The sequence below is a fragment of the Impatiens glandulifera genome, chromosome 6, assembly GCF_907164915.1.
Source record: "Impatiens glandulifera chromosome 6, dImpGla2.1, whole genome shotgun sequence".
Taxonomy (NCBI): domain Eukaryota; kingdom Viridiplantae; phylum Streptophyta; class Magnoliopsida; order Ericales; family Balsaminaceae; genus Impatiens; species Impatiens glandulifera.
The window spans coordinates 42,672,868-42,744,956 of NC_061867.1; the positions used below are offsets into that span (position 1 = coordinate 42,672,868).

The 72,089-nt window shown below is 31.2% G+C and overlaps 5 protein-coding genes across 6 annotated transcripts; all 5 read right to left on the reverse strand.

Moving 5' to 3' along the window:
- Positions 1-14,799: 14,799 nt before the first annotated feature.
- Positions 14,800-16,129, reverse strand: LOC124942633 (CASP-like protein 1C1). Its single transcript, XM_047483174.1, has 3 exons — positions 15,560-16,129; positions 15,328-15,430; positions 14,800-15,081 (listed from the first exon to the last, which is right to left on the reverse strand). The coding sequence occupies exons 1-3, from the start codon at positions 15,712-15,714 to the stop codon at positions 14,851-14,853; spliced, it is 489 nt and encodes a 162-aa protein (XP_047339130.1). The 5' UTR covers positions 15,715-16,129; the 3' UTR covers positions 14,800-14,850.
- Positions 16,130-17,723: 1,594 nt separating this feature from the next.
- On the reverse strand, positions 17,724-20,068 carry LOC124942311 (60S ribosomal protein L3-2-like). Its single transcript, XM_047482789.1, has 5 exons — positions 19,920-20,068; positions 19,305-19,415; positions 18,721-19,025; positions 18,220-18,629; positions 17,724-18,132 (listed from the first exon to the last, which is right to left on the reverse strand). The coding sequence occupies exons 1-5, from the start codon at positions 20,002-20,004 to the stop codon at positions 17,874-17,876; spliced, it is 1,170 nt and encodes a 389-aa protein (XP_047338745.1). The 5' UTR covers positions 20,005-20,068; the 3' UTR covers positions 17,724-17,873.
- Positions 20,069-26,591: 6,523 nt separating this feature from the next.
- LOC124943645 (secreted RxLR effector protein 161-like) lies at positions 26,592-27,091 on the reverse strand. Its single transcript, XM_047484123.1, has 3 exons — positions 26,992-27,091; positions 26,768-26,949; positions 26,592-26,720 (listed from the first exon to the last, which is right to left on the reverse strand). The coding sequence occupies exons 1-3, from the start codon at positions 27,089-27,091 to the stop codon at positions 26,592-26,594; spliced, it is 411 nt and encodes a 136-aa protein (XP_047340079.1).
- Positions 27,092-32,650: 5,559 nt separating this feature from the next.
- On the reverse strand, positions 32,651-44,638 carry LOC124943646 (RING finger protein B-like). The gene is made up of 14 exons (XM_047484124.1): positions 44,231-44,638; positions 43,412-43,561; positions 43,178-43,345; positions 42,631-42,783; positions 42,207-42,359; positions 41,647-41,811; positions 41,414-41,568; positions 40,054-40,244; positions 39,816-39,975; positions 38,461-38,592; positions 37,289-37,411; positions 35,646-35,765; positions 34,089-34,211; positions 32,651-32,971 (listed from the first exon to the last, which is right to left on the reverse strand). Exons 1-14 carry the CDS (start codon positions 44,391-44,393, stop codon positions 32,918-32,920), a joined length of 2,010 nt encoding a protein of 669 aa, XP_047340080.1. The 5' UTR covers positions 44,394-44,638; the 3' UTR covers positions 32,651-32,917.
- Positions 44,639-61,120: 16,482 nt separating this feature from the next.
- On the reverse strand, positions 61,121-68,484 carry LOC124942910 (RHOMBOID-like protein 12, mitochondrial). Of its 2 annotated transcripts, XM_047483479.1 has the most exons (8): positions 68,019-68,484; positions 67,143-67,263; positions 66,927-67,046; positions 65,323-65,427; positions 64,881-64,913; positions 61,845-61,949; positions 61,708-61,749; positions 61,121-61,300 (listed from the first exon to the last, which is right to left on the reverse strand). In XM_047483479.1, the coding sequence occupies exons 1-8, from the start codon at positions 68,387-68,389 to the stop codon at positions 61,211-61,213; spliced, it is 987 nt and encodes a 328-aa protein (XP_047339435.1). In that variant the 5' UTR covers positions 68,390-68,484; the 3' UTR covers positions 61,121-61,210. The 2 variants fall into 2 exon arrangements, with proteins under 2 accessions (XP_047339435.1, XP_047339436.1); XM_047483480.1 differs by lacking the exon at positions 64,881-64,913.
- Between the last annotated feature and the right edge of the window lie 3,605 nt (positions 68,485-72,089).

Below are 72,089 nucleotides of genomic sequence, written 5' to 3' on the forward strand. Positions count from 1 at the left end.
TATGCAAACCGCATACACTATAAAGACTTTTAATTATTTAAAATAATGGCGTTTTATTTGTTTGTAGAAAAATAATTTGGGCATCGGAATTTTAAAGCAATCAAAACTATGAATCCGGACGTGATCTACTACTTTTGCATTTTTTTTTGAAAAAATAGCCATGTTCAAGATGGAGAATTTTGGTTTTGTTTTTTTTTAAATTTCTTTTTTATTTTATTTTTTATTTGAATGTGTTTATATCGGAGAGAGGAGATTTTTTTCCAAACATATTTTTGTAACAGGAGAGAGAAAATTTTTTTTATTATTTTAAAAGAAATAGTTATTTTCATGGATTTTTTTTTATAGTCTATGAAAGAAAATATAGAGAATTTTTTTTAGAAAAAATGGTCATGTGCTTAGATTTTGTCCGGAACATAGCCGGAGATTTTTGTGATCATGTAAAAGGGAAAAAAAAAATATTTTTGAAAAAATATTAAAAAATTTTTGTCCCGAACATGGCCATGTAGAGAGTAAAAAATATTTATTTTAATGATAATGTTAGGGAGATTTTTGTGGTCATGAAGAGAAAAAATTATTTTATTTCATTTTCCGGAAAAATGACAATTTTTTGTAGATTTTTATTTCTCTTTCCGACACAAGTTGTAAGTAGATTTTGTTGCCTTGTTTTCGTTTCTAAATTCGTGTGGAATTCTTATTTTGAATTGTGTATTTATATATATATATATATATATATATATAATATATATATAAAAGAAGTTAATTTATATGATAAAAAATGAGCAGTTATATGTAAAAAATAATAATTTATAAATAATATTTGCCACATCAAAAATAATTAAATTAAAATTTATATATTAAATAATATGACAAATTTATATAAATTAAAATTACAATCCAACCATTGTTCCAATTATAATAAGTGATTTAAAAAAATGAATTTATTTGTGTTGAACAACAATTAAAGTTGTATTTGTCCAATTAGTTAAGCAAGGGTAAAAAAAAAATATTTTTTATGCTAAATAAGGAGACAGTGTCTAGTTTAATTGCATGAACAACACACAAACCAATTGATTTTATCTTTTTATTAATTAAAAAAATAACAATTTTTTTTTTAGTGGAAATCGAATATAAAATTTATATAATATTTTTTTTTATTTTAATTATTTTATTATATTAAAATAAAAAAGTATTGAATAAAAAGACATTATTTGAGATTATTTAATCAAATGATTCAACTATTATTTTTATTTAATAATTAAAATATTATAAAAAAAATAAAGTATATATATATATATATTATTTCTCTTAAATTTGAAGTAAAAATAAAAAAAAAAAAAAAAGAAGATTGATTCTGAAATGACTGGCCATCTTTCATTTGTCTATTGCAATGGGTAGTTCATTTTGTCTCATTTTACTATTTTCTAGTCCTTTCATAAATCATCATTACCCCTTAACTAAAGTTGTAATACTTTTTTTTCTTTAAATATATAAAGAGAGATTGATAAATTTGTGGTTTCAAAAATCCCCAATCTAAATTATTATTTTTTATATTAAAATGGTTTTAAGCATAAAATTCAAGCTCATTACTTAATCTACTATTTAAAAAATAAACTAAATGCAAATTAATATATACATGTACCTAACCAGTTCTAAATTAAATAATAAATATAAAGTATTTTACTCACATTAAAAAAATGATTTCGTCTAAATTGTTGATAAGGTGAGTAGATAGTTGTCAATTCTCTTTTATTGTGTTTACAAGTCATGTAACATCAGTACATAATTTTTTATATTTTTGGTTTTGTTTTTTATATCTATATATAAAACATTTAAAATTAAACTTAGGTAGCACTTAAAAATAAATAAATATATGTATCTAAATAAAAAACAAAAACAAAACAGAAGTCTATCTAAATTGGGCAATGATCAATTGATCATGACAGATTTTCAACAATTCCAATTTTTGATGATTGTTCAAGTAGTTAATAAAATTTATGGTTTAGTAAAAAGAAAGTAAAACATAGCCAGTGTCTTATAATATAAATTTGTTACTTAAAAATATTTTAAAAAATGGTAATAAATTATTATGTTTCCTAGTATAATATTATGTATTTATTTTGAAACAATATTGGAAATGTAGTTTTTATTAAGAAAAAAACATTATTAAATAAGTTATCTTATTAAAATTTGAATTAATAATATAATACATGGAAGTCAGATTATAAAATCAATAAAACAATTATAAATGACATGTTATTTCTTAAGAGTTTATTACTAAAAAAACAAAATCACAATTTTATTAATAAGAGTTTATTACTTAAAATAAAAATAACATGTAGCTCGTGCATTTGCACGAGTAAAGATATAAAAATCGGAAAAAAAAATTACGGTTAAAATGTGATAACATTTTTAATTTATTCTCACATATATATTCAAATTAACCATAGCCGTCAACCCGGCAATCCGGAAAAGTTGAACTTATATTGTTAAAATGTCCCGCATTCACCAAATTTGGTGTTTAATTTAAAATATAAAGTCTTATTAGCCTAGTTGGTTAAAAGGTTGTATTTGTTTTTGTTATGTTGCAAGTTTGAAACATACCTATAACATTTTTAATTTTATTTTTAACCGTTTTAAATTTATGGGCGGATCAACCCATAATCCGACCCAAATATCCATTTACTCTCACATATATATATTCAAATTAATCACAGATTCGAGACCCGGCAATCCGGACACTTTAAAATTAAAAATCATTATATATATATATATAACCTATAACTAATAACAATAAACTTTTACTAACACAGAAATAAATAAATAACAGAAACAAAATAAAATAAATGTAAAATAATCACTTTAAACTTCTTTTATTTTAAAATTGAAACATATAATTATTTTTTCTAACATTTTTTTTGGGAAAACGGTTAAAAACATTTCATTAAAATCCTAAAAGTTGAAGATCAAGAATCAAAGCTAGACAAACCCTAGCTATGATTAAAAGATGACAATCAAACGACCCTAAAGAAACTGATTAGTAACCATCAAACATACGAAAAACAGAGATTACAAATTGTATCAAATCCCAGTATTTTTATTTCCATATCAACCTGATGTTTTAACAGGTTGCCTTCCTCTTCCTCTTCCCCTTCCCTTTCCCCTTCCCCTTCCCCTTCCCCTTCCCCTTGTAATGAAAAAAGGGTGAAAGATGATGATGAGTACTGCCTATTCTTATTTTGATTTTTTTCTTTTATATGAACCCGTTCTAATTTGATAAAAAGAATTATTCTTCAAGAATTCTGAGCTCTTCACCTTGTTATTCTCAACTTGAATTTCAAGATCATTGTCTTTATTTTCTTAAATTCCAGTTTTAGAATTCTTAGCAATTTTGGATTCCTCTATATCAACCTTAGAATTCTCTTCTTCCTTTTGATTAGCCTGAGTATTTTCCTCTCTGTTTTTATCAGCAACCACTTCAACTTGATTGGATTGAGAGTCCTCAACTATCTCTTCAATATGATTAGGTTGAGGTTCCACCTCCTTCATCGTACTGTTTTCGTCTTGTACATAATTTTCTTTATATTCTGTTTCCTGATCTTTAACCACATTTTGCTCTTTGATAATAGACACCTCTGTTTCATTTTCCTGCGTCTTTACTTTCTGGCCTTTATGAATTTTTTTGATCTTCTTCCTTAGCCAAATCAGAATTTGGGCTTGCATGTTAAAAGGTATTGCAGAAAGTGCATTTGTATGGCCTCCACTCATAAGTGATTTCCATGAAAGTAGGTTTTCAGTTTCTATCTACTACTGTCATACTATTCGGTAGTGTGTTTCTAGGATGCACCTCAATGCTAATTCTAGCAAATGATATGTGCTCTCCTCCTTCAGTAATTGGGTCCATGTATAATGGCGTACCCAATAAATTTACAAAATGACTAAGAGTTTCTACATTATACATGTGTGTAGGGATATTCCAAAGTTTGAACCATATCTGAGCTGTTTTTTAAGCTTGCTTAATATGTTCAAATCTTCAGACCATCTTTCCAACTTCATGCAGTTGGATCCAATATATGTATGCCCATTTTTTAGAATTTTATCCATATTTGATCCCTTCTTAAATTTCAGAAAGTAGAGATCATGTACATTCGCTGAAATTTTCTCCAATCCCTTTTGCTCCCATTGCTTCATAAGTGCCTCTTTAGTGACTATGAAGGAAACTCTATTCTTTCCTATATAGTTTCCCACCACTGCATTTTCCCATTCCCTAACACAATTTTCTTCTATTATAGCAGGAAATTTAAATTTAAAAGGAGAATTCAGTACCTCCACTTTTGTCTGTACATTGTCCAAGTAGATTTCTCCTTTGTATGCATGATCTTCAACCTTTTTCCCAATGTTGTTTTTCCAGACTTCATTGATTTTCCATGTAGAATTACTTCTGATAGTATAAGTCTTTGATTTAGGAGCATTCATTAACTCCCTCATTATTGCAACAAACCATTTTACTATCACTTCATATTCATCATTCTTAAGTAAATTCCAGTCTTGGAGATAGTGAATGTTAAGCTGGACAGTTGTGCTTTGTATTTTCTCCTTTCTGAGTACAATCTCTCATTTCTTAGCATGCATCAGGAGTTTGGTGATTTGGTTTTTTAGTCTAAATAAATTTGCCCTTTGATTATACCATATCATTCAAACTCCTTCTTTCTTTTCCTTAATCCCTACATTATTTTCCAAAGGCTTTTGGGCAACAACTGAGTCTTTGCTGATTTCCTGTACTTTTTCGTTAATAACTTCTTCATCTATTTTGTTCATTTCCTTCTCTACAGTTTCTTTGACTCCTTTAAGAACAAAGGCATGCACTTTTATGGCCTTGACTCCTTTAAGAACAAAATCCTCCACTTCTTTTGCCTTGTTGTTTTCCCTTTTACCCATATTCCAATAAGACTTCAGAATAGGGGATTAAAGTCAGAACAATAATCTTGAACGACCTTATTCAAACCCTAGACGATTTTCCCCGATGTGTCAAATGTGCCAGACGTACCTGTCGTGCCGACAATCTTTACTCCGACCATGTTTTCCGTAACCGACTACCAAATCAACTAAATCGCGTGACTGAGCAATTGTGCTGACCATGCCGAACGTGCCGACGATCTTGATTTCGACGCAATTCTTGATTGAATATGAGAATGTGTACGTAAATTGTTGCGGGAGTAATTTCACCATTACTCGGTCTCCCTCCTTGAACTTGACTGCCCGTCTTTTTAGATCTGCCCATTTCTTCATCTTCTTTGTTACTTTATCTAAAGATGTCCGAGCAAGATCCGCTTCCTTCTCGAATGATTTAGCGAATGTGAAGGCAGCCGGACTTTGACCCACGTATCTTGTAGCCAGATTATGTGGAGTGGATGGTTGTCTCCCCATCACGAGTTCGAACGGACTTCTTCCGATCGATTCACTTTTCTTCAAGTTGTACGAAAATTGCGCCGTATCCAAAAGCTTGGCTTGTAGGTTTCGAACTTGCAACCTAACAAAACAAGTACAACCCTTTAACCAACTAGGCTAACAACACTTTATATTTAAGATTCAACACCAAATTTGATGAACGCGAGACATTTTAACAATAAAAGTTTAAATTTTTAACTAACTAATATATATATATAATGATGCTTAATTTTTAAAGTATCCGGATTGCCGGGTCGAGAGTTGTGGTTAATTTGGATATTTATATGAGAGTAAATGGATACTTAGGTCGGATTGTGGGTTGACCCGCCCATAAACTTAAAACGGTTAAAAATAAATTTAAAAATGTTATTTGTAGGTTTCGAACTTGCAACCTAACAAAACAAGTACAACCCTTTAACCAACTAGACTAACAACACTTTATATTTAAGATTCAACACCAAATTTGATGAACGCGAGACATTTTAACAATAAAAGTTCAAATTTTTAACTAACTAATCTATATATATATAATGATGCTTAATTTTTAAAGTGTTCGGATTGCCGAGTTGAGAGCTGTGGTTAATTTGGAAATTTATGTGAGAGTAAATGGATACTTGGGTCGGATTGTGGGTTGACCCGCCCATAAACTTAAAACGATTAAAAATAAATTTAAAAATGTTATTTGTAGGTTTTGAACTTGCAACCTAACAAAACAAGTAAAACTCTTTAACCAACTAGGCTAACAACATTTTATATTTAAAATTTAACACCAAATTTGATGAACGCGAGACATTTTAACAATAAAAGTTCAAATTTTTAACTAACTAATCTATATATATATATATATAATGATGCTTAATTTTTAAAGTGTCCGGATTGCCGGGTCGAGAGTTGTGGTTAATTTGGATATTTATGTGAGAGTAAATGGATACTTGGGTCGGATTGTGGGTTGACCCGCCCATAAATTTAAAACGGTTAAAAATAAATTTAAAAATTTTATTGGTAGGTTTCGAACTTGCAACCTAACAAAACAAGTACAACTTTTAACCAAATGTGATTGAGATGTGGTTTGTCGAGGGATAATAGACCGGTATAATTTGAAAGTGGTTAAGGAAATATGAATCAAATATTTAATTGACCAAAGTGTGAGGTTACAATGCTAATTATTAAAAAATATGAATCAAATATTTGATTGACAAAGTGAAAGTGTAAAGTCACGAAATGAGAGATTCATTCGAAAAAAATATGTGATGAAACATGTGAGAAAATAAGTTGTTTTATCGAAGTGAATAAAATGTGAAATGAGAGCGTTATATTTTTTATTTTAATAATTTTAAGCATTGAATAAATATTATTATAATTTTTTAATTTATTTTTATCTTTATCGTGTGCATCGCACGAAAATTTCCTAGTTTTATTTTAAAAATAAAACAAATAATTATTTTTCCAATCTATTCTCACCTAAATTAAGTTTGAATAGTTTAAGTATTAAATTCCCAATCATTCTTTTCCTCTTTTCAAATATCTTTCTCTTAATTTTTTTTATCATAACATCAATCACTTGTTCTTAATTCCTAAAATGAATAAGTTTAATTAAATTTTATTTATCAGTTTTCGAATAAAATGATATTAGATATGTATGTATTTGCTTCTTTTAAAATCACATTTTTGACCTATTTAATGGTGGAATTATTATTAAAATATAATTTCAAACATTTTTTACAGAAATTTTTTAATCCAAATATCTTGATAAAAAGGTTGTCACGGTGTATTAAAGAAAAAAACATTCTCAAATAAATTATGTATTTTATATGAATAATATAAAAATGAAAGTCATATTCCTCAAAAAAAAAAAAAAATTAATAATAATAAAAAATCGTACTTTATTAATTAGAATTTAGGCCTTAAATAGTCTATAACGAATAACAACAAATTGTTATTAACAAAATAGAAGATATTTGTTTAATTTTTTTCTCATTAACACTGATCTCTTTCTTTTTAACTTCTTACTCTCATTTTTTGTTTAACCAATAATATTATTTCTTACCTAATAAATTTCTCATATTATTAATCTCGTGATCTCACTCCTGCACTCAACCATCTCATTAGTACCAACATACTTTACCATTATTTTTGACAAACTAACTATCTCATCGGCAAATCAACCACCAATTCAATTGACATCTCATCTCGTGACCTCACTTTCACACTTCAATCATCTCAATCACACATTTAACCATCAATCTTTTTGTTCTCAATGGACAACTCTCATTACTATATTGTGACCTCACACACTATCACACGTCTCTTATCCCTCGCCAAATCAACCATCAAAATCCCAATTGATCTCTGTTGAAAATAGGATATGGATCTAAGACTAATCAAGATAAAGTAAAGATGAAAATCAACCAAGAAAATATGTAAATAACATAAAATTTATGTGGAAACCCAAGATGAAAAAATTATGAACAGAAGAGAAAAAATTCACTTTGGTTAAAATAGAATATTACAACTTAGAGAGAGAAGAATAATGACAAATATTCGGTGTGTATTATATTGTGAATAAAACTCTAACTAAAACTATATATTTATAGGTCACATAACTAGGCCTAGTGGGCCCAATATCACATAGTTATGATTTTATTTTATTTTACTTTATATTATTATATCGTGAGCTAAGACCCCGATCAAAAGTCATATGGGACACCATAATCTAACAATCTCTACCTTGACACAAATCAAGTATATCAAAAGAAAAATTGATCTTCAAAAATAGATTATAACCATAACATTCTCCAACTCTTTCAAAAGCCCTACGGGCTTCAACAACCAAGACCAACTAAGTTTGAGCAATGCTCAAACTTAGCAATGGGAGCGCCTTCGTCATCATATCAGCAAGATTATCAACAATATTAATTTTGCTCATATCAATATCACAACGATCAATAACATCACGTACAAAATGATATTGTACATCAATATGTTTAGTTCTTTCATGAAACATACAATCTTTCATAAAAAAATAGCACTTTGACTATCACAAAAGACTATAATCATATATAATATGTAAATCCTTCTTGAGTTCCCTGAATAGTCCTCTCAGCCAAATAACTTCTTTACAAGCTTTTGTAATGACCATGTATTCTGCCTCTGTAATAGACATTGTGATTGTTCTTTGTAGTAACTTTCTAACTAATCGCACAACCGCCAATACATAAAACAAAACATGTAAACGATCTTCTTTTGTCAAGTCCGCCCTCATAATTAGAGTTGGCATAACTGACAACTCCATCTCTAGTTCTATCAAACTGTAGGTGAACATCCATTGAACTTTTCAAATAACGTAAGATCCATTGAACTGTTCTCCAATACTCTTTACATGAATTTATCATGTATCTTTTAGTGATATTCACATTTACTGAATATATCAAATCTAATTGAGTACAAACCATTGCATACATAAGTGAATCAATTGTAATTAAATATGGAGCTCGTAACAAATACTCGATATCCTCATCAAACTAAGGTGACATAGTTGAAGAGAGTTTAAAGTGGGTTATAAATAGAGAACTCACAAGAGTAGTATAAAAAAATGTTGAACAGATAAATGATTTTAAAGTAGACGAAACTATCAAAATCACTTCTCTTGAAGTCATAAGTGGTCATAAAAGAGTCGAAACTTTTATACCACTGCATTGTCGATTGCTTTAAACCATAAATGAATTTCTTCAAATAACAAATACAATCATTTTCTCTTAAGACTGTAATTCCTTTAGATTGATGCATATAGATATCTTCATCTAAAACTCCGTGTAGAAATACAGTCTTCACATCTAACTGCTCAAACTCCAAAATATGCATCTCCACGTTGCCAAGTAATATTCGAATCAAAATATGTTTCACAACTAGAGAAAACACGTCAGTAAAATCAATCTCCGGAATTTGACTATAACCTTTCTCATTGAGTCTTAAAGGAGGTATAATTTCAAATATGGACTTATCTGTAGTAATGGTGCAAACAGTGAAATATCTGACAATTTTGGTGTAGTTGACGGTAGTGTTACAAGTTCAAATTCTTATATACTCTCAAACTCCACCTGCTTGCTAAATTCTTCCTAAATTTTATCTCGAAAATGATTAGATTTTTGCTCAACCTAATCACAAGAATATATAAGAGGTGTAGCATGTAATATAGGTGTCTCATCAAAAATAATATTTTGACTAATTATAATATTTCTGGTTTCAGGACACCATTACTTATACTCCTTTATACCGGACTTGAAGCCAATGAAAATACACTTCATAGATCGAGCCTTCAGTTTTCCTTCATCAACATGAGCATATACCGAACAACTAAATATTCTAAATCATAATAACTATAAGGAATATCATACCATACTTCTCGCGGAGTCTGTTTATTAATTACAGTTGACGGAGAACGGTTGACGAGAAAATATACTAAAGTTGTAGCTTCAACTCAAAAAGACTTTGATAAATCAACATTAAGAAGCATACAACGCACTTTCTCCATCAAATTTATATTCATCTTCTCTACCATATCATTCTGTTATGGATTCTTAGACACCGTATGATGCCTTAAGATTCATCCAGTTTTGTATAGAGAATTAAATTCTTCAGAACGGAACTCCAAAGCATTATCAATATGCAAACGTTTTATTGGTTTCCTTATCTGTTTCTCAATCATAGTCTTCCACTCCTTAAACTTAGAGAACACATCACTCTTTTGATTCAAGAAGAAAACCCAAACTTTTCTAGAGAAATCATCGATAATCGTCAGCATATAATAAACACCTCCTATAGAAGGCACCCTAGACAACCCACATAGATCAGAGTATATATAATCAAGTGTTCCTTCAGTATAGTGGATGCCTTTAGAGAATTTGACTATTTTCTGCTTGCCGAGAACATAGTGCTCATAAAACTTTAATTTGGTAATAATTTGTCCATCAAGAAGTCCTCGTTTGCTTAATTCGGTCATGGCATTTTTACTCATATGACTAAGTCGTATATGCCACAACTTTGTGACATCATCATCAAATAAGGAAGATGTGTTGACAACAACATCGCTTAAATGGTAGAGTCTTTTAAAACATATAACATGTTTGATTTTCTTTCACTCTTCATCACGACAATAAAACCTTTACTAATCTTTATTACTCCACCTTCAAAAGTGTACTTGTACCTTTTAAATCGAGATTACTAAGAGAGATTAAATTTCTCTTCAAATTAGAAACTTGTCTTACATCACCAAGTGTCCGTGTAGCTCCACCAAACATCTTGATTTTGATTGTTCCTATATCCACGGCCTTACAAGATGAATTGTTTCACATTAATACAACACATTTGGAAACTGTATCATATGTTAAAAATCAGTTCCAATTGGGATACATATGGTACATACATCTAGAATTTAGTATCCATTCATCTTGCGATCTCGCGTCGCAAATAGAAGCCATGAGGAGTTTACTGTCTTCAGCTTCGGCAATACTAGATTCACTGAAATTTCTAGTCTAATTTCCAGTTGAATTACTACCCTCTTTCTTACCTTAGTTTTGTAGCTTCCAACACTCAAATTTTATGTGACCTCATTTCTTACATTAATTGCAAGTCTTTCAAGGTTTTCTTGATTTCTATCTATCTCTTTGATTACTTTTTGAACCTTTTTCTTAAGTTCTTCATCGAGCAGTAAAACCCTCCGCCGGACCATCAAAATGGCTAACATGATGTTTCATTTTCTCCTTAGAGAATAATTCATCATATATATTAATAGTTGTGACTACATCACGACTAAATAGAATAGTATCCCGAAAATTGATATATGATGGGGGCAACGAACATAGAAGAATCAAAGCTAAATCTTCATTGTTATACTTGACTTCCAAGGCTTCCAAATCAGCAATAGTTTATTTAAATGTCGATATATGCTCTGGTAGAGGCGTACCTTCCAACATACGATAAAAATATGATCGTTGTTTCAGATGCAACTTACTGGTAAGAGTTTTTGTCATACATAGTTTTTCTAGCTTCAGCCATAACCCAATAACACTCGTCTCCTTCAGAACATCCTGTAGAATATTATTTGATAGATGTAGATGTATATGAGACAATATTTTACGATCCTTCATCTTTTTCTCTTCTGTTATCTACGAACTGGACATCTTATCGAACCTTAATAGAGTTTCGTCCAAATCTATCTGAGTGAGCAAACCTCACATCTTTATCTGGCATAAAAAATACGGTTTTTGATCCAATAACAGAATATCGTACTTCATATTTGACATCTCCGAAAATAGATATAGTCTCAAAATAAAAAAAGTTCAGGGCTCTAATATTAATTTTTGAAAAAATAGGATATAGATCTGAGCTAATTAAGATAAAAAAGAGATGAATATCAACAAAGAAGGCACGTAAATAACACAAAATTTATGTGAAAACCCAAAACGAGAAAAACTACATGCAAAGGAGGAAAAATTCAATATGGTTAAAGTAGAAGATTACAACTTAGAGAGAGAGAAGAATAATGACAAATATTATGTGTGTGTTATCCTATGAATAAAACTCTAACTAAGACCATATATTTATAAGTCACATAATTGAGCCAAGTGGACCCAATATAAAATAATTAGGATTTTATTTTATATTATTATATCGCAAGCTTAGGCCCAGACCCCGATCGAAACTCATCTAGGTCACCATAATCCAACACTCTTCATCTCGTGACCTCACATTTTCATATGTCTCTCTTATTACTCGGTAAACCAACCACCGTCTTGAATCGGTCTCTTATCCCTCGGTAAACTAACCTCAAATTCTAATGTTATCGTTCTCTTATTTATCGGTAAACCAATTATCAATTCCAATCGACATCTAATATTGTAACCTCACACTTTCACACTTAAATGTCTCTTATCACTCGGCAAACCAACTTTCAACCGACCTCTAATCTTGTGACTTTACAATCCTTTGTTACGACATTTTTATCCCTTGACAAATCAACCACTAATCCTAATGTTACTGGTCTCTTATCTCTTGATAAATCAACCACAGATCTAAATCACACTTTTACACGCCTTTTATTTTTCAACAACCTAACCACCAATCTCAATCACACTTTAACATGCCTCTTATCCCCCGGCAACCAACCCCCAATCTCAATCGACCTTTAATCTCGTCACTTCATGATCCTTTATTACCGGTCTCTTATCCTTTGGCAAACCACATCTCAATCACACTTTCACAAGTCTCTTATCCCTTGACAAATCAACCATCAATCTCAATTACACTTTTACACGCCTCTCATCTCTCGATAAACCAACCACCAATTTTAATCATATTTTCACACGTCTTTTATCCCTCGGAAAACCAACCACTAATCTCAATCACATTTTCAATCGCCTCTTATTCCTCGGAAAACCAATTACCAATCTCAATCACTATTTCACACGCCTCTTATATTTCAAAAACCAACCACTAATCTCAATTGACCTTTAATATTGTGACCTCACGATCCTTTGTTACCGATCTCTTATCCCTCAGCAAGCCACATCCCAATCACACTTTCACACGTCTCTTATTCCTTGAAAAATAAACCAACAATCTCAATCAACATTTAACATCGTGATTTCACACTTTAGTCAATCAAATATTTGATTCATATTTTTTAACCACTCTCATTTGTTACCGGTATATTATCTCTCAGCAAAGCACAATCCAATCACACTTGGTTAAAGAGTTGTACTTGTTTTGTTAGATTACAAGTTCGAAACATACATATAATATTTTTTTTAACCGTTTTAAGTTTATGAATATGTTGACACATTATCCGACCCAAATATCCATTTACTCTCACATATATATTCAAATTAACCACATCTCTCGACTCGGCAAACCAAACAAATTCAAATTAAACATTATTATTATATATATATTAGTTAGTTAAAATGTTAAATTTATATTGTTAGAAATGTTGCACGTTCATCAAATTTAGTGTTAAATTTAAAATATAAAGTCTTATTAACTTAATTGGTTAAAATGTTGTATTTTTTTTTTTGTCAAGTTATAAGTTTGAAACATATGTATAGTATTTGTAATTTTATTTTTAATTGTTTTAAGTAAAATATTATTATATATATATATATTATAAATTAGTTAATTAAAGAGTTCAGTTATATTATTATGAATGTCTCAAGTTCATCAAATTTAGTGTTGAGTTTAAAGTATAAAGTATTAGCTTAGTTGTTTAAATGGTTATACTTGTTTTTTTTTGTTAGGGTGCACATTTGAAATATATATATCATTTTTAATTTTATTTTTAACTGTTTCAAATTTATAGGCAAGTCAATCCACGATCCGACTCAAAATCTATTTATTTTCAAATAAATATTCAAATTAACCATATCTCTCTACCCGACTAACAAAGTAATTTCAAATTAAACATTATTATTATTCTTTTATATATATATAGATTTTGTGATAAGTAAAAAATACACTAACATAATCCCATTAGTAATAACTAAAGTCATATTTACAAAATTAAAATTTGTAAGTTCATTTCTTACTTAAAAACTCTCTTAATTAAAAGAGATTAGGTTAGTTATGTCTAACTAAACCGGATAAAAAAAATTAATGTTATGAATAACATCAATTTTAGAACAAATACAAAAGTAGATAACAACAAAATAACAATATTTAGGCTAAATTTATTATATATGAATGTTTATTTTTATATTTGAAACAAATAGTATCAACAAGTTAATGAATTAATATTAACTAAAAGCATGGGAATAATTTTTTAACTTAAAACATGAATGAACAAATATTAAATCCAATTTCAAGTTGATTTATGTGTAAAAACTTATTTGTAAGTCCCAACATTAATATATACCATATCTGCCCGAAGTTAGGGGTGCCCTAACAAAAGCTTTTTTTTAACTTGCTAATTTTATGTTATATTAAAAAATATGATAATTTTATTTTATAATTAAAAAATAATAATATAATTTAATTGATTAAATATTATTATAATGTTTATTATGCTCTATAGGTCAAACATTGGTACTTTGTAGAGTGCCTGAGAAAGATCACCCTTAATATATATATCAAATGATCACAAATGAAGATGAATTTGTATATATGATAATGGGTTGATACAATATATTCGGTTCTCATACATTAATTTTATTTTATGCTTTATGAAAACTTTATATTTCAATCCTTAAAAAGAGAATTATATTACTCTTATCAAACTTCAGAAAAAAGAAACTAAGAAAGAGTGACCATAAAATTTTGATTATACTCCATGTGATAAATATAAGTGAATATCAAATCACAATACAAAATACAATAATACAAGTATATATAGAAACAAAAGTTCATCAACTGTGATTAAGGTTTTTGAGGAACAAGAATAAGGAATGATCGAAGAGAGTAAATAACCAAAACAAAGTAGAGCAATGCTGCGACAAATCCCGAGGCCATGGCACCCGCAATATGGTTACAAAACTTCGGAACTTGACCACAAACTGGTAGCCATCCAGCATGTTCATTTCCTTTCTTCCCCACATACCCAATTGCCAAAGCAACCGATATGCTCGAGTCGAGCAAAACACTCACAACCTAATAAGCCAATGTCAAACCGAACCATGAGAAAAAAATCACTTTCCAATGACAAACTTGTTTCATCTTGGGTTATTTGCATCAATTCATCAACCAAAATGTCAAAAAATAAATTTTTCAATAGAAAAGGACATTTTAGTGATTTACCTGAAATAATTCCAAATAACCTACTTTTTCATCGAAAAAGACCTTTTCAAATAACCCAAAATCAAACAAGTTCCTAGGAGTGAAGAAGGGAGAACTTACTATATCCAGAATCAAAACCAACCGCCAGAATGAAAATTTGGAAGGGAGAAAGAGAATCACAAGGCTGTAGGCACTTGCAATTGCATTGGCAATCACAAAATACCTGTCAAAATTGAAATTCAGTTACTTGAATTCATAACATAATTGCCCTCACATGGAAACACTTGTGTATTTGGATCCATTTCCATATAAAAAAAATTAAACCAAAAACATAAACATAAAAGTTACTCACTCGAATGAAGGTGAATTGGTATATTTGGCATCAAAAGTTAAGTTTAGGACGGTTGCAGAATCTCGGGCAGTGACCATGACCAAAGTGGCTGATATGGTTGCACCCAAGGCTATGAGCCTCATCAGAAATGCAAGTGGACCCTGACCCATAGCCATTTGGAGAGTAGAAATGAAACCAACTTCAACAAAAATCAACCACAAGATAGATTTTTTATGAAATGCCTGAAGAGGAGGAAATAACACTATTTTGGACACTTGGGTCTCAATGAGAAAGAATTGAAACTCTTAAATGGCAGAAGACATATAAAAACAAAAGCATATACATAATACACCTCATGGTTCAAGGGACAAATGTAACTTAAGTAGTTGGTAAGATAGATAGTTTGTTGACCTAACATCATATATGATAATTTATTCAAACCCCATCTCTGTACGGCTCTCAAAAAGTTGGTCAACTACAGACAACTCAAATTTCTTAGGACCAACAAAACATACCAAAAGTGCCAATTTGTCCTTTTTTTGGAAGTATTATTGAATTTGAGAACATTTCTAGCTAGCCATTTGATGTACCTACTAAGACTCCAGTTGGATCATGGTATTCATTATGGTACCCAACATCCTATGTCATAATGTTCAAAGGACCATAATATGATTAAGTCTCTTGATCTTTGTTGAAGCATCAAGACTCAGCTGGATAATTAGATTCGTAAACTCCCATAAACCGGTAGGTTTTGGTTTGAGAAATAGAGGTCTGAATGCGTAGAAGAGAACCCAGATGGATTTTGAAACTATATTTTTCACTTAGATTACCTTCGATTAGACTTGGGTTGTCCATATAAATGCCATCAACTCCTTGGACTTCTGACTTCTGTTATTGTGAGCCATGTTCTTTGCTTATGATGTCACGCACGGTTACCCCTTCTCATTCATAACAATTTTCAAAACTCCTATTTTGTAGCTGCCTCTAATTATGAAGTTCTGATATCATTCATCCTGTTCTAGCTGATTCTGTGAGTGGAATTTGAATCTAAGCTCCTTTATGTGACATTGTGTCTAATAGATTTAACATGTTCATGCATGGATTTATTATAAGAATCAAAGTCAATCTATGACTTCTTCTCTTACCACTTGAACTACCCTAGTATGTTTACCACTCTATTTTAATCTTATTATATATATGAGAAATGATTAAGTGAGGGAATTTGGTGAGAGAATGACTTGACATAATCTTATTCGCTGAAAAAATCAAATAATTTCTCTCTTTTCTCTTTTTCCTCCCAATTTTACATTTTTCAACCAATGAAGGTGATGTCAAGTCATTCTTTCACCAAATTCCCTCTCTCTATCACTCCTCTATATATATATACACTATATAGCAACACTTTTTTTAAAATGATTCGAGTGTGAAGACAGTTTTTTTTATTAGAAAATCAATCAAAGAGACATATCTTTTGGTGTTTATGTTCCTGATAACCATCTTTTTCACCTTTTCTAGAGTCGACCAATTCTTTCCAATTACTCTTCTCTCCCCAATATTCCAATCTGATTCAATGATGAAATCGAAACATGGTGGTTCTTTTTCTGTCCCTAATTCATCCTCTTTCTCGGTTACTCCTTCGTCTTTCCTCTTGCTGATAAATCTGGTTCAATTATGCCCCTTGTTGATAGAAAATTCAGGAACTGCAGATGAAATTTTCAATACCTGCTACAAATTTAAAATAACGGTAAGAGATATGACTTGGCTAATTCATTTCGAATTTATATTTATGGTAAAATAAAGAAAAGAAAGGTTCATTACATGTATCCCACATGCTCACGCCATTACCAATAAGAAGAATTTTGAAACTTAGAACATGGAAAATCACCAAGTCATGTCTTTAATATTTGATAGAATATGATCACCACTATTTGAGAGAATTATCTCAATCAAATTGATAGTTAAATCAATCTGGGATTACTCCTGTGTTGATAACAGTTCAAAATTGTTTCAAGTTGAACTGACACTCCATAGACTCTAAAGGATAAAATATGGATGCTGACAAAAAAATGGTAATGAGTCCCCTGATGAAAATGTCAAGCTCTATCGAAAGAATACAAAGAGGGTCCAATTTTTTTTAAAAAAATATGACAATTAAGACTTTTATTGACCAAAATAATTCAAAACATTAAGTAAACTAAAAACTTCAAATGTAAATAATCCAAAGCAAGGAAATGAGTTAATTTTCAAACCAAAAACACCAAAATTCAAGCTAAAAAACCCTGTCAATAGTTAATCAAAATTATTCAAAAGTAAATCTCAATATTCTTCACTTTTTCTATGCCTTAACCCGTCCATAAAACTTTTGCTTTTCTTCGGTTGTCTGGAAACGACCATGTCCAAATTTAGAAGAAGTGTCAATGAATTTAAGCTTAATCTCCTCCAGTGCAAGCCTAGAAGTCTGTGTGAGTAACGATTGTCTTAAAGTAAGAACCCGCTTCTTCGGTCCAACACAACCTCCCTTTATCATCAAGTAATCTTCTTTCACGATTCCATAGCGTGGGAAACCTCCCATTGGTGTTATATCTTTCTCAGTCCTAACATCACAAAATTCAAGTCAGATTTGACATTTCAAAAATACATCAATAATATAAAAGGAATACTAACTAACGGAAAATGTTTACATGTCAAACTCGGTAATGGCAGTATGAGACTCCTGACCAGCTTTCCCGACCTTATAAATCTTCTTATTCAACTCAGTTCGATGATGGTATCCATTCTGACCCGCCCTAGCAACTGTAAAAGATACTCTAGCAGGATGCCATGCACCAATACAGGCCACTTTTCGAAGGCCACGATGAGTCTTGCGAGGAAGTCGGCTAACACCCCATCTAGTAACAACACCTTCATATCCTTTACCCTTTGTTACGCCAATAATGTCAATCATCTCATCTTTCTGAAACACAGCATCTATAGGAACTTGCTTCTCAAAGAAACTGTATGCATAATCAACCTTTTGATGTGTATTTCCACCGTTAACTTGAATTTCCATAATGTCTGCTTTCTTTTTCTTCAGTCCCTTCATCTTTCGAGTCTGAAATTTGGAAATTATCATGATTGTGACAAAATATAGAGGTTGTTTTCAAATAGGGGCAATATATGACCAATTCAAATGCGTGAAATACCTGAGTATGGGCCAAAACACGAATTACAGAGCAGTATTTCTTTAATTTCTCCAACTGAGTTGTGATATCTTTCTTCCCTTCTTCAGTTTCATACTTCTTTGAATACTTTGTGAAAGCCTTCTTCTTTGATTTGCAGTAATTTTTGTAGAATCTCCTCTTTGCCTCCTCACTCAAATGTTGAGCCCAGACAGTGTTTAGACTGCGGAGGCCACGTGAAGTTTTGACATAGCCTACTACACCCACAATAACCATTGGTGGTGCTTCAATAATGGTCACAGCCTCACATGCTTCCTTCTTGTTGAGCTCTACAAAATAAATAAAAAAATCCATGTAAAACTATGAGCAATTCATCACTGACACCTAAAAAACTGTAATTAGGCTATGCAACATTAAATTAAGATCTTGATCAATGATGGGTTATCAAATCAATTAAAAAATTTGAACATTAAAGAAAAAAGATATTTAAGTCATGCAACCTAAATAATCCAATTTCATCAAACAATAGTGAAAAGATGATGTAATTGAATCTCACAATTCACAACTTCATTAGTAAAAACTTTTAGCTTTAAAAAAAGAAAACTCACTTGAACCGGGCTTCTCAACTTCTCTCACAATGTGGGTCATTCCTGCTTTGTAGCCTATGAAAGAAGTCAACCTGCAGGGCTTTGTTGGATCGTCCTTGGGAAAGGCTTTCACTAGATAAGAAAGTATTAACAATATGAGAAAAGCTGACAGTTTTCACTAAATTAAATGGAGAACCCTTTTCACTCATAGTTTTGGGCATACAACATACCCTTAAATATGTTTGAGTATAACACCTATTAGCATTCAGCAAAACATTAATTTACTTCAGCCAAGTTTGAATGAATTTAAAGCTGTTGTATTTAGAATTATGTTAATTCATCATATACATGTTATTTAACCTCTTGATGGACATAATACTTCAACAATTCTATAAGACCACTGAATCTACCCTAACACAAAGAGATGAGACAATTTAGGCCCTGAACAAAGATTTGTAAGTTAGTCAACGCATTTCTTCAAAAACTATTACATCTTATCTATCAAAACTAGTACTAGAATATGAACTTTAGCTTCATGTCACAAGATATGAGACTAATATAACCTTTTTACTGGAAATACCATTAAAAATACATCATCAATTGTAATATTAATGATTTCATAAAATAGAAATCAACCTTTTCCACGTTGTCTGTTGGCCCTTTTCCTCGGAAGAAATCCCAAGGAACCATGTCTAGGATGCTCAAACTTGCGGTGAGACATTTCTGTTTCTTAGTGAAAACTAATCTGCAAAAGATTTAGTTCTAAATATTGTATCTTTTTTCACCAGCATGTTCAAATTATACAATAAATTGATAAATGTGATCAGTCAGATAGCTTTTACCAAAAAAATACAAAGATTTGGGGATTAAAAGATCAAAAACACAGTAGAACATCAAAATCACAAGAAGAAAAGAGTGATTGAAAATGTATAGGTTATATAGTGATAAGAGTATTAGAATCATAATATAAACTCATAACTGCGTTTTGTGATTGCAAACATGAGATGCAGCCATCATTCCAAGCAGAAGACATAGAAATGCTTCCTCACCACAGGCCTATGACAGTTTTACGTGTCAATTCTCAGGGGCTCATTCGTTTGCCTCTTACAAATACCCTAGATTCCCGGGATACATGCAAATGAGCCCTATCGAGACTCCAGCCTTGGTTAAGTATGGGAGAACATTTCTCCATCATCCGTTGAAAACAAGCCGGCATCAACATATCGCAAACGAAAAGGCATATGAAAACAATATATAAGATAGTAAAATCATCAAAATCGTAACTGGAAGCATCAGAACCTTTATTTACCACAAAAACATTGATTAGAAAAACAAAAAAACATAGCGAGAAGATCAAATAGAATCGGCGATTCAGATCTGATTTAACATTACCCGAATACAAATGATGCGGGCTAGTTAGAATTATGAAACCAGCTGAAGAATTCAAGAGAACAATACAGTAATCAAAAGGAAAACAATCGGAAAATTAAACAACACTACCTCGGAAGAACAGAAGAGAGAAAGTAATCAACTCGTGATGCTATAACCTGTAACCCTATATGATCGATTAGCTTGTGTATTTATATAAAGAGGCCTTGAAGGATAGCAGCCCTTGGATTGAAAAACCCTAATTTCCTGAATTGACAAGATTATGGATGGTAATGGGTATACCCGATACCCGTGGTACCCGATGGTCGGATTTGGGTTCATGTATTTTAAATTGGGGTCGGGATGAAGACTGATAATGATTATTCGATCGGGTTCGAGTTCGAAGATGAGAGTGTACAAAACCCAAACCCGATACCCGAAATATTAATATTAAATATATATATATATTAAAAATTAAATTGACTTTTCAAATTTCAAATGAATACCATCGTTATAAATTTACATTAAATATATTAATTAATTAGTTATACCAAATTAATTTAATTCATATTCAATCACTGAATCTTTCTTTCTTTAATAATAAATTTTTTTTCTCTCTATTCATTTTTTATTTTCAGTATTAACATCTCTTTATCTCACTTTTATTTTAACATTTTTTCTAATTTTTGTTAAACTTCTCTCTAATTTCTATTGTTGAAGTTCATATATGTATATTGTTTAACTTCTAGAATATAACTATATAAGTAAGTAATATTTTTATATTTAATTTTAATATTTAGTATTTAGTATATATTTAGAAAATAATAAATAAAAATTCATATTTTAATTGGGTAATGGGGTATCCGGCGAATTAAGAATAAAGATACAAATAGATATATCCGTCAAGTTCGGGTTCAGGGATGGATAATAAAATAAAAATCGGGTTCGGGGATGAGTACTTTACTACCCGGCGTCGGGTAAGGTACCCATTGCAATCCCTAGGCGAGATGTAAAGCCCATTGCCATTATTATTTTATTTAAAAAATGTTTTATCCTTTTTTAAAAAAGGTTTTAAAGTCATATAATAATGTTTAATTTTAAAGTGATTAATTTGTGTGAGAGTAAAATGATTATTTTGGTCGAATTTTGAGTTCAGACGCCATAAACTTAAAATGGTTAAAAATAAAATTAAAAATGGTATACATGTTAAAAAAGAGAATTTGGTTAATTAAAAAAAAATTAATATATTTTTTTATTTTAATAATAAATCTAAACCAATAAAATTAATAATTCAAACTTTATTTAGAATATTAATAAAAAAAATCAACATTAATAATATAATAATAATTTATATATATATATATATATATATATATATTAAACCTTAGTAAAAAAAATAATAAATTTTAAAAATAAATATTTAATTTAAATATATTAAAATAATAAGTATTTATTAATTATTTTAAAATTATATATATATATATAAATATATATTTTTAATTATTAGTCATATAAATTATATTGCATACACAAAATTATAAATATAAATTAACAATCTTAAGTGGTCTATTGGTTGAAGGTTAATATTATATAATGTAGACCATGATTCAAAACTCGTTAAGTACAATTTTAAACTATTAAAAGACATTGATGATTAATATGTGAAATAAAAACGTTGGTTAATCGAAGTGAGGAGATAGTTGAATGCGAATGATATTAATGGTTGGGTAAATGACATTCACGATATGGAAGGAGATGGTTTATTGTTTGTTGATTTGGCCGAAGTGAAAGTGTAATGTCACAAGATTATATGTCAATTGAGGTGGATAAAAATATGGAATGAGATGGTTGATTAGTCGAAGTGAGTATGTCACACGATGAGAGGTCGACTAGTCAATTGAGGTGAATAAAAATATGGAATGAGATGGTTGGTGAGAGATCGATTGGGGTTTGATGTGCCAAAATGAGGATAAAAGAGATTGGTAATGTACCAAAGTATAAATTTAAGGTCACGGTATGAGATGTCCGATTTAGGTGGATAAATGTGAAATGAGATGTGAGATGGTAAGTCGAAGTGAGGATAAGTAAGTCGGTTGTTTATCGTAAAATATATGAGTAGATGGATTGTTTGACCGAAATGAAAGTACAATTTCAAGATGAGAGGTCGATTGAGATTAGTGGGATAAGTTGGTTTTGATTAATCGAAGTAAGTAAGGTCACGCTATGAGAGGTCAATTGGGAGATTGATGGGTCAAAGTGATGGTAAAAGATATTGATAACGTTGGAGATGGTTGATTTGACCAAAATGAAATTTTGTAAAGTCACACAAGAGAGACTGATTATGGTGTTGATAAATGTGTAATGAGATGGTTAGTAATCTAAAGTGAGAATAAAAAAGTCAAGTTGTATATAGTAAAATATGCGAGGAGATGAGTCACGAGATAAGAGGTCAGTTGGGGACTGGTGACCAAAGTGAAGAGTAAAAGAGATTGGTGATGTTGGAGATGGTTGATTTGACCGAAGTGAAAATGTAAGGTATGATATGTCAATTATTGTGATGGATAAATGTGGAATGAGATGGATGGTTAGCCGAATTGAGGATAAAGAATGTTAGTTGTATATTGTAAAATATGTTAGGAGATGAGTTGTTTGACGAAGTAAAAACAAGATCGAGATGAGAGGTCGATTGTGAATTGATGGATAAATGCGGAATGAGATGGTTAATGAGTCAAAGTAAAAGTAAGGTAACGAGATGAGAGATCAATTGGAGTGGATAAATGTGGAATGAGATGTATGGTTAACTAAAGTGAGGATAAGAATGTCGGGTTATATACTATAAAATATGTGAAAAGATGAGTTGTTTGATGAAGTAAAAATAAGGTCTTCGAGAGAATAAAGGTCGATTGTGATTGATGGATAAATATAAAATGAGATGAATTTTGATTAGTCGAGGTGAAAGTAAGGTAAAGAGATAGATGTCGTTTGAGAAAGAATTTAATATTGGTGATTAAAATATGCGAGAAAATTAGTTGTTTGACCAAAATGAAAGTTAAGGTCACGAGATGAGAAGTCCGATTTGTATTGGTAGATAAATGTGAAATGAGATGGTTGGTTAGTTTGAGTGTTTTATGATCACGAGATGAAAGATTGATTCGGCTTTGATGGGCTAAAGTGATGGTAAAAAAGAGATTGGTAATGTTTAAGATTTTTGATTAACCAAAGTGAAAGTGCAAGGTCACGAGATGAGATGTTTATTGGAAAAAAATATGTGATGAGATATTTGAGAAGATGAACTGTTTTACCAAAGTGAATAAAATGTGTAATGAAAGTGTTTTATTTTTTATTTTAATTTATTATTCGTGATTTATTAATAATTTTAAATATTAAAATATATTATAATTTTTTGTTAAATTTATTTTGTTTATATTTTTATATGTGTGAGTCGCACATAAATCTTTATAGTTTCATTAAAAACCTCAAAATAGAGAAAAAAATAACATGAATTCAAAAATCAAGTTAGACAAACCCTAGACTTGATTTTTAAAGTAATCATAACAAACTAAGGAATACAAGCAACAAACAAATAACAATCCAACAAAATATTCTCAATTTTCAATGGTAGGTGTCGCTTACCGTCGTCGCTTACTTCTGAAAAAAATGGATAAGATGGGGAGCAAACAATAACATCAGTGATGATTAGAAGCCTATACCCTTCTTAATGTGGTGGACAATTTGGAAAGAAAGGAATATAAGAACATTTCAAGAGAAAAGTTTTGGAGCTTAAAGAATCAAAGGCTTTATGCTCCACGTGTTTGCTTCTATTCGTAAAAGGAGATTTTGTACTGGTTGATAATTTTTTAATCTTATTGACATTTAGTCTTATTCTTCTATTCTTTTGTTTTTGTTTTTCTTCTCCTTCCCATATGTAATTCACTAAACGTATCTTGCGTTTTATTTTCAATGAAAAATCGATATTTTTTCAAAAACAAAGAGTGTCCAATTTATAAATACCTCTTTGGATTGAACTCCAACCCATTACGATTGCAAATAATGATTTTGAAGCCTACCTCCAAGCATAGATGAAGTTTTTTCAGAAGTTTGTCATGAAGAACTTCGCCTCTAATTGTTGGACTAAAAGCCTTAATCACAACTTTTCAATCTTTCACCCTTATGTCCAAAAGTCTCGATGAAGTCATGACTCTTGCAATTCGAAACCCTAGACCCAATTTTGAATCTAAGAAGGAAAATCACCCATTGTGTGACCACTATCGGAAAGGTCGATGTTGGGTCATTCATAGAAACCTTTAGATTAGAAGCCTTATTCATCCATCATCGCCTTCTAGAGAAGGATATAACTTAGAATAAACCAAACAAAATTCTTTGCTCAAATTCTTAGCCAATTTCTCTAGACAAAAGACATCCTTTATCTTAGTCCACGTGCGAACAGTCCCAAAAAATATTTTGGGGCAACGCCATTTTTACCGCTTCCTATCTCCTCAATCGCATATCATCGAAAATTCTTCAACTCCGAAATCCCATACAAGGTCTTTCTCTATCTTTCCCACATATTAAAGCCATTTATTTCGTTCTTCCTCCCAACTTTTTCCAATGTTTCTCAAATGTTGAAGTGGTTAGTTCAATAAATTAGTGTTAGTCGGATTTTTAGTAAATATGTCCTTTTATAGAAATTAATTATGTTTAATTTAATTTTTTTTTGAGTTATGTAACCAGATACACCAAGAAGTTAGTAGTGAATTCTATTTTCTACTTTTGTATGGCTATAAATAGTCACCTATTTTCGGTTTTTGAATAACAATGAATACATGCATTTTCTATACATTTTTGTCTCTAGATTTGGTATCAGAACCAGCTAGAGCTGGTTTGTCAAAAAAACTTTGTGAGTGTGAGAAGTAACAATATTATCTTTGAGTGATTTGTGTGAAGAATGACAAAAAAAAATAGTTTTGTTCAACCATCATTTGATGGATTTATGATCATTGATCCATGTTGATGGATAATTTTCTTATATCAAAAGAGTATTGGAGTATATAGAAGAAGGAATTCCAGCTGAACTAGAAGAGAAAACTATTGAAACTAAGGTGAATGCGTACAATGATGCGAAATTGAAGGATTTAAAAGGCAAATAACTATTTTTTTAGGCCATTGATAGAACATTTCTTCAGACTATTCTAAATACTAGATCAACCAAAAGCATTGGGATTCCACGAAGAAGCATCAAGGAACTGATCGTTTTCAACTATTACAATTGCCAGCTTTCTCAAAAGGGATTTTGTGGTGTTACAGACAAAGGCAGAAGAGTTGTGAATGCATACTTTTTACGTACCTGAACCATTGTCAACAAGATGAGACAACACAATGGAAATGTAGATACAAGAATGTATAAGAAATGCATGTATTCCTTATTATTCAATAATTGAAAAGAGATGACTATTTATAGCCTTAAAAAAGCGGAAAAATAGGATCCACTACTAACTTCGTGGTGTTACTAATTACATGACTAAAAAAACTAAATTAAACATAATTGATTCCTAAAAGAACATATTTGTTAAAAACTCGACTAACACTAACTTATTGGACTAACCACTTCAATATTTCTCCTTTAAAGTGAATAATTGAATTCAGTTTAGAACTGATACAAAACACATGTCAAGTAAACATTTGAGACTCACAAACAATTTCAGTTTTAGTAGTTTTGTCATTATATCAACAACTTGATTTTGACTATAACAATGAGCTAACTTAACAACTCATTCTTTAGTAAGATCAGAAAGAAAGTAAAACCTAACATCAATGTATTTGCTACGACCATAGAAAAATGTTTTTCAGAAATAGCAATACTTGAACTGTTATCGCAGACAATTTTGGATTAGGTATGAATAAAATATCTTCTAGTATAATTATGCACTCACCATTATCTGACTAATGAAGATACTCTAGAATTCTTCGTAACCAGATTGCATGAGTTGCTGCAACAAATTCTATTTCAGTTGTGGACAATATAACAATCTCATGCTTCTTTGATAGCAAAAACACAGCACCAGAACCCAGCTGAAAAAATATCTTAATGTACTTTTACGATTGTCCAAATCACCAACATAGTCATTATCTGTGTAGCTTTCAGACTTTACATCTCCTCCATTTTTGTAGAGAATACCATAATCATACATCCATTTCAAGTATCGTAATACTCTTTTTGCTGCATTATGATGAAGTTTTGTAGGACAGTCCATATATCGAGTATGTTGTCTTACAACAAACATAATAGCAGGTTGTGTTGCTGTAAGATACATGAAACTGTCAATTAATTATTTACACTGACCGCTATCAACCTTATTTCCACTCTCATCTTTAGTAAGATGAGAACCAAGAACAACTGAATTATGAAATGTATTGCAATTAGCCATTCCAAATTTCTCCATTATCTCTTTTATGTACTTTTCATGACATATAAAAACACCTTCTTTCTTCTGCATCAAGCTTGTTAAAATCGAGAATTTACGTGTAAAATCGTTGTCTAGTTGTAAACTCGTAAAATCTAAAGTTTACTTGAAATCGTAAGAGTTTAATTTGAAAAAATAATAGTTATATATTATTATTATTATTTATATATATAATTAAATATTTTATATATTTAGTCAATTTTAAAATTTTATATATTTAAATATAAAATTAATTAAAAAATAATAATAAATAAAACACTGTAAAAAATTATACTTAAAATTAATTATATTAATTAATTTATTTGAATAAATAATAAATTTATTTTTAATTTTTAAATATAAATATAAATATAAATTTATTTTTTAAAACATAAAATCGTATAATATTGTAAAATCGAAATTATTTATAAATTCGTAAAATCGTAAAATCTTATTATTGTAAATTTTAAATCGTAAGAGTTATTTAAAATCAGACTTGTTAACCTAATGTAAAATCGTAAAATCGTAAGATTTTAAGAGTTAACTCGAAATTTTAACAACCTTGTTCTGTATCACTTCTATCCCAAAAAAATACTTTATCTGCCCAAGATCTGTCATGTCGAGTTTTTGCATCATTAAACTCTTGAATTTGTTAAACATCACTTCATCATTACCAATGAATATGAGATCATCAATATAGATACAGACGATGAAAATTTTACTTTCACCTCCCATCTTGACAAAAAGTGTATGTTCATAAGGATATCGAAAGAAAATTTTCTCTACTAAAATAGGCTTCTATGCGACTGTATCAGGCTCATGGAGCTTGCTTGAGTCCATATAGAACTTTCTTGAGCTTATAAACTTTATTTGTTTCTACTTTTACCATATAGCCAACTGGCGGTGCTACAAAACTTCTTCACTGCGATCTCTATGTTGAAAAACTGACTTAACATCAAGCTGAAATATGTTCCACTCTTTTTGTGCTATAAGAGAGATCACCATAAGAACTATCTCCAAGCATGACACATGAGAAAATAATTCTTCATAATCCACTCCATGCTCTTGAGTGTACCCTTTTGCTACCAAACGGGCGTTGAGCTTCTCCACTTCTCAATGTTCATTCAACTTTGTTTTGTAGACCATTTCACTCCCACCTTCTTTGTATTAGTTGGTAAATCAGTAACTCCCAAATATTATTTCTTTCAATAAATACCATCTCAACATCCATTGTATTGCAGCTCTCCATGGTGCACTCTTTACAGAATCTTCAAAATACGCAGGATCAATTGAAGTTGTCATCATTGCAAATAACACAACATCATAATCTTGTTCTTCATTTAAGAGACCTTCTCCACTAATGTAATCTCTCATCCACAATAAATGTCTTCTTTCTCTTACTTGAACAATTGGTGAAAGAGAACTATCACTAGAACTTGAAGCCTGACTTATGGTGCAACAACTGCAGTTTGAACTGTAACATCAGTAGTTTTTTCCACAATTTCAACTTGCACAATTATTTCACGTGTAGCAGTAGTTGAGTCTTCTTCCCATTCTAAATCAATAAGTGTAGCTTTCTCATGTTCTTTATCTCATTGTCAGCTTCCATCCTCTTCAAACACCACATCAAGACTTACTATAATCTTCTAAGAGAGGTTTATATAATCGATATGCTTTAAATTCTTTAAAGAACCCAAGTAGGATACATTTGATACTCTTGTCATCCAACTTGATGCGCTTGTCAGAAACATGAGCATGAAAAATGAAGCCAAACACTCAAAAGTGAAGAACAATGGCTTAACACCTCTCCAAGGTTCTTCTAATGTCTTATTCTTTACTGCACGTGTTGGACTTCTAATCTGGACATAAATTTCTAAATTCACAGCTTTTGCCCAAAAAGATTTTGGAATGTGTGCTTCTCAACAAGGAGACTACGAACCATGTTCATGAGAGTTCGATTCTTCCTCTCTGCAACTCTATTTTTTTGTGGAGTATATAAAGCTGTCAACTGTCTTTGTATGCCATTGTCGCTCTTTCTACTGTTGGACATAGGCTTGATAGATCCACATATGTCAGCATGTATCAGTTGAAGAACTTGAGTAGCTCTCAATGTAGTCTCTAGTGGGAAAGAAAGTCTATGTTGTTTGCCTTGTAAACACACTTCACATACTTTAGATATGACTCCAAGTGAAGGTAAGCCATTTACCATTTCCTTTTGTTGAAGAATTCTTAATTCTTTGTGATTCAAGTGACCATATCGACGATGCCACAATTGAACCACATCTTCAGCAACATATTAACACATCTCGTTATTCTTCTTTATATTTGCAACGAGCTTGAACATTCGATTTGAAGACATTATAATTTCTGCAACTAGTCCCCTATGAACATGGTAAAGTGTGCACTTCCCTTATTTAATGACAATTTTCAGACTCTTATCAGCTATCAATCCAATACTAAACAAATTGTTTGTCAAATCTGGAATATAGAACACACTATTGATGACCTGAGTAATGTCATTCACCATCATCATAATAGTTTCTTTTCACATCACTTTCACACATGAGTTGTTGCATAGTTTTACTATTTTACTGAAACCTTCGTCAAGAACTCAAAACAACTCTTTATTGTAACTCATTTGGTTACTATAGCCTGAATCAAGGTACTGCATACATATTTCATCTTCATTTGTCTTTCCTTCATCTGTATAAGACATTAACAACATTTCTTCTTATGTTTCCACATAGTGTGCATTCTCTTGTGATTTTCCTGGATATTCATACTGAAGATGTCCAAGCCTATGACAACCAAAACATTCAATAGTTGATCTGTCATAGTTATGTCTCCCATTGCCTCTACTTCTATCTCGAAAGATACTATGTCTCTGTCCTCTTGAAAACTTCCATATGTAACCTTCAAGGCCTGCTCCTCATCAATATGTGCTGACATTCGTTGCTCATTAACTAATAAGTTGCTTTGCAGTTCATCAATGTAAATAATGTTGAGATCTTTTGACTCTTTAATTGAACAAATCACATAGACAAAATTAGGGGTCATCGATCTTAGTATATTTTTCAACAACATCTTCATCACTTACCTTACCCTTGTGATGCCTTATCTTATTGACAATGGTTAAGGTATGCGAAAAATATGCATTCACAACTCTCCTACCTTCATCTGTAACACCTCAAAATTCCTTTTGAGTGTTTACAATTGTGATGGTTGAACACAATTAGTTTTTATGATGTTTCTTCTTCATGAAATCCCAAATGTTTTTGGCTGATCCAGTATCTAGAATAGTCTGAAGAACGTTTCTTTCAATAGCCTTAAAAAGATAGTCCTTTGCCTTCAAATCCTTCATTTCTGCATCATTGTACGCCTTCACCTTAGCTTCCGCAGCTTTCTCTTCTGGTTCAGCTAGAATTCATTCTTCTACGATACCCCAATACTCCTTTGATCTAAAAAAATTCTCATCAACATGGACCAATGATCATAAAACCCATAAAACTTTGGAATTGATAGTTGAACAAAACTACTTTTTGTTACCATTCTTCACTCAAATCACTCACTCACTCACAGATAAAACTGCTACTTCTCACACTCATAGAGGTTTTTTTGACAAACTAGCTCTAACTAGTTCTAATCCAAAATTTAAAGACAGAAATGTATAGGAAATGCATGTATTTCTTATTATTCAATAGTTGAAATGAGATGGCTATTTATGGCCTTAAAAAACAGAAAAATAGGACTCACTACTAATTTTGTGGTGTTACTAGTTACATGACTAAAAAAAAATTAAACATAACTGATTCCTAAAAAGACATACTTACTAAAAACTCAATAAACACTCACTTATCAGACTGACCACTTCAACCATTTGTTTATATTCACTCTCATAATCGAAGCAAAGTTGACCTTAAATTTGTAAAATGTATCTTCATTGGAGAATGCACCCCTCACAAGTGTAAATGTTATTCTCTCGTAATTTGATGTAAGTATCTCTTTATCCATTGGATTGTGAATGTAAGTAGCCGAAGTCTTCGAAAAACTTCACTCTCTTCGGACTAGTTTAAATATGAAACCTAACCATAAACATGTAATAATAAAAAAAATCTTAAACTAATCATCTCATATATGATAGACTATATAATATTATCACCGAAGACATTTTCTCTTTTTCTGATAGTGAGAGTTTTTGCTTTTCTTAAAAATCTTAAACTACTCATACATTTTTTTTAATTACCCAAATTGAACTTTAAACATGAATACTCAATTTCATAAAATCAAACAAAATTTTTGAATGGGTTGAATTGGAAACTCAAGAAAACTAACGAATACTTGTCACTGGTGGAGAGAATTGGATGATTTCTTGTAGAATAATGTGACTTGAGTTGAAGAGGGTTTGCAAATTTAGGTCATATATGCTTGTCTTATTTCTTTGCAAGGTCTTGTTTGTTTGCTTGGTTTTTAATTTCTGGTTAGTTTTACTAGGTGTATTATTATAATATTATCAATGACAAAAAAATGATACATTTTCTAAGACTAATCTATTTGGCGATGATTCTAGCTAAGAGACTAAGTTAGTTCCTGGGGATGCATCTGGACAGTCTGAGCCTATAGAGGTGTTCACACTCACAAATGAGAATGTAGAACTAAGTTGGATGAGAGGAGAAGCGCATTACTATTGTTGCGACGATACAATCCACATTTGGGCAAGACATTGATGCCGATAAAGTGAGATGTATCCAAAGTTGTTAAAATCTCGAGTCTACTCTTAAAATCTTTACGATTTCATATAAGGTTAACGAGTCTGATTTTAAGTAAACTCTTAAATAAGTAATTTTTTACGATTTTAAATTTACGATAATAAGATTTTACGAGTTTATAAATAATTTCGATTTTACGATTTTTTATGATTTTACGTTTAAAAATCAAATTTATATTTAAAAATTAAAAAATAATGTTATTATTTATTAAAATAAATAAATTAATATAATTAATTTTGTAAGTATAATTATTTTATATTTTTATTTATTTATTATTAATTTTTAATTAATTTTATATTTTAATAAATAATTTTTTTTAAACTGGTTAAGTATAAATTACTTAATTATATATATATATATATATATAAATAATATATAATTATTATTTTTTTTTTAAATTAAACTTTTACGATTTTAAGTAAACTCTAGATTTTCCGAGTATACAGCTGGTCAACAATTTTACGTAAACTTTCGATTTTGACCGCCTTGAATGTACCAATTAAGAGACAACCCAAAATGATTATATACATTGTGAAGGAAAAGCTCAATCCCATAAAAGCCTTGTATCAGTCTATTATCTTGACGACAATGATACAATTGGAAGAGTTTAGAAGATTTTAAGAAAGCATTTACCAGAGTGAAAATAATAAAGAATGTAAATGTTTTGTAATGGGTAGGAATGTATGGATTTCTAATGGCTGTTGGCCTCTGCATTTCCTTGTAACTCCATTTTTCTTTAAATAAATTTTAAGTAAAGTCTCCAACTCACAAAATACAATGTAAAAAAGAAATATATAGAAAATCAAAGTTTTTCTGAATGAAGTTTTAACTTGATTTCAACTTTGTATGGACTGTGAGGTTCAACTCGATCTGAAACAGAGTAAGAAGCAGTAGTTACTCCTCCCTGTACCAGCATGCATGGGAAAACAAGCTTTTTGTATTAACTAAGTCCTTATTTGCATCTAAACATCAACAAGGAAGGAACCAAAATGGGATGATCAACTACCAATTCTCTTCTCTTATCTTTTCATAAACATTACAAAAATGATGATGTTCTAAACTAGTCAACAGTACAAGCATGAAGATCTTCTAGATTCTGCATCTGCTCTTGTGCCTACAATAATAACATAAAAAATGAATTAAAATAAAAAGAGAGGAAGGAAATCAGTTTTCTCTCAAGGAATGACCAATTGCTAATATTTAGTGTAAAAGCATAATTTCTAGTGTTTATAAAAAGAAATTAAGCATAAATGCTCAATTGCATGCATGTTGATCCTTACAACAAGATTGGTAATGTACTAATACACATGAGAAATATAAGAGGCTCATCTAACCAGTGCCAACTCCAAGGATTAGGTTGCCCTACCCCGATCCTGTTGACCTATGCAGGTCTCAAACATATGATCTTTGCGTTATTAACAAGACACTCTAACCAACTGAGTTAACAGGCTTCTATAAAATTCCTGTTGCTATTTACCCTTTAATTTTTATAACATTTTAAAATAAGGATATTCTGGTCATTTATCAAAATAACCAATTTCTTACATCAGACAAGTTATTTTTTCAAATAACCACATAATTTATTCAAATAACTCCATATCAAACAAGGCCTAAGTGAACTCGGAGTGACTGCCAAGAAGACTACAAAACTTCAATGTGACGATTTGGCAGTCATCCATATTGATAGACACTTTCATCTCTAACTAAGTTACGGATTGAAGACATGGAACTCATACATTCCTTCACAACAACAAATTGCAGAGATTCTTGCAAAGGCTCTCTGAAGAACCAACTTTGAAGATTTATGTAACATGTATAATTTGTACAACCCAACTTTAGGGGAGCGTAGAATTTGTAAATTAAATATAGATAGAATCAAAGATTATAACTTCTCTCTTATCACTCGTCTTTATATTGTATCTTTAGAATGAGATCCTATCGCTGTAATTGTGGGGTATCTTTAGGATGAGATCTTTTATCTTTTACATGTACATTCTCACAATAATTAATTAAAAAGAGATACAATCATATACTGCATAAAGGTGAAATTCTAGCATCTCTATAAAAAGTCATTTCTTGAACTACAAGTTGTATAACTAATGGACCTTAAAGAATCCATGACATCTCACTTAAAGTCGAGGGAAACATCATGTAAGGATTTTAGCACGCGAGTCCATATCAGGAGAATAAATGTGCATAACTTTCAAAAATTATAATTCCTTCATTTATACCTGACTCTCGGTTGATGTAATGAGGTTGACTGTAGTAGATGCATTCTCCTTGCTACCCTCAATACCTAAAATTGGCATATCATTATGCTGACAATATTCCAAATCCTTTAAGTTTGCAAAGACCTGTTGAAGGGAAAAAAAAATAAAAAAAGGGACAAACAGTTTCAAGAGATGCTTCAAGAAAAAAATGAATGTACCAGAAAAAGTGACACATCAATCCTTTTGGTAGAATACCTCATTACCTGGTGGATTAAGCTTAACCCCTTTTCACACAAGAGATACCAAACACTTTCTTAAGCAATAAATCACCTTGAAAGACTTCTATGTAAACACAACCAAATAATAAATTATCAAATACCAATAAGATTCTGTCAAGAATTTCCTTTATAATATAGTAATTAGTAAAATCGAACTATATTGCACTTCAATATATGTTGGGACAACTGAGATTTTGAAGTGGAAAGAAAGAGATACTTTTGATGATTATTTTCATGATATTTATACCTATTTATACGAGTCTAGAGCTGATTTTCCTAAATTAGAATAAATCTTAATCCCTAAAGTATCTCAACTAAGTCCTTCTAATTTCCTATGATATATGTGAATCCCTAAAATATCTTGATTAATTTATTCTAATATTTTTGGAAAAGTGAGACATTTTTTTTTGTTAATTCTCACATTTGAGAATAAAACCAAACCAAATATGCACAAGTTATGACGATTATTGCCATAAGTTTAACAGATTACATCGAATCAATACATCACAACAAAAAGTCAATAAAAAAGATAATGAAATTGGGCTAAACTGCTGAAAGATTTTGTGAGATAGTGAGATGGTGACGTCGAGAAGATGTCACCAGAACTAGGATACAAGGAAATCATAGTCTTATATTAATACTTCGCTTGAAAATCTCTCTTAAAATAGAAGTAGTGTTGAAAAACTTGGAAGGCAACAAGAAAGAGTAATGAAAAGATTCTAAAATATTTCCAACAAATTTATTTTAATCTATAAATAAATAAGAGAATAAAATAAAATTAACCTAGTTTGATTATTTCTACAATAACCAATTCAACATGACTTGATGATCAACGTTCAAGGCATCTGCTTAACACTTGGTATAGAAGATTTAAAATTCTCTCTATTATCCTTTATAGTTATAAAAAGTCAAGATACAATCTGTAATGGTACTAGTAGGTAATTAGTAGTAGTATAAGGATATGTTGGTAGCTAATGTGAGTTAGTGGGTTAAAGAGCTAATGTGTTAATAGCTTATAAATAGTAAGAGTAAGTATAATTTTTAGTAATGAATGAATTGTTATTGAATCTGGTTTTCTCTCTCACACTTGGGCCTTTCTTAGTCTCACCTATATTTATTCTACAAACCTAGCATATACTGCATACAAGAGTATTTCACCTAGTAACTCTGAAAAAATTATCTCTTGAACTACACGACATGGATAACTGATGCAACATCATGCAAGAAATTTTAGCATTCAAATCCATATTAGGAGAATAAATGTTCATAACTTTAGTTATTATAATTCCTTCATTTATACCTCACTCGTGGGTGATGCAATGAGGGTACTTGTAGTCAATGCATTTTCCTCGCGAATCTCCGTGCCTGAAATTGGCTCACTATGTTGACCATCTCCCAAATCTTTTAAGTTTGGGAAGACCTGTTGAAGGAAAAACATGGAGCAAACTGTTTCAAAAGATGTTCACGAATATTTGAGTGAATAAGAAAAGGTGATGCATCAATCCTTTGGGTAGAACACTTAATTTTACTAGCAGGTGGAGTAAGCTTAACCCATATTCAATCAAAAGACATGAAACACTCTTTTTAAGCAATAAATGACGTTGCAAGACTTCTATGTAGACCCAATCAGATAATAAGTTATCTGTGAGCCTTTGGAATAGAGGAAGGACACCAGATAATTGTCCATGATGATTCCTAAATATGGATGGTTTTTCGCACCCATTAGTCATATTTGCAACTCAGCCATTGACCTTTGAAGGTCGCATGAACTGAAATGAGTCTGGGTCCAACATGAAGACTCCAAAAATCATTTGTTTTTGAAAAATGTAAACTTTTATTAAAAAGAGTGCAAGATGCGTTCAAACGTTACAAAAGGGAAGGAAAAAACAAAGCAATGAATAAGAAAACAACATAAGATTTATAAATGCCAATAAGATCGAAAAATTCTCATCCCGTACAAACCCCTCTTTTTCAGATTGAGGCGAACGCGTGTAACACAAATCCTTTGAGACACTCGTATCCATAACTTTTCCATTCGAAAACTCATTGATGTGATGAGAAAGGAAAAAAGGGTGTTTGGGTGTTGTTTGGCCTATCATGTAGGAAATAGAAATGAAAGTAAGGTTGAAAGGATTATTTGAGCCCTCCACCAATGGCTACTCCATCTGGTGGAGGCAGCAGGAAGATATGTGGTTTTGCTCAAGAACAATAACACTGCTCTGATACCATCTGATACTTTACAAACATAAACAATCCCTAAGACCCAAAGCATATATGCTTTTGGATGTTGTCATGTCACAACAACCATTAACTTGTGAATAAAGAAGAAACAACGATTGATGATTACATGCAGTAAGAGAGGTCCAATGCATCAATAGAGCAGCAGGATCTTGTGGTGATGATGCTCGACTGATAGAGAGTGAGATGACAATGTCAAGAAGGCGTCATAAGATGTTTGTTGATGATAGGCGTCACTAGATCTAGGAGACAAGAAAATCATACAGTCTTTATAGCCTACGGATTCCACAAAAGGATGCAAGTACTACTTTTGTTTTTTCTTTCTACTCTTGAAGAACAAGATACTTCGCTCGGAAATCTCTCAAAAAATAGAGGCAGCAGTTGAAAAACATGGAAGGCAACAAGAAAGAGTAATGGGGCTGGGTATTATTTGATCTAGGTAAAATAAGGTTGATAAGACTAATGTATCCCTCTACCAATCACTACTATGACCATGAAGAAGAGAGTCGACAACTGTGGTCATGCTCAAGAACAACAAACTTGCTCAAATACCATGTGGAATTTCTAAATGGAGAGAAAGCGATCATTTTGATGATTATCAAGTATTTCATTGTCAGGGTAGCATGCAAAGAATTTTATCATGTGAATCCATATTAGGAGAATAATTGTTTATAATTTCACCACTTATAATTCCTTCATTTATACCTGACTCATGGTTGATGTAATGAGGTTGGCAGTAGTCGATGCATTTTCCTCACAACCCTCAGTTCCTAAATTTGGCATAGCACTATCCTGACCATCTTCCAAATCTTTTAAGTTTGCAAAGACCTGTTGAAGGAAAAACATGGGACAAACAGTTTCGAAAGATGTTTAAAGAAACATTTGAGTGAACAAGAAAAGGTGATGCATCAATCCTTTGGGTGGAACACCTCATTTTATTGCATAGTGGAGTAAGCTTAACCCTTTTCATTCCAAAGATATCACAGACTCTTTTTAAGCAATAAATCACCTTGCAAGACTTCTATGTAAACCCAACCAAATAATAATTTATCATACTTCCAATAAAATTATGTCAAGAATTTCTTTTACACTAGTAATTGCAATTGAACTACTTCTCACTTAAATATGTCTCAGAGTGGGATTTTAAAAAAAATGGAGGAAAGAAATAATGCGATGATTATTCTCATAATAGGTTAACTGATTTTCCATAACTAGGATAAGTCGGAATCCTAGATGGCTTCGAATCTGCCAAAGTGACAAAATAAGGCCCAAGGTGAATTGAGCCTAAATGTCTCATATCTGTGGAGGTCCGAAGTGAGTGTCTTTTTTCCTCAATTAGGATAAATCAGAATCCTTAAAATATCTCATCTAAATTTCTCAATTAAGGTAAATCAGAATTATTAAAATATCACATCTAATTTAACTAATATATCTACAACAAGTTAAAGAATATGATCAAATAAACCTAGTTTGACTAACCAATTCAACGTGGCTTGATGGACAACGTTCAAGTCACATTTCAAGCACTTGGTATATGAATCTTTGATTCATTTGGCTCTGACGCTTGTATCAACACTAGCACTTGGTATAGACACATGTTCAACACTTAGTATAGAAGATTTAAAATTCTCTCTTAGTCTTTTATTATTAAGTAAAAATACGAGATTCAATCATATATTCAAGAGTATTTCACCTAGCATCTCTGTAACAGTCATCTCTTGAACTATACAGCATGGATAATTAATCAACCTTAAAGCTTCCATTACATCTTGTTTAAAGTAAAGTTAGAAACACCATGTAAGGGATTTTAGCACGTGATTCCGAATTCGGATAATTAATATGCATAACTTCAGAACTTATAATTCCTTCATTTATACCTCAGTCATGGTTGATGTAATGGGGTTGGCCGCAGTGGATGCCTTCACCTCATGACCCTCCATGCCTGAAATTCTCATATCTTCCAAAATTTGGTCAGAGGCACTTGTTGAATCTTTTATATTTGCAAAGACCTGTTGAAGGAAAAACATTTGAGTGAACCCAACCAAATATCATGTGTTATTTTTAAGCAATAAATCATCTTGCAATATATGTAAACCCAACCAAACAATAATTAAAATTCTGTCAAGAATTTCCTTTATATAATAATTACAATTGAAACTTTGCACTTAAATATATGTTAGAATAACCAATTCAATGTGAATTGACGGTGAATGTTCAATTCATATGTTAAATAAAAACATGGTATAGACATTATTATTAGTTATTTATTACAAACTTTAACATTGAAAAAAATAAATATATGACTGAAATATATCTTATAATAAGAGCTTTGAATTGGGGTATATGTAACTATTTATGAAAGCAACCTTGGAGATTCAAGAAACTAGAAAAGACAAGAGTAGAACCTGATGGGGTTGGGAACCATCAGAGATATGTAATTACAATTGAATACTTTGCACTTAAATATATATGCCTAAATAACCAATTCAATGTGACTTAGTGGTGAATGTTCAGTAAATGTATTCAATCAAAACTTGTAAGACATTCATCTTCTAGTTAGGGGTGTTCAATATTTGGTCTGAACCAAATATCCGACCAAATTCGAATAAACCAAATTCAAATTTCATTTTTGGTTTTCGAATTATAAATCGATTCGATTCAAATAAGGTTTTCGAATTCAGTTGGGGTTTCAACTCGAAAACCAAACCGAAAATCGAATTCATTTTTTATTATTTATTTTAATTATATGTTATTATATACTATATAATTTATTACATATAATTAAATAATTATATATAATCTATTATATAATATATTATAAAAATTGAGGTTTTCGAATTGGGTAAATTTCTTTTTAAGAACCCGAACCGAGGAACTCGAATAACCCGAAAACTGAACCGATGAACACCCCTACTTCTAGCCTAGCGGCAAAAAGAGGTGGATATGCCAGTCTCCTTGAGGTCATGGGTTCGAGCCCGTTAGGCAACACGTTTGGTTAAATTGGTTGAGTGTGTTTGCGGGCTATATGCTTAACCCGCGGAGATTAGTCGCACTCCGAGAGAGTTGCGGAACCCAGCGTTCTCAAAAAAAAACTTGTATTATTAGTCAATTACTACAAACTTTAGCATTTCTAAATATATATCTTATAATAAAATATTTGAATTGTGAATATGTAACTATTTATGAAAGCAACCTTGGAGGTTCAAGAAACTAGAAAACACAAGAGTAGAACCTGATGGGGTTGAGAACCATCAGAGGTTGTTGTGCCCTTCATATCATCTGTCTGCCTCTTCTTCTGCACTGAATCCTGCATTGGGGTTGTAATAGTTTCTAGATTGGACCCATTGTCGCTGTTAAACTTTGCTCCATCAACTTCTGTGGCTACCCTTTTCCTGATTTCAGTACAGATTATGATACTATTTCAATTAATGGGAATTAAAAGTAATCTATAATAAAGTATGAAGAATCACCTTTTAGGGCAGTTTTGGTTGCTATTGGTGCTCACATTATTAGGAAATACTACTCCATGAAGAAGTTTCCCATCTATAACAGTTTCAATGGTATATCCAACTGGGAGGTTTTTGGTGACCTTGGCATGAAAAGTAGTGCTTCCTGGAAGGAGATGATATGCATTTGGGTACACATTATATCTGTCTGCATTTGATCACTGGTCATCAGAACAGGTGATGATGCTCAGAGTAATTTGACATTATATACAAGTAAATCATGGCAGACCAACAGGATAGTATAGAAGGAGCCAAGACAAATAAATTTGGACATTCGGTTTTTATCACGTAAGACTGTCAAATCTACGTCTGGTTCTCACCTCTTATGTGTACATATATTGTGTAGAGATAACTTGTTGTAGTCTCTCTATTTGGGTTCAAATGTTGCTCATTTATTTGTATATATTCAGATTACTTTTGTACAATGTAACTATGAGAAATAAACACAAAATGAAGAACATCTGTTCTACTCAATCTTAGTATCTTCTTGATATACTTTATGGTATGAGAGCAATCTTCATCAAGAAGACACTTTCTCTACTGTATATGCTAATCAATGTGTCCATACTCTGTCACGTGTAGCAGTGTTCCCATATTATACCGAGCCAAAAATAAGTGTTCCTATATTATACCGAACCAAAAATAAGTTTTCCCACTGTACTCTTAGTATGCATATTGCTGCCTTTCCTACACGAGCAATTAAATGCCTTATTTTCAACCTTCCATTGATAAGTTGGAGTTCCACAAACATTTGAGGTACTGCATTACATAACTACTATAGAGATGTAACCCTTTCCTACTTTTTTCTCCAGAATTTACTTAAATTCCCATCGCATCTAGGAGAATCATAGAATCAGCAAGTCATATACATCTAGAATCAACTTACCTTAACTAAGGCATTTAAGCACATTTACAGAAAAGAAAATCTCAACATTAATTGTGTAATAGAAACTGCTCCAACATTATGCACAGATTCTTCAATGAGTTTAACTATTCTTTAATTAAAAACGCTAGCAAGCTTTCAATCCTCAAGTCAAAAATATTTTGAAGAACTCGTATTGGTCTACAACACTTCATAAGCCTTACAGTAATATACTAAATATCAAATATATGTAGACTCAAAGCAATACAAGCACAAGCAGAGGAAGTTATGGAAGTGAGATCATAGCTAGTTCAGGAAAGAACCAATCATTTACAGTCCAATATATAAAACTAACTAAAGTTTATAACTTACTAACAACCATGGTCAAACTTTAAGATAACACAGGCTAATGAAAAACATTTCCTTTTACCATATTGTAACGTTAGATCTAAAAATCAACACAGAATTGGGATAGTCCTTACTCGATTCTGCATAGTGTGGCAAGGTTTCTGGTCTGACTACTAAAGGTTGAAGCATACTTTGTTCCTGGCACTTCAACTTTAGTTGCTTCCTCAAAGACAACTTCTCCGGCTTTCCACCTTCTTCAAATGCAAGCCCTACATTATTTAATATCTCATGAGATAAAGCAGTTACACATTTTCCAAACTAAAACATGTGTTTAAAAATGTCCAAACCTGTGTGAAGATAATACATGTCACTCAGTGCTTCAAGATTAATATTGCAACCACCAATAAGTACAAAAACACCACTCTTAGATGAATTTATTATGTCTCCAGCACACGAAAATCTCGCAGAAGGTCCACTACCTGCACCCATTACCTTGGTCCACACCCGGGTGTCTGGATGAAATATGACAGAAGATTACGAGTATGAGACATGGATAATTTTGTTTACATGATCAAAGTAGCTTGTCTATAATCATCCATAACATGACTTACAACTTGATTGATGTAGGGTTTTTTAAAAATAAACCGAATAAATCAATATTTGGGGGGGAAAACCTTGTTTGATGAAAAGTGGATTGTTTAGATTAAAATTTGTATTTAATATTTAAAATATTATAAAAAACAAAGAATAATTTGGTATTTTGATTGATATTTGTAACTCTTCATCGAACAAGGCCTTAGAAATTTAACAATAGAACCGCTGTAGCAAATAAGCTTTTGCTTAATTTTTTTCTTAATAAGAGATAATACAATTTCAATTGGCTATAAGGTTCTCCAAGTTTACATACCCATATCAAGCATGAAAATATCGTCATGTAGGCTTGACTCGTCTGCAAAACCACCAAAGACAAATATGTTCTTGCCTAATACAACCGTTGTATGTCCACCTCGAGGTGTAAAGGGTTGCCCCAAGGTGATGAGCTTCTTCCAAACAAGAGTATCTATGCACAACAATTAGATGCAATAAGTTGTCAGAGCAAATAAGCAATCATGAGATTTTCTATTTGACACCCATTTGGAAACAATTTTTTATTTCTGTTTCTTTATATTTATCTAGATCCACATACAAAAAAGTTTGGAAACTAAATTTAGACTCAGACAGATCATAAATTTGGTTTATGTTTCTGTATCAAGATCCAATTCTAGATACAAAAACAAATTCCAAAAACGGTACCAAATTGGGCCAGAGAACATTAGATATGGACTTGCTACCTGTGTTAAGGATGTGAACATCAGAGAGATAATAGTCATTAGAGTCTTCACCACCTATTACAATGATGTTGTTCTTCCATGATGAACACGTATTTGTACACCGTCTAGCTGGTGAAATGCCAGATGTTTCTGCACGCTTCCATTCAAAGGTCTCTGTGGAGGGTTATATGCATAAGATTTGTTCCCAATCAAAAAACTTGATTGAATTAATTATTCACATAGCTAGGTCTCATAAGCCACTTCCAAGTGCCAACAGTGCAAGAAAAATAAAGACTCAACAAGTTGAATGTAAGAAAATCAATACAACTATTTTTGGATCTGTATAACTGGAATTAGAATGATAATTTTCAATTCTTATGTTTGGAGAAATCATAAATGCAATTCCGAAGTAGGAATGATAGAATTATATACATTCAATCTCATTGAAATTATAATTCCAAATCCAATTGTTTATTTAAAGTCATCATACAAACAAAGAATCTGGAGTTGGACACCCAATTCCAGTTCCGCCTGAACCAAGCATAGCCCGGAATTAAGTGAAAATTACCAGTATTCAAGATGTAGAGATCATTATAGTATTCTGCTTTCAAAGTATGTGCAGACATTCCACTACCACCAAATATGTAAAGGCATTTTCCAATGACAGACGCACTATGCCCTTCCCTTGCTTGAGGTATCTCACCTCTTACACTTGGCAAGAGCCAAGTATTTGAGGCTGCAAATACATTAATGAGAATAACTCCAAATGAAAAAAAAAACTCAAAATGAGAATATTACTCACAGGTGTCTAGTATATGCAAGTCATTCAGAGGGTTTTTTCCATCTGTACCCCCAAACACAAATAGGTTATGCCCAATAGTGGTGCAGGTGTGACTGTCCCTTGCCAATGGTGGAATCCCTTTCATCTCTGCCTCACTCCAAGTACTGTTAACTGAAAAAAAAAAACTCTTTCAATATAATTACTAAAATGCAATCTATTTATCAGATCAGATCAGATCAGATCACATAAGTGTGATTGATCCTTCTTTCCCCCTTGTTTCGTCTTCTTGTTTGTATTGAATTAAGTCGCTTTGACACTTTATTAATACAAACTCATAAACAAATGAATAGTCAAGACTGTAACACATGGATTACATAGACCCTAATGAGAATAAGACCCAAAAAACAAACCAAACAGTTATAATTAAAACCAGGAAATGGGCATTGGTTAAAATATAAATGACCAATTTACAAGCATCCTGTCTATTTATCATATCAGATAACATAAAAGTGTGATTGCATCTTATCTTTCTTTTCCCTTTTTCTTTTCTTCTTGTGTAAAATCTCATCCTTGAGAATATAAACACCAAATATTTCCAAAACCCACATCAAATGATTAAACAAATGAATACCCAAGATTACAAAGAAATCAAACAGTAATATCAAAGCCAAGAAATGCCATTTGTTAATAAATAAACGATCAGTTCACATGCATTACTCTACAGAACGATGACTGATCAAACTTAAACGAAAAGGGCAAGCAAACACAGAAGATCTTAACAAACAGACAAACAAACAAACAAACATATGAACAGAAACTATATAATGGTTAAAGACCCACCAGTATCGAAGATGTGTACTTGATTTGTCTGACGGTTATCTTTGCCAAAGCCGCCGAAAACATACAGAAGCTTGCCTCCATTAATAGCGTTACAGGAGTGTCCCCACCTTTTCCCTGGCCCACTTGTTACCGTGGGTTGAATCTGCAGTTTCTCCCACTTCATTGTCGACGATGAGGAGGCAAAGATAGAACGGACGGTCGACGTGTTCACTGTAAATAGGATTCTTCTTCGTTTTCTTTCGCAGATCGTAGTTGGGGATTCTTTTGCGATATGTTTACATGCAAAGAACGAAACGGATACGAAAGAATAAATTTTTAACCCCAATGGATTGTGAAGAACTTGACCACAATAAAAAGTAATTTGATCATCAAGAACCAAGACAAGAACCAAAGACAAGAACCAAAAAGAAAAAGTAATTTCTTGTTTGGAAAAAGGAAGAACCGAATTGATCAAGGTATGATCTTTTCTATTTAAGTTTTAAACTAATTAGAAGAGTGGTGTCTAATTTATTTTTATTCCTTTTAGTCAATAAAATATTATATAGAATGCAATAATTTATAAATAAAATTATTTATTGAGACATGTGAATTTAGAGTCTCCATATAAAATGTTACAAAATTAGGTTTACACATAGGGATAGCAATAAGGCGGTTCGGGACGGGGAATGCATTTATCATTCTCGTCCCGTTTTAATTTCGAGGATTTTTTTAATAACATCCCCGTCCCGTTCAATTTTTTTGGTTTCGGAAAATCCCCGTCCGTTCAATTTATAATAATAAATAAAAATTATAAAATAAAATTATATAAACGATTTTTTTAATATAATATATATTATAATATATTAAAATTTTATATTATTATAAATAAATAACCTTACTATCCTTATAAAATATAGTGAATAAATAAATATATTGATGATTTAATATATTTAATTATGTTTATGGTGTTCGGGACAGAATCGGGGTGAAATCGGGGCGGGGCGGGGGACACAAATACCATCCCCGCCTATCTCCGTTCGGTTTCGGGAAATAACCGTCCCAAACGGAGCAATTCGGTTCGGTTTTGCGGAGCGGTTTCAAATTGGCATCCCTATTTACACATATAACCCATCTTTTTTTTTTCTCTACAATTTTCCCTATTATTTTTTCTTGTCACAGCCAAATACTCTTCCCCTTCTTAAGATTTTTCAGAACGACATAAATTGTCAAAAGGGTTACTTGATTTTAAAGATTCTCATCTTCGTGTGTTTGTAAAAGGAATATAACAAAGAACAGTCCGATCTTCGGGTACATCTGATCAACATGGTAAGTTTTTATAAACATTGATATGTCTTTTATGAATTGGAAATAATTAGATTAAGCAGATTGAAACTTGTTTGTGGATTTACTGTTTTTACTAGAGTAGGATAAGATGCTTAATTCTACTAGAAAATGGATCTAGTTGATCATTCCTCACCCCTAAGTAGGTTTTGTAGAACCTTTAGTTGTTGTGAAAATTGATTCAATCAACTTGAAATAATTTGCTATTAAATTGAATTTCGTTATTTTTGAGCATATTTTATGTTAAAGTTGGAGCTCTAGATTGAAATGTAATGTGCATTCCTTTCAATTATAGTGTTGAGTTTGATAGTTGCTTACCCTTTATCAACTCTTCACTCTTACACATGATGCAAGTGTGCCACAGTTACCTACTGATCTAGAGGAAGTCGAAAAAGTCAACAAGTAATTGGGTTAGATATAAATCATGATTTATTTCTCTTGCTCTTTGATTGATTGTGTGGGTAAAGATTTGTTTCTTGGTAATAATTATGTACTAGATAAGTTCATAGCTTTCATTGGCATTTTCAAAAGTATATATGTTCATAAAATTAGTTGGTTTATCGTGATTGGATGTTAAACTATATACTTTCATTGGAGGAGCTATAATATTGAGTTTCCTCTCATTGATTAGTTTCTAGAAAAATCAAATGTATTTGTGTTGATTTCAAAGAAACAGTTGAAATGATGCCAAAGTTTATGAACTACCTTTCTTCTCCCTTCAATGAAAAGAAAAGTAGATCAACTACTAGACCTGTTTTGATCAAAGAAACAACTGAAATGATTGTCAAGATCAATTAGACCTGTTTTGGTTTCTTCCACCAGGAATTGAACCTTTTGTCATTTGGTTACCTGAAGAATGTGAAAGATCTGCTGATTTGGTTCCAATAACAGTGGATCCATTGCGTGTGCGCTATCTCCGACCTCACGAGAGGTAACCTCATTATTCAAATACTATTCTATCCCAAAAAAATTGTTGAATTTCAATGTGCACATCTTGTAAGTAGTAAACATTATATGATTCATTGTCAGACTTTTTATAGGTATCATGTGATTGAAAACAACATAGTGAATTATTTAGGCTTCAATATTTTATGATTGTAAGTTAAACCATATTATGTATTGTAATTTACATTAATTTGAATAATGTTAATCAAAACTGACTCCAAATGCTTATAGCTTCATATTGTTTAAGCAACCATCCTTAAGCGGTTATAGTGAGACCAATGATCATCTCTTTCGTTATTTGTGGGCTCTCAAAAGGTTTGTTCTCTGGGATCAGCTAGACCTGTTTTGGTTCAATTACGATATATTGCAGTGGAGGAAGTAATTCCAGTGCAAGATGTCACTCTTCTACCAGGATTTGAATTGTTGGTCCTATGTCTAACTGAAGAATGTGAAAGATTAGCTGATTTGGTTCCAATAACAGTAGACTCATTGCTTGTGCGCTATCTCCGACCCCATCAGAGGTAACCTCGTGATTCTATTGATACTACTCTATCCCACTGTCTTGTCAAAAAAAATGTTGAATTTCAATGTGCGCATTTTATAGATAGTAAACATCATATGATTCATTTTCAGGTTTTTTAGACACACATTTTTCTGAAATAAAAAATAGTGAGCTTCATTGTTAGACTTTTTATAGACTATCATTTGATTGAAAACAACATAGTGAATTGCTTAGGCTTCAATATTTTATGATTGTAAGTTACCCCATATTATGCATTTGTAATTTACATAGTTTGAATAATGATCATTAAACTGATTCCAAATGCATATGGCTTCATATCGTTTAAGCAAACATCCTCAAACAGTTGTAGTAAAAACAATGAGCAACTCTTTCGCTGTTTGTGGATCGCAAAAGGTTTGTTCCTTATGATCAACGACCTGATTTGGTTCCAATTATAGACGAATTTTCATATTGCAGTGGAGGAAGTATGTAAGTTCCTTTTTTTTACTTAACTCCATTCAATTTTTTTATTTTTGTCCTGTTGTATGCGCTATGGAGAAGATATTAACCTCAATTTATGGGAAACATAGCCAACAAATTTGAGGTTAGTGAGGATCTTATAAATAAGAGCCGGTCGTATTAGTTATGACCAGTATTTGTCAAATTATACCATGTATGAATTTAACAAAAAAAAATAAAACATAATCATAATTTAGTATCCCAAAATTTATGTTTCGATCTTAATTTTTTTGTGCCAACTACTTTTACATTATTCTAATAGGTCACCATATCCCTTCTTCAATAAGGGCCACACAATTTTTCAAAATGTCATGATTCTAAAGGTAGTGGTCTTGCTAAAGGTTGATCTGCCTTTGTTTAAACAGTTTAAATAACTTTTGTTTCCAATGACTATTACTATAGGATTAAATTTTATTCAACTGATTATAAATTTGTTGTTCATCTATGTGAAGTGTTTGTTGAATGATACTGTTGAAATTTCGCTTTCTTTACAAGATTGAAGTGTTTGTTGAATGATACTGTTGAAATTTCGCTTTCTTTACAAGATTGAATGATTAAAGATAACATTGAGATATTATATACTCTATTGTGAAATACGGACATCAAAGGTTGGTAAATTTTGTATTTCAATATTTTTGTATAATTATCTTAGTGGGTTTGTTAGAGAAAAAGTTTATGTACGTTAGAAGTGATAATCAACCATGTATCCAACTACAATAGTTGATTTACTATTTATTTTTTTTGGAAATTAAAAGAGAACTAGCATTACACCCTGTTCCTCTGTTTAAACTTAAAACGATTTTAGATGGAATCGAACATATTGATTTACTATTCTTGGGATTAATGTCGTAGAAAAGTAACGTTAACATTCGGGAGAGACATTGTTTTGCAGTTTTAATGTGTAAAATGTTTATATTTTATCTACTCAATAAATAATCAACTATATTGTTATTATCTAATTATATCTATTTTATTTTATCATCAATTATTTTTTACCCATTCTAAAAATAAATTAGAGATTGAGGTTGAGGATGAATCATGAGCGACAAATGCATTTTTTGGGTATTTTTTTTGGTAGAGTTATCAAAAAGTTGGTTGATTTATCTATTTTAAATCATGTTTCAATTACATCTAAATTGTGATAAGGATATCATTTCTATTATCATCATTGTCATCGCGAAAACTTGTGTTTCAAGTCAAAATAACATATTACAACTTAAAGAAAAAATTGCACAACTTTTTGATTATAAAAGTGTTCGGTCCAAATCAACCACCAATGCCTTAATATGTATCATATTTTGGATGGCTCTATATTTGTACAAAACTAACAATATAGAGACATCAAAAATATGTTTACGTGTTGAGTTATCAGTGATTGACTTAGATCAAACATTTTAATAATCGTAAAATTGTGCGATTTTTTCTTCAAATTATATAATATGTTATTTTTATCTGTACACAAGTTTTTACGATGACATGGATGAAAGTGACAATGATAATCTTTATCGCAATTGAGATTTAATTGCAACAAATTAAAAAAAGTTAAATTAACTAACTTATTGACAACTCTATAAAAAAAAAGCACACAAACACTGCAAGACTCTTGATTCGTTATCAACTTCAATCTCTAATTTGTATCTAGAATGGGTAAAAAAATGATGAATGAGAACAAAATAGATATGATTAAATATATCAATATAAATAGTTATTGATAAATCAAACAAAATTTAAACACTTAACAAATTGGAGTTAGATATTTTATACCCTTAGCACATTAGTTGCAAACAAATGTTGCTCTCCAACGTTACTTTTTGCGATGTTATCGCAAAAATATTAAAACAACCATTGTTATTGGATAAATTGTTGATTGTTGATTCAACAGTATGTATACACTCTCATGTTCAAACATCCATTGAGAGAATATTTTCTAAGTTTATATTCTTAACCATCATCATGATCTTCTTCTTAATAAGATGATTAAAATTTACATGTTTTAACTTGTTATTACTATTGGGAATTTTGAAACAGAGAATATTTTTATACTGTAATCAATCGATGTGAGGTAAATAAATGCACAGGTTATTCAAATCTAAAATAGAATATTAAGCACAATAAAATAATACCAAGTTTACGTGAAAAATCCTCTCAACTTGGAGGTTAAAAAACTACAGGACCAACCGACAAATTTCACTGTAAACAAGAAACTGATAGAAATGTTTTTCTCAACTTTAAACCTAAAGTTGAAGTATACAAATAAAGAAAACCAATTTATTTAGACTTAAAGAAGTCTAGATATAAGACAGCATGAAATTGTAACCCGAAGGTGATAAAAGTAAGGAGATCGCTACTGTCTTATTCTCTTCTTCTTCATATGTTCCTTCTTCTCTGTTTCTTCTCTTAACAAAATGTTCTCTAACCATGATATAACCCTGATAGAATCATTAACATTCTTATAATAGGCTTGTTTAATGTTTAATAAGGTGCCTAATTTGGACTGGACCCACAATGCTCCTCAACTGGAAACAATTCACAAGAGATAATATTTTATTAACATTCTGAAAATTATTATTTTTTTCAAAAAATATATTATCGCTCACATTGAACATTCTGAAACAGGTTCTCTCTATGGAGTACTTCATCATCATTCAAAATTCTAGTACCTACAAATCAACCCATAAAATGTTAAAGAAACTGTAGTGAAGAGTTTGTTCTATGATTGAGAATCCATAATAAAAATAACAAACCACTCACAAGAAAAAATAAAGTCTTTATATCCTTTCAAATATTGAAACCCATAGACAAAAGAGGGTAATCCTAATAATTGATTATGTATCATTAAATTAAAGATCTTGTGAGGAACAGTTGTCTTGTAAACCCATAAAAATGTTAAAGAAACTACAAAGTTTATTCTATAATTGAGAATCCATAATAATAACAACAAACTATCTGAGATGAAGAAACAATGTCTCTAGATCCTTTTGAATATTGAAACCCATTAGCAAAAAGGGGTAATCCTGATAATTGGTTTTGTGTGCCATTGAAGTGAAGATCTAGTGAAAAACAGTTGCCGGAAAGGAGAAGAGATCTAGTGAAAAACACCTTCCAAAGCTTTTTTACGGATCTCTGCTCCTGCTCCCAAACCCTCATTCTCCATGTTTCCTCTCAGGGGCAAAACAGTCTTTTTAAAAAAAAATAATAATATACAAAATTATTCCACTTTTACTCTTCTCTGAGAAGGGAGAAGGAACAAGGAGAGCATGTATAGTTTGGTAGCAGAGAACAATGAGTGTTTTACTTTACCCTACATTCTATCTTTTCAGTGTGGTCAGCGGGTATAACACATCTCTAAATTGTTAAATTAAGTGTCATTTTATATATATTTTTGTTCAAAGCAAATCAATATCATATGATTATAAGTTTTATTGAGATCAAGTTTAACCATAACCAATTCATGGATTAGAGATGTATTAACAAATTCAAGCACAAAAGACCCACTTTCACAGGGGTCTTGCAGAACAATTTAAAAGCTTTAACAACATCCATTTGAGTGTATGTTGATGCTAATTAATTCATCAATAACATCATGCATATTTGAAACACTTAAATATTCAGATTTTGGTTCCGCAATCAAAGCATTTGTCACAATAGTTAAAGTTGTCCAATTTTGAGTCAATACTTTGTTGAAAGGTTCTGATCTTTTTTTCTCGTGCAAACTTTCCCTTATTGTTGAAAGCTTCTTTCTTTTCTTTTCTTTTCTTGAATGATTTGTTATTTATTGCATGCAAGCCTTGTGAGTGAGAGATGACAACAAGTTCATTTCCACCATCCGACGAAGAATTCACAATCACATCCTTCTACCAGCTAGGATCAATGAATGCATCAGCTATATCCTCAACTCCGAGCCATGTCGCTCTAACTTTACCCCCACGCCATTTCTAGTTTGCGCAAATATGGAAATGTAGAATCTCGCAATCCCACATCATTGGGGTGAGTATAAACAAAAGAAAACAATATAACACTTAGAATATGTAAAATTATTTAAAAAACTATGAAAGTAAAATTCAATAAATGATTGATCGGAATTTAGAATAGCTTACCATGCACCATTCATCAAACCACTCTTTTCACATTTGATCATATGTTCAACATCATCCCATTGTACTTGGCTCTACGATTTTCTTATATTTGATTGAATATGGGGAGTAACTTCTTTACTGAAATTGAGAATCATTCGCATTATTATTTTACGTAACCGACCCATTTAATTGTTCTTAAATCTAGAATGTATTTTCCATAATGGATCACAAGCTAACTCTTGGAGAGCTTCAGTCAATGCATCAACCTCCTCCTCAATCTAAAATTGTTTGTTATTCCCCGTTCACAAGAAACATGTGTAGAGGTAGAAATTCTCCAAAAAAAACAAAAACAAAATAGCAAACAATTAAATACAATATAAATATGAACTTCATTAGACGACTTCACATCTAGTTGAGCTAACTCCAAATTCATTTATTCTATTAAGACCAACAAAATTCTAATTAAGAGTATTTAATAACAAGAGAAAATACCTCACTATAATCAACTACTTCCTTCTGAGCGTAGTCTTTAGCTACCAACTTTGTCTTGTAACGAACAACAAATTTTCCAAGAAATCCTTATTTCTTAGAAAATATTTATTTACAACCAATAGCCTTTTTCCCTTTTGGTAGATGCGTCAACTTGCATGTCTCATTCTTCTAAAGAGATTGTGTATCATCTTCCAAAGCACGTTTCCATTTTCCATTTTCACTACTTCGACTAACATATGAAAAGGTGGATGAAACATCATCTACGACTAGAAGGGCATAGGCCACCATGTCAATAAACCGAATTGGTTTTTGAACAACTCGTCTTGGTTTGTTCACAACAATTGATTCAAGTTGTTGTGAAGGTTCTTGAATTTGAACCTCTTCCTCATCTGAATCTTCGTCTGCAAGTCACTTGTAGTTGGGCTTAACTTTATCTACTCAAACTCCACCTGATGCGGAGTACACGAATTCTTATCCAGTGTTATTTTATTCAACATTGAAGATTCGTCAAAAGTAACATCTGGTAATGATTTTTTTTTGCATCCAAACACTAGAGACGTTATCCTTTAACTCTAGTAGTAAATCCTATAAAGAGTGCATTCTTTGCTCGTGAATATAATTTTGATTCAACTACATGATGATATGTTTTAGAACCAAAAATATGCAAAAAAATCATAAACAGTTATAGGTTTTCCAAACCATACCTCTAATGGAGTCTTGCCACCAAGTGCAGATGATGGTAGAAGATTTATCAAATGTTGAGAGTATGACACAACTTCTGCCCAAAATTTAATGTCTAACTCAGTATTAGACAACATACAATGAACTTTCTCCACCAATATTCTGTTCATATGTTACGATACTCCATTTTGTTGTGGTGTTTTTCTGAGTCTGAAGTGTCGAATTATGCCACACTCTTGGCATAACTTCTGGAATTGATTGTTTTGTATTCTCCACCATTATTAGTTCGAAGAATTTTGATCTTTCTTCCTGTCTCGTTTTCAACTTCAGTTTTCCATTGAAGAGAAATCTCAAACACTTCATATTTGTTCTTCATAATAAACACACATACTCTTTTAGAAAAATAATCAACAAAAGTAATAAAATAATGTCTACCTCTAAGAGATGGGGTCTTGGAAGGTCCCCAAACATCAGAGTGCACATAGTCCAAAATACCCTTGGTGTTATAAATAATAGTGCCAAATTTTACTCGCCTTTATTTTTTCAAAACATAATGTTCACACAAATCTAATTTACAAACCTTTTTTTTACATTTTAGCAATTCTTGCTTAGCAAGAGTTTGTATTGATTTATCACCAGTATGTCCCAAATGCATATGCCTTAGCTTTGTTGCCTCTTATTCTTTACTGCTACCGGAAGTTGATACAGTTGTTGTTATCTCATTAACTACCTTGATAGTAATACAAATTATTATTTTCCCTGGTAGCTTTCAATATCAGTAGTGCTCTAGAGATTACTTTAATAATTCAATTTTCCATTCTCAGATGTAAGTCTTTTGACTCCAAGGCCCCAAAAGAAATAAGATTCTTTTTTATATTCGGTTGTACCGAACATCTCTGATAATTCTGGTGGATCCATCATCATTTCTCAGTTTGATTGAACCTATCCCTTTTATTTTACATGTATTATCATCTCTCATATAAATAATTCCACCATCCAGTTCTTTAAAATCAAATAACCACTTTCGAACTGGTGTCATATGATAAGTACAAGCTGAGTCCAATATCCACGAGTCAAGATTTGATGTTGTGTGTGACATCGATAAAGAGAATTCTAAATCTGCATCAACTTTGTGTTCTACAACATTGCATCTTCAAAATCTTTCTCTTTCTTTTTCAACTTTGACTTGTTAATCTTCCAATGTCCTTTCTCACACTAAGAAGAACTCAACCGCCATGCCAAGGATGAACCTTCGGCTCTAATACCACTTGTTGGGGAAAATTGACAGAGTAAATGAAGAAACAAACGAAATACACACTAACGAATTTAATAACGGAGTTCGACCAAATGTTGTCTACGTCTTCAAACACTAAGACTATCAATTAACAAGGAAGAAGAGATACAAATATTGGATGTAATAAACCCAAGGGGAATAGTTTCTTTTATAGACTAAGAAACTTCTCACTCCCAACATCTTCCGATGTGAGATTCTAATTGTGAGGAGATTTTTTTATATACTAAGAATTTTTTTTCACTCCCATCATCTTCCAATGTTGGATTTTAACTGTGCCAAAAAACAACAATTACTTGGACTCATTTGTGTAATATGCTCCACTTCTTCATCATCACTATCTTCCTCCTCCTCCTATTCTTCTTCTTTTTCAATTATTGATTCTTTTGGATCAAAACTCATAAATTTGTGAATCAAGTTATGCAAAAGACAACATGTCATTAATATGAAGTATATTATAAGCATACTTTAACTTTTTCAATATTAATTAACCTCACGTTTAGAGAGTCGCCATATAATTTTAAAAATTAGAAAATTAAGAGAGTGAGTTCGACGTTTGGTTACGTGTGGGAAAGAGTTTTTTAGACACTATGTCCCACAACGCCTCTAAGGTCTCTACTAATTAATTTTGACATTTCTTTTAAATTATTCACGCTTTACGATTTAGAATTTTTCATTTTAACAATAAAAGGGTTTACATTAGATGAAATAAAAAGAAAGAATAAACAAGGACAAAACTTAAAGAAAAACAAGAACAAATAATTCACACATATAGTTATCCTAAAACCAAAACTAAGAAAATTATTGATCAAAATTTAAATAGCCTAAGTCTAGATTGATTTTTAAGAACATTATTGAAGTGAATCATATAAAGGCTCTAACTTTTTTTTGGGGGTTTTATAAAAAATTGTAGTTCAAGAAAAAAAGAGTCCTAAGTCTAAGTTAAGGCTTGGTTGAATTTTAGTTAAGGGTTTAATTTTAAAATTTATCCTAACTTAAGATCAAGCAAACCACAAACTCTTAACTAAGCAAATAAAAAAAGTCAAACAAACAACCCTAAGTCTAAAGAAATCGTAAAATAATAAATAAAAAATGGGTTGTGGCTAAGCCTTTACGGTCGAGGACTTAACCCTCAGTCAAGAATTGGATCCGGCTTTGTTGGATGCAGTCAACGTCAGTCGCCAGGTGCAGCAAGCGTTGGTCTTTAGTCAGTAGCAACAATCATCGGTCGTCAAGTGCAGTAAGCGTCGGTGTTTGATCAACGACAACAAACAACAATAGTCCTCGGTCGCTAGGTGCAACAAGCGTCGGTCTTTGGTCAACAGTAGCAAGCAACAACAGTCATTGGTTGCCAGGTGTAACAAACGTCTATCTTCGGTCAGCAGTAATATCCAGAAGCGCAGGAAGCGCCGGGAAGGCGTCGACCTCTGCATGTAGAGAAGCTCCATGATCGGCTAGCACCCGTGTACGCTCCAGGGAGCAAATTTATCGGTCGGAGGCTCTTCCAATGCATCACATGGCTAGTTTTTTCGGTCATAAGCGTCGCTAATCGGCAAAAACCCACTAGTTTCCTTGTGTTAGAAATGCTCTCAGTTTTTTTTAACTAATTGGTGATCAAAATGGATCCCAAACTAAATAAAAAAATTCCTAACTTTGTTATTAACACATTAATAAACAAGCATGTAAAGTAATCCTATATCTAACATCATAAAAACAAAAATCAAATTAAAACATATTTTTTTTATAGCTTTTGAGTTTTCTTTTTAAATGGCCAGTTCAAGGGCAGATTTTGGTTTTATAATTTTTTTTCCTTTTCGTTCAAGGACCTTTTATTTACATTGAACTTTTTTTGTTTATTTTTTGGTTATGTTTTATTTTATTTACATGTTATTAGTATTTACATATTTACAAAGAAATCACACAGAAAGTTAAAGACTTGAGCTAATAATCATACATACAATCATATTACATAATATAAAAAACAAAGACACTCTTATTATGTAAAAGACAAAAGCAAATGGTGAAGTCAAGAAGCTTACAAAGATGGTTGTTTTCTTGACTTGAGTGGATGAACTCTTTCATTCCTAGACAACACTCGTGACCAATAATCTAATTGGTGGTTGCTTAGGAAATTCCAAAGGGGAAGCCTAAGGGTGTTTGAGGGTGAAAAAGAGTGTATTTTGCAAGGTGTTAAGAGGGGGTATTTATAGGTAAAACCATGAAACCCTAGGGCCCAAAGGCCCATTTAACACCCTACACTCCAAAAATGAATTTTTTAAATTAATTAAAATGGCATAGTCTTAAGGGAATTCCTAGTCTTAAGAGAATTCCTAGTCCTAAGGGGCTGAATTTTTTAATTAACAAAAACAAAGTCCATTCTCCCTTCTTTGCTCACTCACGATTGGGAGAGACTTCAAGTTCTTCAACCATCACCATCATGAGGATGAACGTTGCATTCACCTTTTCCTCTTTAGCATTTGATTCCATGGGTCGGATCTTGGGCACGGGTCGGTTCATAGGTCGGGTCACCGGTCGGATCCGTCAATTGGATCATTTCTTTGACTTGACTTCGGATTGACTTATTTTTGATTTGAATTATTTCGGCTCCATCCATAAAATATGATCCAGATCTTGCAAATAGATCTTGGATTGACCATTTGAATAGTCAGACATCTCCCTTCATCCAATAAAAATATTTTGTAAAAAAAAACAAATAAACAATTATAATAAAATTCTAACTAACTAAGTCAAATTCAAAAAATTAAATTGCAAAATCTAACCACTAATATAACAATTTAAAACAACTATCTCATTTATAAAAATAACAAAATTATACATAACTGAAATTTTAATTTTTAAATTAAAAAATGTTAATATATATATTTTGTATGTTTTTATTTATTTATAAATATCCAAGGTATTTATTAAAACGAAACCTTGAATATTCAAAGTATAATAATTTTCCTAAGTGTCGTAACTTAGACAAATTACTACATTAACTTACTAAGAATCCAAAATTAATTAATTCTAAAAATATTTGTCTTTAAAATAAATCGTGCAAAGAGTCCGTGAATGAATTTGAGAAATTTGTATAGGTTCAGATTTATTAAAAGTATAAACTATAAAATTGAGGATGCAAAATGAGTGTCTACACTACCGTGACCCCATCGCCATGACATCCACTTTAACTTAAGGCGTTCTAAGTGAGAATCGAATATACGACATTTGGGGAGGGGAAGAAGGTACCCGGTCGGGTACGGGATCGGAGACATAGAGTGTGCGAAACCCAAACACGATATCCCATACCCGACTATATTAATATTAAAAATAATTATTTTTATTAGTTTAATGTGTGACTTTCAAATTAGTCATCATTGCAAATATCATTAAATATACATTATTTAATTTAGTCTTATCCACACTCCATTCCAAACATTATTATAAATACATTGCACTTCAACTTTAAATTTTTTAAATTCTCCAAAAATATATTTCTCTATATAGATCTTTAACTTCAACTTTTATTTTAATAACAAAATATTACTTATCTCTCATCATTCTTCATATTCATTCTCTAACTTTTTTCAATTTTATTCTATTTTTTCTCTATTATAGTTTATCTTTTTTAAGATCTACAAAATAAGTATGTAAGTGAGTAATAGTTTTATTTGTATTTCTAACATTTCTATATTATTAATTTTAAAATTATTAAAATTATGTTTTTTTTAATCTTTATAATCTTATAAGTTTTTTAATCGGGTAATAGAATACCCGTCGGTGATCAATACCCAATTAATCGGGGATAGATAGAAGTATAGTCACCCATTATATTCAGGTAGTATAATGAAAATCGGGCTTGAAGATGAATACTTCACTACCCAACAGATAAGATATCCATTGACATCCCTACTTTACTAGTTGAACAAAGTTTTGAGCTAAACTAAGTGAGTTTTATTTTAATAATATATTAGGAGGGAGTAATGTAATTAGTAACACATATGTTTATTAATATTATTTTATTATTTATATATTAATTTTATTAAAATAATTATTTTTTATAAGACTCTCATTTTAATTAAGACCAGTGGCGGACCCAGAAATATTTTCTCAGGGGGGCCAAATACCTAATAACGTAGCATTTTTTGGCTATCAAATAAATGCATTTTTTAATTAAAATTTTACTCGATAATTACATAAAAATACTAATAAGCACAATTACTAAATTATTCTTGTCCATGAGTCGGTACAAAAGAAGACAAATATCTTCATTACGTTGACTATATTAATCAATCAATTCAAGAAAATTTCCTTTATTTGATGAACTACTTGACTCATCATGTCCTCGAAAAGGTAATCCTTACCTCAATAGAAAACGTGTCACATCAAATATTGTCGTTAAACATGTGTGATAATTTATTTATATATCACGACCATGTGTACGTAAAACGTTTCTCACGTTATGTCTTTGATCTTAAAATGATTCAAATTGAATTCTAGCTTCATTATGACAACTATTTGAAGTTCTCATATGACGATTGAATCTTTCTAATGCTCTTTTCCAATTTTTGTACTCATCTCCTATAAATGTATCATCTACGTTTTCTCTATTTAAAGGTTTGAAAAGATAACACCAAAAACAAAATGATGCATCTTTTGATATGCTATATTCTAACCATGTATATTTGATCAGTAACATTAGACTCATTAGTAGGCTCATTAATTGATTGAGAAGACTCATGCTGGTCATATGATGTAGAAGTACAAATTCGTTTATAGAACATCTTTATTATTGTATATCCTACATAAAATAAATGATTATAAATAAATATGTGTCACAACTCCTAAATAAAATCTAACAAATACATTTATTTGTTGAAATAATTTAAAATTAATTTAAAATTAAGAAATATAAAATAATATTTTACCCTTATATTTATATAAATAGTTATTTTACTCTTATATTTATAAGTAATTTGTATTATTAATTATATTAAAATTAATAATATATATATATATATATATATAAATAAGTTATAATATAAATGTTGTTTTAAAATAAATAATAATATTATATGATTTTCATTATTTTATATATAATTCTTTATATTTTAACTTATATAAATAAATGTTATTTATATATTAACTAAAATTTATGTATTATTATAAATATTGTATTTTAGAAAAAAAAAATTGTATAAAATAAAATATTAATAATAATTACTTGTATTTTAGAAAATATTTTTTTTTGTATAAAATAAAATATTAATAATAATTATTTATTAAAATTATATTTAAAATTAGAATACTATAATTATGAATTGGTTTTTATAAAAAGGAAGGGTTAGTTTATTATAAATAGTGTTATAATTAAAGAAATGTTAGAGGCAGGGTTTGATCACCTGACTTCTACTATATATTTCAGCTCCAAAACCACTGAGGCAAAGCCTTATTTGATAAACATATATATATAATATCTAAAGAGTTTTACCCTGGTTGGGGAGGCCCGGCCCCCAAGGCCCCCTTGTAGGTCCGCCACTGATTAAGACTGCTTCTCTTTTTTTTTTTAATAATTTATCAAATATTATAAAATAAAAATATTTACATACAACACAATAAAACACAATAAAGTGATAAATAATAATTAAAAGAAAAAAAATAGTGAGTACCAATAAATTAACTTGAACAAAGATTAGTAAACAATACCATCGTTCAAAATAGGGTAAATTACCTAAGCGACCCTCTAATTACTTTGAACACTCACTTTTAGTTCTTAAATTAATTTTTGAAATAAATTGTCCCTTCAAATTTTAGAAAGGTCACTAATGACCATTTCCGTAACTTTTTAGTTAAACATAACCGTTTAAGTTTAAAATATTTTTTTTATGTATATTATCTTTAATCTTATTTTTTATATTTATATATATAATTATTAAATCTTTTATAATATATATATATATATATTATTTATTTTTATCTATATCTATATATATGTATATAAAATAAAGTTTCAAATAATTTATAATATATTTATATATATTATCTTTAATTATTAATTTATATATAATATTTATTTAATATTCATTTAAAAAAATAATTTGAGAAATAAAAGTAGTTGGGTGGTTGGAAGGTTATTATTACTTTCAACTTTCAAATTATTTTTTAATTTACATTTTATATAAATTTATATATATATATATAATTAATAATTAAAAATAATATATATAAATTATTTTTAAATTTTATTTTATAAATATAGAAATATATATATATAAATAAAAATAAATAATATATATATATATATATATATATATATATATATATATATATATATATATATAAAAGAGATTTAATAATTATATAAATATAAAAATTAATGATATAAAAAAAATATATATATATAATATTATATATATAAGTAATTTAATAATTATATATAAATATAAAAAATAAAATTAAAGGTAATATATAAAAAAATATTTTAAGCTTAAACAGTTATGTTTAACTAAAAAGTTGTCGATAATCGTTAATGACATTTCTAAAAATTAATTTGAGTGCTAAAAGTGAACTATTAGAATAATTGGAAGGGGCCTAGATAATTGGTCTAATATAACAATTAAACTTGGCTTTGATCTAACCTCCCTAACAACTATGAGAGATTCAAAATCTCCACTAAAAAAGAAAACAAAATCTCAAAAAGAGAGGAGCTAAGAAGTTTAGTGATACCACATTGAATATCTGAAACCCTACAAGTCTACTAGGGCATTTTATTATTTTTAAATTATTAAATTACTCAAATAATCTTATAATCTAACAAACACAAAAAAAAAAAAGTTCATTTTAATATAAACACGTATCAACCAAGTCCTAAGAAACCACTTTCCATGTAATATTATTAAAAAAATATCTATATACTTTGTATTTTATTTTTAAAAACTAACATGAATCTACGCCTACAATCATAACCCCTTCAATTTAAAACATTTTTTTATATTGTTTTTTCCCACAATCAGACTAAGTATGACAAGTTAGGTTTTGGTATGAGAAACATCAGTGAACTAACTGGGTTAGATCAAATTTGGATGGAGAATATTGAAAATAGAAAATTAAGCGATGTGTAATCATGATATAAATGATTTACATGTGAAGTACACAATTCAGAATCGACCCTTCCTAATCCGAGCCCATGCTACTGCAGCAACCGCAACACCACCCAAGTGTGTAGCTCCTGAGATCTGAGGGTCACCCTGGAACAACAATAGCAATATCATATTTTTACTGTCCATACAATGTTATAAATGAGTACCAATATATTGTGTGAATACCATTCTATTATGAAGCAAATATCTAGTATCCAAAATGCAGTTCTAGGTGGTCGTCACAATCGCGATTCCATTGTAAATTGTTAGAGTTTTGAAAGTGATTTTTTGTTTGGTTGTTTTATCTAATTATTATGATCCAAGAGTTTTTTTTGTTCATTTAGTATAGTGATATCTGTCTATTGGTCTAATCCGGTTTTGCACATTTTCTAGATTATTGTGATTTTTGACCAAACATATCATTAGTAGATTTTTCTATTTTACGATCACATTACAAAAGTGCATAACAAAACAACAGATTTTGTTGTAATAGTAGGAGTGAAGGAAGTTCATACCTCTATTACTCTGAGCAGGTCTTTTCCAATAATAAAGACACCCTGCAACATCATTTAAATAACCCAAGTGGAAGAACTTCAACATGCAATTATTAATTAGTATATCCTTTTCCACATATATTAACATAGATGCATACCAGTAACATGGCGGGTACTGGTATGAAGAAGTCCAAAAAAATAGTCGACTTTGGGAACAGAAATATTTGGAGCAACATTATCGCATTCACCGCTCCACTAGCTCCCTATATAATAGGAATATTAGTCGAAACCCATAAAAAGTTCTCAAATTTCAAATGTGGGAATTTTAAATAGAGATCATGTGAGTTTTTTTTTTTTTATATATTATTCTCATAATATGTTATATCTATTTATACAAAGTTTAGAGTTGATTCTCTTAGGTTAGGTAATCCCACATGGTATAGTTTGGGACTCATGAAATTGAAAGCTTGTTCTGTTTAAACTCCCTCTACTGGGAAGAAAATAAGAAGGGACTGCCTCCTGCCTCTGCTATTCATTGATTGCATATTAACTAACAAAACATGATAAACAACTTGTGCTCCTCTGTTTGATTTCGGAAAGAAACGTCTTAAGCTTAAATACAAGAGGTGCTATAACGAAAAGTGGGGATATTTGTCTACAATAGGTCAGCAGACGAGCAAATAGGTCTTTAGATTTCATCTTTCTTAGGGAAGCTAAGTTATACTCAAGACTTAAGAAAACTGAATAATCTTAAGTGAATGGGTCGAAAAAACTCAGTGCAAATATTATTGAAAACTTGGAGCCAGAGTCTTCAACTTCCTCTGTCGTTGAAAGCTACCATCAATACCCAAATTGGCCTGGTCTAGAAAGTCTTAAATATTGCCAGAATGAGACCAGTTGGTCCTAGTACTAATTTGTGTTTTTAGGGATTATATTGTTTCAGTTGATTAAAAATGGAGAAAAAAAAGCTTATTCAAAAGGCTCACTCACTCCCTCCCTCAGGGGCCTCACACATGGCTTTTGTCGCTTTGACAGATTCAAACCAAGTCAAACTTAAGCCTCAGTTTCGATCAAAATCAAAAATCCAATTCAATTTTAGGCCGAACTAACAACCGAAACTTTTGGCATCATCTCCGCAGAAACTCCAACATCGTACCTATGCATCACTTCACTCTCGACATCGACTCCTTGTTTGGCGATAGTTCTCAAAGTCACTCACTTTTCAGTTGAATCAAGTCCTCTCTTTTTTTTGAAGAATATGCTACCTATTTGAGGGGTGTGAAAATAGTCAAACTAGGTTTATATTTATTTTATTCTCTAATTTATTTATAGATATATTAGTTGAGATATTATAAGGATTATGATTTACCCTAATTAAAGAAATCAACTCTAAACTTGTATACCTATTATGATAATAATATATTAAAAACCACCTATTTCTCTCTATTTGAAAATCCCACAAGCCTAATAATTTTTTCTATCATCCTAAATGATAAGATCTAAAATTACAAACATTTGTTTTTTGATGATTTGTTCATTGTTTCTAGAGCGTATGTTTCTTATTTCTTTGAGATCAAAGAGGCTCTCACTATATTTGAAAGAATAACTCGACTAAAGTCTAATGAATGCCAAGTTGTTTAAGAAAAGTCTAATGAATGCCAAGTTGCTTAAGAAAGGGTTGAGATGGATGTTAGAGACGGTTGATTGGTATCATAATTATTGAAGAAGGCTCTCTCCCAGTCAAAACTTTGGAGTATCTCTTGTTTCAGGCCTGCTCCATATATCTCATTATAGTGCGAATTGTTTTAGGCGTAAGATTTAGTTAGTTACTAGAGTGTTGTTGGGTATTCAAAACAACTAGTGTCAACAATTTTTACCTTCTAGGAAAGTGTTACGTGGGAATAGGGCTATGGTTAATACCATATGAATGGAGTGGAGGTTACTGCGGTTACAAATAAAATAATATAAATAGATTATTAGCAGTTATGTATAAATTAGTTGAATACTCTCGTTAGAGTTTCTCTCTCTTCCCCATTGTATTCTCCCTATCATCTAGGGTTCTACCTTCCCAACTAATTTAATTTCTCTTAGCTAAGAGTTCATATCCTTCCATGTTAGATATTAAACTTAATTCCATTTCAAGGTATAACATCAGTATCACAGCTCGTTTTGGTAAAAATGTGTACTGTGAGGTGCAGTTCCAGCAAAGGCAGTAGCACAATTACAGAAGATAAATTCTGAAGGAAGAAGCCATCTCCGATCATATTACAATCCACCGGTCTCATTTCTGACACGAATCAGGTTTTGTAATTCCGATTGGGGTTGAGCCAATTATTTCTGTGTTCAAATAACTGTGATCAGCTGCAAAATTGTTTCCGATTGTTGCTGAATCAGTAGAGATGATTGATTAGTGTTGTGAAATTGTTGATTGCTTCAGATGAATAATTCTGACTGGAAGTAATTAAGTTCCGATTGAAACTTATTGTTTAAAAGCTAATTCATCTGTTATAAGTCTGAAGTTCAAATTGAAGGTGATCTCAAATTGTAGGTAATTCTAGTTCAAACTATACCAGAAAGTTATCAATGTGCTAGAGCAAAAGGTTCAAAACTTTATTACAGAAATGAAGAAGATGGGGTTTAGTTGGCTACTAGTGTGTTGTTAGGAATTCAAAACTACTAGTGTCAAGATATATCTCCTAAGAAAGTTATCAAATTGCTAGACAAAAAGGTTCGAAACTTTACTAGGGGAATGAATGAAGGTGGGGGTAAAAAGGACTTATGTCAGAAAAAACAAAATCATACTTAAGGAGACTAAATAAAATACATTTGGGGGCAGATAATAAAATTTGGCAATAGTTTGAGGGCTTATTTATGGATTTTCTTGTCCTTCAAATAAGGGAAAGAAATGGAGATGTGGAGAGCACTAAGATGGCTAACAGTCTAATTGTACATAATTGACTAGGCAATGAAATGATGAAGAGATCCCATAATACTGATAATGCATGCAATAAATAGTTCTAGTCGAAGCAAGGGCATACAAAATATCATGAACTTCCCTGTAATTTGTTTTCTAGACATTAGTTGACACAGATATGTCAACTGACTGCATTTTATATTTTGCATTGTCAAAGCTAATTCTATCATCAATATGATTTGCACACATAGAGGTAGGCATAATAACAACACAAGCTTACCAAACCTGGAGTACTTGTCCAATTTCTTGTACTCTGTATACATCAAACAAAACAAAAAGTATATATTAAAAAATAATGGAAACAGACTTCTAATCCTTTACATGAAAATTAGAAGGATTAATCAAAATTCATTTAGCATAGTCTATCCTAATTAGATATTGTTTTGAAACAAAAAACTTGCACTATTATTATCACAATATAGTGAAAAGTTATTCCAGTACTAATAGAACTTGAGAAATAGCAATATTTCAAGAAGATTGTATGTAATGCTATTTCATGATCAGTTCCAAATTCCAATTACACAAACTCTTTTGCATATAATTAAGAAATATAAAGTGTAAACATTAAATTGTCAAAACTCATTGAATATGCGAACTGTAGACAAAGTTTCCATTCCTAAAATATGTATTCCCTTTGGTAATCTGGGACATTTTGTTGTTACCTTTGATGCTATAAAAGCATGGTGGATAAGATAAAAAATTGATCCAACAACAGCCCCAGATAGATACAACTTCAGCAAAAAATCGGCTCCAAAAGTTTGTCCAATCTGCCAAATAATAGAAAGGAAAAATTAATAATAATGAGTGGATCATCATCCTCATTATCTAAGAAAAACCTACTTCTCATTGAACTTATACTTGTACACATATCACATACTCTACTCGATATGAATAATAACTGTCCTGAAACCACCACAAAAGATGGGAAAACAGACCGGGCCTAGTAGACCGGCTAGATCCTGGCATAGCATGAAATCACATGGTTCTATATTGTACTAGCAATTTCGCTCCTTCATTTAAATAACTTAACAACTTTTTAGAATTATAGTTTTATTGTTATTTATAATTAAAAACTAATTAACGGGGTTGAGATTGTTTACCCTAGCACCATCATAGATTCCATCCTCACTTTCTACAAGGATCTTCTTAAAGAACCGGCCAGAGAAAGACCTACTCTCGGAGGGATCGAGGTCCATCAGATTAGCAACCAACAAATGATTTCAAATGAGCGAGATTTCATGATCGAGGAAATTCGGGAAGCTATCATGAATTATGACTGAGACAAAGCCCTTGGCCTCGATGGTTACACTGTTGCCTTCATCAAAGAGTCTTTGAAATTTATTAAGGATGACTACTTAAGATTGTTCAAGCATTTTCACGCGACGGTCTTTTTCGAAAAAGTTGAAACTCAAGCATCAATGTCCTTATGAGGAAGATTCAAGGGGCAAGGGAACTCAAACACTTCAGGCCTATTAGCCTTATCCTAGATTCTACAAATCCTGAAAAAAACTCTAGAAAATAGGTTTAAAGCCCTTTTGCCGAACCATATTTCTCTGACCCATGGCTTTTGAGCAGGGTCATCATATCACTTATGCCTCTCTCATCGCCAATGAGTGCATTAATTCAGTTACTAGAAGGAAGGAGACGAGATGTCTTTGCAATCTTGACATTGAGAAAGCTTTCAAAGATATCAGTTGGGATTTTCTCCTTTTATCATTCAATGGTTTTTCTTAAGAGCGGGGAATGGGAGTTTTCAAGAGCTCAAGGGGCTTAGACTCAGTTTCCCGCATGGGTGCCAATGGGTCATTCAAAAAATCGATTTTCTTGGCATTGTCCACCTCGAAGGAGAGAAGAGGATGAAGAGTCTCACAAATCTTAGTGACTCGAGCCCAAAGGCTTCTACCCAGAAGGATCTTCCCGAGAATGGCATCCATTCATTATCGCGAAATCTAATTTTGGCGATGAATATCACATTTGCACGAATTGATTAATGTGCTCATGTTCCATTCCAGGTCTACATTTTTTCAGTCTCAGACTCAGTTTGGCCTTACATTCCTGATTCATGGCCAAACCCATATCAGATATTTTACTGTTTGTGAACTAAGATGTAGAATCTTTCAAGTTTCTCTAACATTATCATGTTAAGATTTTTTTTATATATTTTTTTTAAGTCATGGAAGCATCATATTAAAGGTTTGTCTAGATTTCACATCACCATCTGAACAATTATTATGTAGTTTAAAAATCCTTAGGTGTGAAAACCTACCTGCATCCCAAAGAAGTATAAGCCAAGCATGTTTGACACAATGTGCCCAATATCAATATGACTGAAAGCAGAAGTTATCAATGTATGGATTCTTCCACTGTTGAAATTGTTTACTGAAATCTGTTCAACAAGACAAATTTGTAAGTAATATCCATGATACTTCTCACACGTGAAGGCGTCATCAACAGACAGAAGAATTCTATACAACTAACTTACTGTAAAGTTCTGAATCATAAATTGTTCATCTGCTAATCTCCATAGCATGAAGACAGCTGTATTTGTTAAAATCAAGCCCAATACCACTCGATCAGGTGTTTGACTTCTCAGCCATGATAGCCTGCAGAATATATTATTTTATCTATTGACCGTTCTGTTTCCTATGCTAATAGTATTAACCAAAAGCAACATTCAAACACTTTACAGCATGCAGCAAATATGAAACACCTTAAGTCTTACAAGTAATTGTTTTTAGTAATTTACAAACCTTAAGCAATATATATAGCTTCAAAGATATTCTTATGCATTTGTTGATTATAAGGCTATAGAGAAAGAAGAAAATAAACATTGATACGATAGTTTAAAATATGTATACACAACTATCATGCCACGGGATGTTCGCGTCAGCCTGGAGAGAGGGAGAATAACAAAAATAAGTGAAAGTTTTCATTCATTTGTCAGAAAGAAATTGCAACTCATTTGATAACTAACCATGAATCAGACAAGTTCATTACAAGAAAAGAACAATCAACAATACACACTATAAAATCCAATAATCAATCCTACATATATTGAGCCTAACTGGAAACTAGTATTTTGTCATAATCTCTGGCACAATCACGATCCTATAGGAAAATCGCCAACACTAAAATGAATTTTTTTCTCGTCTTTCATAAGATTCTTTTTTGGATCATATGATTTAAGATACTGTAAACTTCATACCCCTAATTCATAGCCAAAGAAACTATGTATGAAAAATACTGTAAACTTCATACTCCTAATTCATAGCTAAAGAAACTATGTATGAAAGCTTCCTGAATCCTTTATCTTCAGAAATCAAAACCATTGCAAAATTCGAGAAAATTGATACATTACCAGCTGCGATTCTGATAATCAAATGATGAATGGTACCCAAGCCTCTTCTTTGGAAATTGGAGTTTCAGAAAACTAACATTGGAAGATATAAACCCTTTAGTCCAAATCGCATTTGTAGTCAACCGCTTTGCCAAAGCTGTGGTTGGTATGAACCCATAAATTTTCTGAGAAAGTATATTCTGCGACTGCCATGGATGTCGAGAAGATCTGAAGTGAGATGAGAAATGGGCTGGCAGTTCGGCGGCGGTGTAGCGGCGAAGTACGTGATTTACTTCGGTTCTCAAGAGAGGAGAAGGGTAGAGATATGATGTGCTGTTGGAGACAATTCTTGGCAATTTGGAGGCTAGTTTTGAGGCAAATAGATTCTGCATTTTTTAAGGTCCGTCCCCTTGAGAGGTTCCTACAATGGCTGTCGTTTCTCTTCTTACAGGGCAGCGAACTTGATCCGGCCTTGTATGAAATTCGATTATGAGACCGGATGCAGTCTTAAATGTTTTTCTTTTCTTTTAACAAGAAACAATAAAAGAGATTCTCATTAAAATATATATATATAACTTAGCAGTTGTAGAGAAAGTAAGTCTAGAAATTCGACATGCCATTCCATATGGGTAGACCGTAGAGAAAGAAAAATTAAAAATGTAACATTTCGGGTCCAGAAATGTCCCGAAAAGTCACGTTTCAGGTCCCGAAAAATTATATTTTAGGTCTCAAAATGTCCCATTTCGGGTCCCGAAATGTGATATTTGAAGACGAAATATCACATTTCGGGACTTGTGGGCAAAGTGGCAGGTTAAATCGGATTCGTGATTTTGTTTTCGCTGCCACTTTCATTGAGTTTATCATTCATCCTCTATAAAAAAAAATCATACTCGAATTTGAAGAGTTTTTATCAAATGAGTTTGAACTTTGAATTGAATTATTATAGGATAACAACATTATAGAGTGAACTCCTCGTTCTCGAATTTAATTTTTATTTAACGAGATATTTTATTTTTATTATTATCGGTAGATCATTGATGAGAATTTCATTACCAAAAATATATTAAATTTTAAAATTACTATATTATTTGTTATTGGTTGAAAGTGTTGCACTTATCATATAATTAATAACTTATAAGTATGAGTATGTACACAATAATAGTATAAACTATTTAAAATTGCGCTAATTTAACTAGATTAAAATTAAAATTAAGAATAATAAAATATTATCATGACATTCGGTCATTGCATTGAAAATTTGCAAACTTCCAACCAAAAATATTTGACTTGAACTCGTAGAAACAGACTATAATTTACTAAAAATTGGTAATTATAAATATGATTATACCTACGAATGTTGTGTTGGCAAAGATTTTTTAAATACTACTTGTTTGTTTCAAAATTTCAATTAGAAATTCCAAAAATGGAGCACTTAGTTTAGACCGTGTTTGAGCTCTTAACTCATCGTATTGACGATGCTCAACTAGTTTTTCAAAATGATTAAACAAGTCTACAAACTTATGTTTGAGCGCAACGTACCTTTTTATAATATTGTTAATGCTCTCACTTCTTTGGGTCGTAGTCATATATATACAAAACATGTGTTGGTCATACACCAAAACTTATTTTTCTCTTATCTTATACATACCTCTTAGCTAATCATTTTCATCTAATGAATATTGAATCAACATTTGGTTTCAAGCTGCAATAAAATATTTATTTTAATTAAAAACATATATACAAGAGGCAAATTTTTAGAGAACTCTTTAAATTAAAAAAAAAAACACCATTAAAATGTATGGAAACATTTTGATAAATATGTCAAATTCACAAACGAAAGAAAAATGAGCTAGAGCATTAAATCCTAGAGACAGTCTATTAGCCAACTCAAGAAAAAAATCGTAAATATTTTCATATGAAAAATCTTGATGTATTCTATTGAACACAAGAAAGCTGTTTTAAATGAGCTAAGCAAAGTTAATGTTCCCGCCAACAACACACCAAAATAATTGGTAGGAATAATCTCCGCCGACTCACAATGCAACATGATTGACTTCGAAGACAAGGATCTTCCAACGTCTAAAACAAATCATGAAAAATCACTCCATATTTCAATCTAAATGAAAGACAAAAAATTCCCATACATTGACAACTGTCAACAGTACAACACTAAACATATGTACCTAGAGAACTCTCGAAAAAATTGGCATTTCTAGAGAAAAATTCCTGCCCTCTAACTTGTGTGTAAAAGGTTTCGATAGTTCATGACGATAAATAATGGGTAGCCTAAAACACACCATTCAAGTAACTGACATACCATTCGAAGTTGACTTTTGTGTCATAAACATTCAACTATCATATAATTTCATTATGGGAAGACCATGGCTACATCAAGCTAAGGCTTTAACCTCTACGCTCCATCAAAAACTAAGATTCATGTCCAATGACCACATCATCACAATCGAAGATGAAACCCATGCTAATATTATTATTGGAATAACTCATGTCGATGTCCCAAAAATTAAACTAAGCGGATTCGAGATATGCCAAATCTTCAAAAAAGGTAAGGACTCATCCAATGATCCCAACTTTAGCACATTCTGCTTCCCCTCCATAAAAATGATGTGTAAGATGTGATATTTCTTTGGTATGGTCCTAGGCCCAAATGCCACAAGCATACCATCCTTTTCTTGACCGTTCTATGACACATATCACTTCGGTTTAGGATATGTACCGAAGAAATTCGAGAAAACACGAAAAGGTAAATATATAAAGAACACATATCGATTCCTCCAACCTTCAATAGAAAGTTCATTCGTGAAGGACAAAACACCCTATATTTCGACTTCCCTAAACCCTATACCAATCATGATTTATAGAAGCATTTTTCATGTCTTAAAATCTTCTTTATTTGTTCATATAATCCTAACATTTACGTTTGCATGATTAGGAAACTGATAAATATTGGCGCGATGCTCCGAAAAGACTATCTCAAAGCCCAACTATCCCAAATAAAGACATGTTAAGAAATCAAACTCACGAAGTTGATACATCTGATCTAGATCCAACTGTTGTAGCCTCACTCATCAACTCAAATGTCAATGTGAACGATACTAATTTCCCTCTTGCGCATATAAAAGTGTTAAATATTGTAAGTAATGAGATCAAGAATGACAATTCTATCCTAGAAAAGAGTATTGATAGGATGTCCTTCTCACTTATAACAAAGTATTAAGGGAATATACTTTCAAATATACATTGAGTAATGATGACCTATCATTTCACTCTAACATAAACTTCAAAATGAAGGACTTCTTAGAAAATGAAGACAAAATTGTTTCTTCCACTAAAAAACAATTGAAATAAATTTGAACACGTCAAATTACCCTCGTATTGTCCTAATCGAACAAAGTCTAACCAAGGAAGAACGTCATGGATTGTTTAAACTTTTAAAAGCCAACAAATAAATTTTTTCATTGTCATACAAAGACATGCCAAACATCGATCCCAAGATCATTCAATATCACATTCCCCTTTATATAGATGCTAAGCCCATAAAGAAAAAGTTCAAATGGATAAAGCATGATGTTGTAAACAAAATAAAAGAAGAAGTCCAAAAGTAATTGGAAGCCGAATTTCTCGATGTACAAGAATATCATACATGCATAGCCAACGTAATACCCATTGTTAAAAAAGACAGGATAATACGTGTGTGCATTGACTATCGGGATCTAAATAAGGCAAGCCATAAAGACCACTTCCCGTTACCTCATATTGATATACTAGTCTATCATGTAGTTGATCATGAACTTCTATCATTCATGGATAAAGTTTGAGGATATACCCAAATATTGATGGCCCTATAAGATAAAGTAAATACTACATTTATAACATAGGTATAAACATTTTGTTATCTTGGCATGCCATTCGACCTAAAGAATACATGAGCCACATACCAAAGAGCGACCACAATGATCCTCCATGACATTATCCACAAAGAAGTAAAAGTGTATGTGGAAAAAATGATTGTCAAATCCAAGGATTGAGAAGGACATGTCTAAAATTCTGAAAAATTCTTACAAAGAATTAGAA

Excerpts from the sequence above, each read along its gene's own strand:
- LOC124942633 (XM_047483174.1), bottom strand. The coding sequence starts at position 15,714 with ATGGCTATGGGTCAGGGTCCACTTGCATTTCTGATGAGGCTCATAGCC. Across the intron at positions 15,431-15,559 it reads ACCAATTCACCTTCATTCGA|GTATTTTGTGATTGCCAATG; the intron begins GTGAGTAACTTT and ends CAATTTTGACAG. Across the intron at positions 15,082-15,327 it reads TGGTTTTGATTCTGGATATA|GTTGTGAGTGTTTTGCTCGA; the intron begins GTAAGTTCTCCC and ends TTGGCTTATTAG.
- LOC124943645 (XM_047484123.1), bottom strand. The coding sequence starts at position 27,091 with ATGGAGAAATTTGGAATGGCTAATTGCAATACATTTCATAATTCAGTT. Across the intron at positions 26,950-26,991 it reads TGGAAATAAGGTTGATAGCG|CAACACAACCTGCTATTATG; the intron begins GTCAGTGTAAAT and ends TGTATCTTACAG. Across the intron at positions 26,721-26,767 it reads GCTACACAGATAATGACTAT|CTGGGTTCTGGTGCTGTGTT; the intron begins GTTGGTGATTTG and ends ATATTTTTTCAG.
- LOC124943646 (XM_047484124.1), bottom strand. The coding sequence starts at position 44,393 with ATGAAGTGGGAGAAACTGCAGATTCAACCCACGGTAACAAGTGGGCCA. Across the intron at positions 37,412-38,460 it reads TTACATCAACCATGACTGAG|GTCTTTGCAAACTTAAAAGA; the intron begins GTATAAATGAAG and ends TTCCTTCAACAG. Across the intron at positions 32,972-34,088 it reads TTACATCAACCGAGAGTCAG|GCACAAGAGCAGATGCAGAA; the intron begins GTATAAATGAAG and ends TTATTATTGTAG.
- LOC124942910 (XM_047483479.1), bottom strand. The coding sequence starts at position 68,389 with ATGCAGAATCTATTTGCCTCAAAACTAGCCTCCAAATTGCCAAGAATT. Across the intron at positions 65,428-66,926 it reads TATACTTCTTTGGGATGCAG|ATTGGACAAACTTTTGGAGC; the intron begins GTAGGTTTTCAC and ends ATTATTTGGCAG. Across the intron at positions 61,750-61,844 it reads CAGTACCCGCCATGTTACTG|GGTGTCTTTATTATTGGAAA; the intron begins GTATGCATCTAT and ends ATGATGTTGCAG.
- LOC124942311 (XM_047482789.1), bottom strand. The coding sequence starts at position 20,004 with ATGTCTCACCGCAAGTTTGAGCATCCTAGACATGGTTCCTTGGGATTT. Across the intron at positions 18,630-18,720 it reads GTGTTTTGGCCCATACTCAG|ACTCGAAAGATGAAGGGACT; the intron begins GTATTTCACGCA and ends TCCAAATTTCAG. Across the intron at positions 18,133-18,219 it reads GCCATTACCGAGTTTGACAT|GACTGAGAAAGATATAACAC; the intron begins GTAAACATTTTC and ends TTGTGATGTTAG.